This window comes from Triticum dicoccoides, chromosome 3A (assembly GCF_002162155.2).
Source record: "Triticum dicoccoides isolate Atlit2015 ecotype Zavitan chromosome 3A, WEW_v2.0, whole genome shotgun sequence".
Classification (NCBI taxonomy): Eukaryota; Viridiplantae; Streptophyta; class Magnoliopsida; order Poales; family Poaceae; genus Triticum; species Triticum dicoccoides.
This window is the reverse complement of record NC_041384.1, coordinates 583,084,404-583,156,492: the sequence shown is the minus strand read 5'-3', so window position 1 is coordinate 583,156,492 and position 72,089 is coordinate 583,084,404. Positions and strand designations below refer to the sequence as shown.

The 72,089-nt window shown below is 47.4% G+C and overlaps 2 protein-coding genes, 1 non-coding gene and 1 pseudogene across 5 annotated transcripts; 2 read left to right on the top strand and 2 right to left on the bottom strand.

The window, feature by feature from the left end:
* Positions 1–6,491: 6,491 nt before the first annotated feature.
* LOC119272213 (NDR1/HIN1-like protein 13) lies at positions 6,492–7,793 on the bottom strand. Its single transcript, XM_037553750.1, has 2 exons — positions 7,679–7,793; positions 6,492–7,570 (listed from the first exon to the last, which is right to left on the bottom strand). The coding sequence occupies exon 2, from the start codon at positions 7,529–7,531 to the stop codon at positions 6,647–6,649; it is 885 nt and encodes a 294-aa protein (XP_037409647.1). The 5' UTR covers positions 7,532–7,570; positions 7,679–7,793; the 3' UTR covers positions 6,492–6,646.
* A 35,495-nt stretch (positions 7,794–43,288) lies between these two features.
* LOC119272602 lies at positions 43,289–46,587 on the top strand (annotated as a pseudogene).
* A 350-nt stretch (positions 46,588–46,937) lies between these two features.
* TRNAS-AGA lies at positions 46,938–47,019 on the top strand. The gene has a single exon. It is a non-coding gene; the product is annotated as a tRNA-Ser (tRNA).
* Positions 47,020–49,549: 2,530 nt separating this feature from the next.
* Positions 49,550–55,522, bottom strand: LOC119269349. 3 transcript variants are annotated; one of them, XM_037551152.1, is made up of 9 exons: positions 55,111–55,522; positions 54,008–54,409; positions 53,147–53,603; positions 52,394–52,461; positions 51,661–51,801; positions 50,926–50,967; positions 50,421–50,554; positions 50,185–50,283; positions 49,550–50,102 (listed from the first exon to the last, which is right to left on the bottom strand). In XM_037551152.1, the coding sequence occupies exons 3-9, from the start codon at positions 53,239–53,241 to the stop codon at positions 49,974–49,976; spliced, it is 708 nt and encodes a 235-aa protein (XP_037407049.1). In that variant the 5' UTR covers positions 53,242–53,603; positions 54,008–54,409; positions 55,111–55,522; the 3' UTR covers positions 49,550–49,973. The 3 variants fall into 3 exon arrangements, with proteins under 3 accessions (XP_037407049.1, XP_037407048.1, XP_037407050.1); XM_037551151.1 differs by having other exon boundaries at positions 53,147–53,277; XM_037551153.1 differs by having other exon boundaries at positions 53,147–53,273.
* Between the last annotated feature and the right edge of the window lie 16,567 nt (positions 55,523–72,089).

Genomic DNA, 72,089 nt, shown 5'->3' with positions numbered 1-72,089 from the left:
CGTGCGTATATGTGGTGACAATGGGATACCACGTGATTCACTTGATGTATGTTTTGGTGACCAACTTGCGGGTTCCGCCCATGAACCTATGCATAGGGGTTGGCACACGTTTTCATCGTGATTCTCTGGTAGAAACTTTGGGGCACTCTTTGAGGTCCTTTGTGTTGGTTGAATAGATGAATATGAGATTGTGTGACGCATATGTATAATCATACCCACGGATACTTGAGGTGACATTGGAGTATCTAGGTGACATTAGGGTTTTGGTTGATTTGTGTCTTAAGGTGTTATTCTAGTACGAACTCTAGGGCTGTTTGTGACACTTATAGGAATAGCCCAACAGATTGATTGGAAAGAATAACTTTGAGGTGGTTTCGTACCCTACCATAATCTCTTCGTTTGTTCTCCGCTATTAGTGACTTTGGAGTGACTCTTTGTTGCATGTTGAGGGATAGTTATGTGATCCAATTATGTTAGTATTGTTGAGAGGACTTGCACTAGTGAAAGTATGAACCCTAGGCCTTGTTTGCTAGCATTGCAATACCATTTATGCTCACTTTTATCATTTGATACCTTGTTGTTTTTATTATTTCAGATTACAAATACCTTTATCTACTATCCATATACCACTTGTTTCACCATCTCTTCGCCGAACTAGTGCACCTATACAATTTACCATTGTATCGGGTGTGTTGGGGACACAAGAGACTCTTTGTTATTTGGTTGCAGGGTTGCTTGAGAGAGACCATCTTCATCCTACGCCTCCTACGGATTGATAAACCTTAGGTCATCCACTTGAGGGAAATTTGCTACTGTCCTACAAACCTCTGCACTTGGAGGCCCAACAAAGTCTACAAGAAGAAGGTTGTGTAGTAGACATCATGGTCCAAAAGCCTCAAAGTGGTATTCCTGAAGATTGACTTCCATAAGGCCTACGACACGGATAGTTGGTCCTTCCTTTGGGAAGTGTTGCTCAGAAAAGTGTTTGACGATCGATGGGTCTCTCAAGTCATGCAAATGGTGACGTCTGGGCGCACCGCGATGAACATTAATGGGGAGATTGGGCCCTATTTCCCCACATTATGTGGGGTTAGACAGGGGGACCCCTTTTCCCCATTCCTGTTCAACATGGTGGTGGACGCCCCGGCCTCGATCCTTGATAAGGCAAAGGCCGCTGGTCACATTCTAGGCATCGTCCCACACTTGGTGGATGGAGGAGGTGTGTCCCTCCTCCAATACGCCGATGACACCATCATCATGGTGCAAGGCTCGGAGGCCAATATCTCGAACCTGAAATTCCTGTTGCTGTGTTTCCAACACCTGTCAGGCCTCAAAATAAACTTCGATAAGAGTGAGGTGATGGTTCTTGGATATTCACCCTCTCGCAGCTAGAGTATTGCGAACCGCCTTAACTGTCAGCTAGGGTCATTCCCAACCACCTACCTAGGGATCCCCATTAGTGACTCCCGCCTGTTGGAGGCTGATCTGAGGCCCTCGGTGCTCAAGCTCCAGCACCGAATCGAGCCGTGGTAGGGCCGATGGCTGTCGAAGGCGGCCCACATGATCCTCATCAACTCGTCCCTATCCAGTCTCCTATTCATTATGAGTTTCTACAGTCTCCCTGAAACGCTACATCACGACATTGGTTCGGTTCATGCTCGATTCTACTAGGCCGACAAGGGTGACAAGCAGAAGTACCATATGGTCCGCTGGACCGACATCTGCAAACCCCGGGACCAAGCTGGTCTCGGAATCATGTCCTCCAAGCGCATGAACCTGGCTCTCCTCACGAGGTGGCTCTGGCGCATTGCAAATGGCGATGGTGGCTTGTGGTTCCAGATCATCAACCACAAATACTTGCGCGGACAACCCCTCGCCTTTTACGTTAGGACAGACGGCTCCCAGTTCTGGCAGTCTGTCATTCAGCTGCTCCCGGTCCTCCGCATTGGGACCTCCATCTCGGTCGGAGCTGGGATGTCCATGATGTTTTGGTTCGATCGGTGGGCTAGGGATCTTCCCTTCCCCCCAGGTTCCAGACCTCTTCTCCATTGTGGTCAAACCTAGGATCTCCGTCGAGACGGTCCTTATTGACTTCGGGAGTCTCGCGTTCCGGCGACCCTTTGGCCGCCCGGAGGTTGCCGCGTGGCACGAGCTCCTTGACGTCGTGGCTCTCCATGAGCCCGACCTGGCGCAGCCCCACGACCGGCTGCCATGGCGCAGCCCCACGACCGGCTGTCCTGGCGCCTTGATCCCTCTGGCCTGGGCGATGGCATCTTCCCCCTATGTGGGACGGAAGAAACCTTGAATCACATCTTCTTCTCATGCGTGTCTGCCCAGTTCCTATGGGGCTGCCTCCGTGAGGCTGTCGGTGGCTGCTGGTGTAACACCTACTTCCCAGATCTCCTCTCTGAGGTCCAGGCCTCCCCCATGATGGGCCGCCACATTAGGTGGCTGCTCATTGGGGTGCTTGCGTGGACGCTCTGGACTGTGCGTAATAAGCTTGTCATTCCTCGGGTTCCTCTTCGACGTGCTACTGATGTTGTGTTCAAAATGTGTGGATATTTGCAGCTCTGGCGGACGCTTAGCCGCCATCAGGACCGAGATGCCATCACCATCATCATCTCCGACATTCGCGCGATGGGTCTTCGCTTGGCAGCGCCGCTCCCTCCTCCACCACCCGAGCCGGATTAGCTTTCTTAGTTGCTGCTGCGGTTGACCCGCCTCCGTTTTTCCTTTTTCTGGGCTTGTTGAGTTGTGCCCTCAGCAGAACCTATTCGTACTCTATGTTGTGCGACTGTGTGTGTGTGTGTGTGGGTGAACATTTGTTGTACTGTTTGGCTGTGGTGGTTTGCTTTATCTATAAAGCGGGGCGAAAGCCTTTTTCGGTAAAATATTAGTGTTCATCTCTGCTGATTTTCTTCTACTGTTCTTTGTATTTTCACTTGGCACCAAACACATCTGAGATGGATGTCTCAGGTGACTTACTCTATATCGTCCTAAGTTTGAGAATGGCATTTTGGAGGCCGAGCTTCATGGATGCCTTTATTTTTGAAAAAATCAAATTCAAAATTTTTATGTTTTAAAAAATTCTGAAAGAATATATGCGTGTATGTAAGGATGTAACCCACATGTGTGTAAAATTTCATGTTGAAATACGTTGAAATGCGACCTGTGCAAAATAGATAAATTTATGGCCTGGGAGGATGAATAGTATCATGTGTTAAATAGCCTCAGATTTGTCTTTTTTGTACAACCCTCATTTCAACGTATTTTGCCCTAAAAATTTACACACATGTGTATTATGCCTTCATGTATAACCACCTCAAAGTTATCCTTTCTGATCGATCTATTCCAGAGTCTGTAGTAAAATAACACGAAGCTATTCTTTCCGTTCGATCTATCCTAGAGTTCGTACTAGAATAACACCTTAAGACACAAATCAACCAAAACCCTAATGTCACCTAGATATTCCAAAGTCACCTCGAGTATCTGTGGGCATGATTATACGATATGCATCACACAATCTCAGATTCATCTATTCAACCAACACAAAGAAGTTCAAAGAGTGCCCCAAAGTTTCTACCGGAGAGTCAAGACGAAAACGTGTGCCAACCCCTATCCATAAGTTCACAAGGTCACTGAACCCGCAAGTTGATCACCAAAACATACATCAAGTGGATCACGTGAATATCCCATTGTCACCACAGATAAGCAAATGCAAGACATACATCAAGTGTTCTCAAATCCTTAAAGACTCAATCCAATAAGATAACTTCAAAGGGAAAACTCAATCCATTACAAGAGAGTAGAGGGGGAGAAACATCATAAGATCCAACTATAATAGCAAAGCTCGCGATACATCAAGATCGTGTCGAATCAAGAACACGAGAGAGAGAGAGAGAGAGAGAGAGAGAGAGATCAAACACATAGATACTGGTACATACCCTCAGCCCCGAGGGTGAACTACTCCCTCCTCATCATGGAGAGCGCCGGGATGATGAAGATGGCCACCGGAGAGAAATTCCCCCCTCCGGCAGGGTGCTGAAACAGGGTCCCGATTGGTTTTTGGTGGCTACAGAGACTTGCGGCGGTGGAACTCTCGATCTAGGTTATTTTCTGGAGGTTTCTGTATTTATAGGAATTTTTTACGTCGGTCTCATGTCAGGGGGGTCTCCGAGTCGTCCACGAGGGTGGAGGGCGTGCCCTACCCCCTGGGCTTGCCCTCCTATCTCGTGGACGGCTCGGAACTCTTCTGGCCCAACTATTTTACTCTGGGGGCTCTTTTTGGTCCATAAAAAATCATCAAAAATTGACACGTCAATTGGACTCCATTTGGTATTCTTTTTCTGTAAAACTCAAAAACAAGGAAAAAACAAAAACCAGCACTGGCACTCGGCTCTAGGTTAATAGGTTAGTCCCAAAAATCATATAAAATAGTATGTAAATGCATATAAAATAGCCTAGATGGATAATATAATAGCATGGAACAATCAAAAGTTATAGATACGTTGGAGACGTATCAAGCATCCCCAAGCTTAATTCCTGCTCGTCCTCGAGTAAGTAAATGATAAAAACAGAATTTTTGATGTGGAATGCTATTTAACATAATTTTTAATGTAATTTTTCTTTATTATGGCATGAGTGTTTAAATCCAAAAAATTCAAGATAAAAGTTTAATAATGACATGAAAATAATAATACTTCAAGCATACTAACCAAGCAATTATGTCTTCTCAAAATAACATAGGCAAAGGAAGCTCATCCCTACAAAATCATATAGTTTGGCCATGCTTCATTTTTGTCACACAAAATGGTCCCATCATGCATAACCCCGATGATAAGCAAAGCAATTGTTTCATACTTTAGTGTTCTTAAACTTTTTCAATTTTCACGTAATACATGAGCGCGAGCCATAGACATGGCACTATGGATGGAACAGAATATGATGATGGAGGTTATGTGGAGAAGACAAAAAAGGAGAAAGTCTCACATTGACGCTGCTAATCAACGGGCTATGGAGATGCCCATCAATTGATGTCAATGCGAGGAGTAGGGATTGTCATGCAACGGATGCACTAGAGCTATAAATGTATGAAAGCTTAACAAAAGAAACTAAGTGTGTATGCATCCAACTTGCTTGCCCACGAAGACCTAGGATATTTAAGGAAGCCCATTGTTAGAATATACAAGGCAAGTTCTGTAAAAATATGAGTTTCAGTGAAATTTAAATTTTGAATTTGGAGGCCTTTAGTGAGTTCGGTCACCAAAGGCAGTTTCCGCCTAAGTTTTGGCTTCGTAACTGAGCAACGATCCGTGAGTTAGTTAGTGTCTAGAGGTGTTTCTTTACAAAAATGTTGGTTGGCAGCAAGAAGAATTAGCAATATTTTCTTTCCAGGGTACTAATGTCCATTTACCATCTTAACCAATATTTTGACAATGGCTAACTGGCTAAATCAATTTTCAGGACCATTGAAGTGATGAAAATATTTAAATAAGCTCTTGTCAGGTCAACTAAGTTGCGATCCATATCCTTACAACGACCATTTATGATAATATTTCCAGGTTCACATCTCGAATTGAGCATATATCACATTAGCCGGACAAGATGTTTTCCTACATGGACTTTGGCAAACGAAAAGGCTTGGAAATTAGTTCAAAGTTCATGGAGCTGCACTAACTGTCTTGAGAGCTAGAAACGGGTATCCAATCCGAACAGAAGTGCAGATCAGATTCTGACAATTTCTCTGATATGGTTTTCACGTTCAGCCGGCCAAGACGTGAGAGGCACTACACTTAGCCGCTGGGAGCTCACAACATTCTTTTCAGCATTGACCAGACGACAAAGATAACAGCAGAAGAACAGGCTCTATCCTAATCATCGTCATCGAACTACATATTGTCAAAGATTGTTGTGCTGAAGTGCTGATTTAATTTGGCATACACACTAATGTGCATTCGAAACTGCTTTCGAAATGGATCTGAACGATTCTTCAGAAGTGCTTGAACTGCACATATCTGACCTGCAAGTCTGAACATATGTACGAGCTGATTTGTTCAGTCGGTGTTAGTCTGAACATTTAGTGCATGCACGAGCTGAGTATGTTCATGTCTACACAGAATTTTGAGTTACTTCCCCCGGACTAATAAGCATGCGTGTTGCCTTGGTGCTGAATGTTCAACTTTGTCATGGGACTTGTGTGTGAGCCTTCATAGTTCGAATTGATTGCAAAAGCGTAAATGACCAATTGTAAAGTGGAGTACATCCAAGTTTGCGAACGATATGTAGTTGCTAATGTTCCAAATTAAAATGTATAGTTTTTACTGAAAACCATATGACAAAACTTATACTCCTACTAGGTTTATTTTTTCCGTCAGCAGCAACACAAAAGGTACCAATGCACCAACACCATTTTCTTTCAGTCTTTCAGGAGAAGAGAGGTTGCACCTCGTGAACATCTTAACCGCAGCACAATTTCGCGGCAGAACATGATCTCGACGGACAAAAGAATTAACATTGCTCGATCAAACCAACATACAAATTAATGGGGAGAAAAAACATCACGGAAGCAGCACGAATCCTTTGCCGCCACCTGCAAGAACCGCTCTCCTAATCAGCCGGTAGCCATTTTTGTCTTGCATCGGCGGCGTCAGTTCCTCCAGAAGAGGAACGGCACCTTGACGTCGCACGACCTGGACACCACCTTGGCGCTGGCGGCGAGCCGGTCCACCGCCATGGCGCAGCGCACCGTCACCGGCACGGCCCACGTCCTCACCCCGCCGAGCTGCAGCCGCACGGGCACCGTGATGTCCACGTCGAACGGCACCGACCGGAGCCGCTCCGCCGCGGCCATCTGCCCGCGCTCGCGCTCCGCGAACCGTATCCCGGCGCCCTTGGCCCTCGCCACGAACACCGTGACGTTGCCCGGCGCCTGGTAGAAGGCCGGCCACGCGCCGTCCGCCAGGCGCACGCCCTCGTACGACACGGCGACGCGGCTCCCGGCGCCGTCGTAGTGCACGCCGACCTTGGCGTTGGCGCTGTTGTCGGCGCGGACGGTCGCGGCGAACCCCGGCGAGAGCGCGCTGGGGGCCGAGGCGTTGCCGACGCCGGCGAGGCCGGATACCGCGAGGGACACGACGGAGTAGGCCGGCTGCCTGGGCTTGAACGCGAGGTAGACGGCCCCGACGGCGGCGGCGAGGAGGACGGCGAGGGAGAGGACGATGATGACGGCATAGAGGCAGGCGCGGAGGTAGGAGCAGCCGGCGCGGCGCTTGGCGCGGCGCGTGTAGTGCTGGAAGAGGCGCGCGTTCTCCGGCGGCGGCACGCGGAAGACCTTGTCCTTGGGCACCTGCACCACGTACGTGCCGGGCAGCGGCCCCGGCGGCTTTTGGGGATGCGGGGGAGGCGGCGGGATGGGCTTCTCGAAGTGGAAGCTGTAGAGCGGGCTGGAGGAGGGGTCGGAGGAGGAGTAGGCGTACTCGCCGGAGAAGTCGGAGCTGGTGGCCGCCGGGTGGACCCGGCCGTCGCTCATCATCGGCCGCTCCTGCTCCTCGCGGCGCGCGTGCGAATCAATCTGCGACACCATGAAAACCGTCCGTGCCACGCTGTCAGTTATAATTGATGCACATTGGTAGTACATTCCAAACAAACCGGGCCGGAGACCGGGAAGACGGCGACGCACCTTGTACGGCTGTGTGTGGTCGCCGGCGTTGTTTCTCCCTGCTGGCTTGGGGTTTCTCTCTGCTTGCTTGTGGCAGAGGAAGGGGAAGGATAGGGACGTGGCGTGCGAGGAGGTGATGAGGGTGGGAGAGAGCGGGGAGGGTCGGCGGCGGAGGGCGTTATATAGAGCAGAGGGCGGCGGGGGGAGGGTCGGGTCGGGTGGGGCTGCTTGCTGTCGAAGGAGGGGGACTGGACTCGACTGGAAACCGCGTGGCGGTCGCGGCTGCGGGTTTATGGAAGGTTTTGATTAAGGGGGAAACAAAGGTGTGAAATCAATCCTGGACTGCACCGCATGCAAGGCAAGGCAAGCGATGCGTGTTGGCAACCGCGAACACGGATCTCTGCTCGTTAATGCACACAGCTGGATCCATCGGCGTCCGATCAGTAGAGTAGTTCGAGGGGACACGCATCGCATGGTGAACCGAGCCCGAGTATGATTTTCACGGCGACCAGAGCAGGAAGGCGGCGGCGGCTGTTTGGCAGCCCAGCTCACGGTACGCGGCTGGGTGAAAACAGCCGGCCGTACGTGCAGCCGTGCTGGTGCACACGGGTAGGGGCGAGAACCAGCAGAGGCGCGGGAGGGCACACAGGTAGGCAACGCGACCCACGTATTGGTGCTCCGCCTTAGCAGCTTGGTCCAACACGTCACGTCAGATAAGCTCTTGGAGCCAAAGAATAGTAGTACTCCTACTAGTGCTATGCAGTGGATAGATCGATCGACGGAGTATCCTGGCAGGCGGCAGCTGGAGCTGGATGGACGCCTCAGGAGGCTCCTAGAGTACGATGACGAATTCTTGGTCCATGCCCAAGTGATGCGTGCCCACGCTCGATCGAGGCCGTGCCGCGTCTTCCTAGTCGTGCCTGCTACTACTCCGCTACTGCTAAGTCAGAGACAAGCCCGGTTTGCTCCTTGTCCCAACTCTTTTTTTACAAGAAGGATGTATCCCTGACCTCTCGAGTGGGTGATGCATGCATTCATTTTATTAATTATTCATAAAGCTCTTACAAGGTAATACATCAGAACCCATCATCTTAGCAACACATGTCGCTACTCCTATCCCCATGATGAAGGATGCTGAATGTTTGAGCCTAATATCAAATAGACATCACGTCAACACCTAACATCTAATGCCAAATGACACATCCAAGCCACAATACCTGGATTGGGTTACACACCGGTCCGACACTTTCAGTGGGCACCACATGCGCACACTGCAAGGGCCGTCACCTCCTTCGTCCATCGATCCATCCTCAGATCAGATACTGACGCGTCTACCTTGCTAGGCCTCTCTGCCATCGATGCCATCACGACGCCAGACAACGTCTTCCTCCTGCACGAGTCCATCGTCACCCATCGGACGCCGAGTCTTCACTGCGCCACGCCGCCGCCATCCGCCGCCATCGATGTGTAGGATGAAGCACCGCTCCACCACCTACCGACGCCCAACCATCAAGCCGTCCACATGTCCGTCCAGCCAATGAATGTCTCCAAAGATGATGCCCCCACGGGAGCGACGAAGAAGACGTCGTCATCATCCGATCCAGGAGGCCCCTCAGCGCCTCCAACGAGGGCTATGACACCCACGGGCGCCGCCGTCAATGGTAGCCTCCTCCAGATCTGAGGTTTCCCCCGGAAACAATGGAGGAAGGGACGTCCCCATCATCGCCTCCAACTAGGAAAACGACACCCACGGGCGCCACTGACGATGGTGGCATCCTCACCCACTTCAGCAGCTAGGCCACCATCTCCCCTCCACTTGATCCGTCGCCGGGAAGCCACCGCGAGGCAACACCCACCACCAAATCCCTTTGAACTGACGATGAGCACAACGAAAGATAGATGAGGTCACATTGCTGCGTGACCGACGCCAGGGCCACACACATGTCATCCCGAGACGCCCACTCAAGGTCCACCGTCACAACCAAGCCTCCAAATGGCGACGGAGGGACGCCCTGCCGCCGCCATCATCCCCCCACACGGGCTTTGCCCAGCTGGGATCCGGCGGCGGCGGGAGGGGAGGCAGAGGGAAGGGGAGGCGGAGGAGATCATAAGGGATCTGGAGACGGAGGGGATCGGGAGGGATCTGGAGGCGTCCCTTTGTCCCAAACCTACAAGAGATCGATTTGTTTTGAAGTAGAATAATGCACTGAGGGATTCACAAGGGTACATAAGTGCGCCGTCGTGATCTGCGATGTGATCCGAAAACTCGATTCGATAGGGAAATTGCTTTTGTCTTACATTTTGAAACATAAGGAGTAGATGAAAAATTGGGAAGCGTGTGAACACGTCATAATATACATGTCCACCTTGTGCTACTACATCACGCAATTGTTCTTGTACGTCTTTCCTTCCTCCTCCTTCAACCGGTCGTCCCGTTCAATCGTCTTCACATTCATTATCATTGTTCATTTATATTTTTTGCATTGGTACTGTTCATCAACTTCTTCGTTGGTACACCCGTCACTCTGTGAGTTTTTCATGCTCTTCATATTCGGGTCATCTGTATTCTTCTTTCAATCATTCAGTCACGTTATTCGTGATACATCCGCCCACCTATCTTCCTGTTTAGGTTCTTAATTCATCACTCTGCATTCTTTTGTCCCCCATACATGTCCTTATGAATTCCTAATTCATGGGACACAATCTTTTCTGTTGCTAACTATTCACTGTTTACACCACATCCTTGCATGGCCAACGTGCATTTTTTGTTCTGTTCATCCTTAATTTTGATATTTTCCTTGCAAACACGATTATGATTTCATCCTTCCAAATGCAACGATTCTTCTGCGAGATAATTGTCGTCATCGTCTCTTCTTAATCCTAATATTATATATTCTTCTATGAGTGTTCAAAAAAAATTCTTCTATGAAGTTACATTTTTCGAAACTTGCCTTTACTTTCTTTTCTATTCTAGTTTATGTTTCTACTGTCAAATCATGTATGCTCAAACTTGCGTTCTTCTCATTCCCTCGCTTGCATTCTCCTTTTTTGGCGTAAAACCAACCATTACGAAATGTACGTCCACGTCTATGTTTTGTACCGACAAACTTAACACATCTAGTTTTGCAATTTCATGCTTACATTCCTAATTTCCGGTTTTTTTTCGACGGTGCTACGGCGGGCTTACGCCGGCCTAAACCATTTTCATTATCATAAGTGGGACTGAGATACAACACAACGGCTACAACAAGTAGCACCCAACACACACAATCTCTACTCCTAATGGAGCAGTTGGTAGTCTCGCTTTCAGGTTTTTTTCGTCCCACCACTTTCGTCCGGTTTTTTTTCGTAGGTTAACCGTCGTAGATTTTTTTCGATGTTGGTTTCTTATTCACCGGTTTATTTACCCCTCAGCTCTTTCCTTGCAAATCAGCACTTTCCAAACATGCACGCAATCACGGATCTAAATTTACTAACTTATCCAAATCAACCGATACCTTCCATTATTGCAAATTTCTTTAGGAAGCAAATAATAGATTTTAAGGAAACAAATAAAAGATTTTAAAGACGCGTCATACTTTACTAACAATCACTAAAAATCAAATCTAAATTAATTAACCTTACTTTAAATCACTCAATCACTTTAATTAGAAAACATTTTCTTTCCTAACTGCACCCCGCTTAGTGTGCACATAACAATCCGAAGTAATTAGAGTCACATGATTGAATCCATTTATTTAGAGCGACATGATTGCGTTTCGGGATGGAGGTCATGATTTCGTCGAGGTCGTTGCTGCCTCCTACACTCAGGGTGTGTCGCCGAGATCGAGGCGAGCATGAGGAGCTGTGGCCACCGCCATGGTCACCCCATCGCAGGGGATGGAGCACGCCGTCGGCCTACAGCTTGTGGAGATCACTGTTGCTCTTCAGGTCGCGTGGTGACGGGATCTTGCCGATGTGTCCCTCCCCGACGACCTCCACTTCGCCCGGTTGGCTGGCATGGATCTCGCCACTACTGCCCTCAACTTCGCTGCCTCGAGCTCGACGGTCAGCCACCATGGATCCCCCAGCTAGAGGGTCACGTGAACCAGCCGTCCTCCCATGCTGCAGCGGCGAGAAGGTGACATGGCTCTCCGTACACGAAGAGTGGAGTTCGGTCAAGTACTTATATACTTGGCCTCTACTGCTGATCCATGTACATGGAGAAGAACAGGCAACCGCTCATTCATGCTTCGTTCCACTCCTTTGCGCTACATTACTGGAGGTGACATTTTCCTATCTTTCTATGTTGTAACAAGCCTGCTGCCTGCATAGTTAATGGATTTTTTATTTAAATTTATCGCTGCTTAGTGCTTTGTTGCAATTGTTCACCCAAGATTCTTATATATAATCTGAGCGTATGTAGGCATACTTAGCTTTGCTATTCCATTTTTTTCTGGCGCATAGAAATAAGAGTATTGTCCAGGTTAGGTATTCAATTGAGTATGGTATTTGGATTGCTATCAGAATGTCTTTTCTATGCATGTGATTTCTCATATCTGATTATAATATTTGTGAAGACGTGCATTGCACGTGCACTTGGAAGTGGGCCCGTGGCCCGCGCTGGACGGCGCCGACGCCGACCCGAACCGCCTCGTCCGCGTATTCTTGGAGTTGTGACTGGTCGATTTACATGAAATTAATTCCCTCAATTCTTGTGGCAAATATAATACACATAATTCATATTGTTATGCACTAGCGTGTATGTGTGAAATAGATGGATTATGGTCCCGTACCCAATAAGATGGATATGTGTGTGTGTTAGAGCGAGAGGGAGACGGGGATAGAGAGTGAGGAAGAGGGAGTGAGAGTGTGGTTCTGTGTGTGTGTGAAGATTTGATGGTAAAAAAAGTCGCCAATGTCGTAATATTGAACTCTTAAAGTTAATGTGGCCCCGTTGCAACGCACGGGCGTTCTTCTAGTAAAGAATAAGGAACAAGAGAGAAGAACCAGAAACAAGCTATGACAATTAGCCAGCACCAAGAACTTAGCACCCAACACCACTAAGCAGACCGAGAAGAAACGGGAAACTAGCATTGTTGAATCAGTCGAAGGGAGAATCAACACCGAGAAGATGTAGAAAAGAAGTTGCCTGCTGCACTGCGATCACTCTGCACCTTGAAGAGCTAGGAGAGTCGCAACCGCCATCGAAGGGCTTCCCACTGCCGAGCCATGACGCGATAGAGAGGGCCACAGACCGTGTCGAAGGGCAATGTTTCGCCAAGACAGCCGTGCACCTCCTCTGAGCCACACCACGGCCACCACCACAATTAGAGAGAACCAGAATACTATGCGAGGCAACCAAACCTCATGCGTCGCCGAAGGGCACCGTACTTCGAGACTTCATCGACGCCACGAGCCCCCAAAAGAGAGGTCAATAGTTAGCACCAGGATGACCAAGGCAGTAGCCATCACCATAGTTTGCTTCCACCACCACCACCAGATACCCCACATCCCCAGCCTGACCAATCGTGCTCGAGCCAAGACGAGAAACGACCAACAGTGGATCAATGGCTCCAAGACTTCGCCCCCAAGGGGGTAACGACATCGAGGACATCGTTGTAGTCCGATCCAACAGTAGATCTTAGGCTTTCGCCCGGAGCACATTGTAAGGATGAGCTGCGGGAGCTTCACAATGACTCCTCCAAGAAGGAAAAAAATGGCGCCCAAAGGCGTCACCGTCATCGCTGTCGACACAAGTCCAACACCAGGCTTTCGCCTGAAGCATCGCACCTCTAACCTCACCGCAGACGCCGGCCGCCCAGTCTGGAAAAGCATAGCAGCACGAGACCTTACCACCTCCTGCAACTCGTCAACGAGCGTCCCCGCCGGACCAACCAAAAAGGTACCTCGGGTGACGCCACCGCTCACCTCGGGCACCAGCACAGACCGGAGCGGAGATCCAGCCATGCCATATCCTGACCATCACACCCCGACCACCACCAGCCAGACCATCCCCGCCGCCAAGCTTGCCTCGCCCGGACCACCAACGCGAGCCATAGGACAACGCCAGCACGCGCCCTGGGCAGCGCCACCGGAGCACGGGCGGCCGGCACCGTGCCCCCATGGCCGTGGAGAGCCCTCAGCCCTCCCACAAACTCGCGCAGGGCACCGTACCTCGAGGTCCTAGATCTGACCCTGCCGCCCGCCACAGGGCAACTTCCGCCGAGCAGCACGGCCACCGACGCCCTTTGTCGTGCGGCCCTCCCGCCGGGACGAGAGGCTGCCGCCCCGGAGTGGCGCAGATCTTGTACCACCTGGCGGCTGCGGCACCAGCGCGGGGACAGAGACGACGAAGAGAGCCCCGCCGCCACCTTCCCTGGGTCACGCGCGGCTTCGCCTGCGTTCCCTCCGGCGGCGGCGAAGCAGGGGAAGGGGTGGGGAGGGGGCCGGCGGCGGCACGAGTAGGGTTTCCCTTGAGTCGCCAGAGGAGGCGACGCGGGGGGGGGGGCTAATTTCCGGTTCACGCCCTCAAATGATGTTCTCACATTTATTTCCACTTGAACCGCAGACCCTCCGTTGTAGTCGCATCAGCTTCCTCCTCCGTAATCTTCTTTGCATGATCCTTTTTCTTCCCAATCAAATTCTCAAATCAATCCGCCGTGACATCTCCCTATGTCATCGGCGCCAGTCACCGCAAGTCCTCGCCGCCAACGATCGCCAGCCAATAAATGCACTGCCTGTGCTCGTCTGCTAGTGGCGACCCCGCTCGTCGTACCCTACAAAACCCAAATGGATTTGAATCTACAGGCTGGAATGATGTAAATTTCCATCTATATCACTTAATCTCATTCAAATTGCTTTCGACTGCTTGTTTTCTACTGACTCCACTCGTTACATTCATAGTGCCTAAACCGCAACAACATCAAAGGTTTGTGCACCCATGAGCATGTATTGAAGAACACCTTCTACCTCACACTTCCAGAGTTCTTCAAGGATAAGACAATACATTCATGTAATCGGGATGTCTGATTTGTTAGTTCATTTATCATGGAGTATTATTACTACTTATGTGTTGTTTTATACACTGAAGAAGGTGTGCATGCAACTTATCTGAACTACAATTCAGGTAAAACATACATTCACTTGCTTTTCATTATTTGTTGATTACAAAGTATTTGCATAATCTAAACATAAATTATGCTTTCTTTGGGAGTGCTTACTAATATGTATCTATTCTCAAATTCAAAATATGCTAAAACTACCCTTCCCACATTTCAAAACTATTTCTATATATGCTCATTTGAGACAAAATACGTTCATGATCTGTTACAACCTAGGTAGAGAACTACAAAATCCATTCAATATCATCTGACATGACCCATATTGCGGCGAAATGACCGCAAAATCGTCCTATACTTTGTATCAGCAGGCAGCCGAAACTGCAATATTTTATCAATCCAAAATATGTATAACAAACATCATGATTTTCCCCATAATATTTGAAGGAATGACTACAGAGAACGATAACAATGATAAAACCCATGGACTATGCTTCTAAATGATCATCAATCCATTAAGATGTTATCAAATTGTGTGATTGTAAATCGATTAACTATTTCTCATAGCCTTATGATGTTGCTACTGAAGCCATGCAAAAAGAAAGTTCTAACCTTTCTAGTACTACAAAAAAATAAAACACACACATGGTTTCCATTGTTCTAGTCCATTAACATCAGGAAATCCATTCCAAGGTAGAAGAATACTCCTTTATCTATCTACAAATATGCTTGGCTATTGACAGAGCAACATAAGAGCATCTCCAACAGCCGCGCGCTGGAAAAATTCTGTTTTTTGCGTGCGCAGCCGCTCCGGGCGCTCCAGCAGAGGCGAAAAAAAGACGCGCGCACCATAAGTGGTTCAGCGCGCGGGGTGAAACGACATCGCATGCCGCTCATTTCGTGTGCCCGCTCCCGCATGCTGCACACTCGAGCGCCCACGCCGCACCCTCTTCGGCCGCGCCGTCGCCGGCAAATTCGCCCGATGGACGGCCGCGCCGACACCCCCCTCACCCCTTCCTACACCCGCGACCCCTTCGCCACCTCCGCCGGCGCAAATCCTAATGCGGGGAGCTTTGGCTTCGCCTCCGTCGGTGCTCCTCCAAGCACCGGTCTCGCGCGCAGGCTTTGCATGGCGCCACGAACGACCTCGGCGGCGGGTGGCGTCGCGCCGACGCCCGTCGAGAAGCCACGTGCCCCTCCCTCGAAGCTCCCAAATGCGGCGCGGGCGAAGGCGGGCAAGGTGTCCGGGAAGAAGAACAAGGCAGCGGACGGCTCCTCTAGGCGGCCGAAGAAGAAGCTTGCAGGGCGTGCAATGGATGCGGCGGCGACCGAAGCGCCGGCGAGCTTGCTTGTTGCGCCGGTGGCCGATGCCCACAAGGTGTTCGATGAAATTCCCACAAGGTAAAATTTCTCCCACTTTTTGTTGTTGTTGCTTTTTGAATGCATACATATGGATAGCTTATTTGCTTTGTTGTATATACTTTGTAGTTTCAACGATGAGACATATATGTCAACTATGGGTGTTGGCTCCAATAATTCTCATTGGTCTCAAACCAATGATGTGCATCTCGATGATCATGAGTTTGAGGTGGATGAGGATGGTGAAGGTATCGTCGATGCACCGAAAGGAAGAGCGGGCAACTACACCATGGACGAAGACATCTTGCTATGCAATACATGGTTGCAAGTGTCTAGGGATGCCACCATTGGAGGGGATCAAAGTAGATATGCATATTGGATCTGGATGAAGGAGCACTTTGATTTACACAACAAAAGTGGAATTGACCGCACGGAAAGACCTCTTCGTTCCGGTGGTCGACAATCAACAAAGATTATCAAAGGTGGGCGGCCACAGTTAAGGCAGTTGACACGTTAAACCCAAGTGGCACTAATGATAGAGATAGGGTAAGTTCCATTTCTTTCATGATTCTTCCATGTTCATGCTTCTTCTTGGTGTTTCAAGTGCTAACTTCTTCTTTTGTTTTTAGTTCACTATTGCACGAAACTTATTTAAAGGAGAAGAGAAGAAGACCAAGAAAGGGAGATCATTTACCTTGCCTCATTGCTATGATGTGTTGAAGGATGATGATAAATGGAAACCCCGTGATGGTGTCAATGAGGAGAGCAACAAACACAAGGGAACTATTGATTTGGATGATGATGAGGAGGAGGCATCAAGTGATGACGGCAAGAGAAGCCCTACACCAAACTCAGTTGCATACTCCAAGCCAAAAAGACCAAATGGATGCAAGAAAGAAGGAAAAGAAAAGAAGAAGATGAAAGGAGATGATGAGCTAAAAATGATATGAAAGCTATTGTGAACGCAAGAAAGGAAACAAATGAGGGTGAGGAAGATGGCAAGGAACCAAGATGCGTCGGCTAAGGAGAGGAGGGTGGCGGTCGAGGAGAGGAAGGTGGCATTGGAGGAGAAGAAATTGGCCATGGAGGAGCGAACTAGATTGTTGGAATGGGAGAAGTACTTGTTCTTCATGGACACATCTACCCTCGATGAGAAGTAAAAGGAGTAGCCAATCTTGCCCGTGAAGAGGTCTTGGTCCAAAAAAGAGCCGTGGCCATGGGAGGCATGTGAGCTACTATGGGAGGCATGGGTGGAGTGGGCGGCATGAGTGGCATGGGTGGCATGGGAGGCATGGGTGGCTTCGGAGCTACCATGGGCGGCATGGGAGGCATGCATGGCTTCGGAGCTACTATTTTTTTGAATGTTGGTAGTTGATCTACCAAATTCATTGATCAGAGGGAAAACACCAGTACAAGGGAGGCCAAGGGGCAAAGCATCTGAAGGAGAGATGCCAAAAGGAAAAAGATTACACGAGGAAACCCCTCAACCTGGGTCGAAAGGGATCCCAACTCCTGCCATATTCCAAAGAATGATCTCTTCCTTCACGCGCTGTAGAAATGAGCGTACATCCAGCCTTTTATCCTGAAAAATGCGTCTGTTACGTTCGCCCCATAGCTCCCACGAGACTAGGTGCACCAGAGACAGTGCCCCTTTGCGTTTTGTTGGTCCGGCATTCGTGCAGCAGGTGAGCATCCACTCGTTGATGCTAGTTACATGTGCCCAGCCCGTAGGCTGCAGTGACGGCATGTTGGCAAGCCCCGCCAATCTCTCCCAGCTCTGCTTCGCCCATGGGCACTCGACCAGCAGGTGAAAGGCCGTTTCCAGCTTGTGCTCGCATAGCGCGCAGAAATAGTTATTTTCCCAGCCGCGGCGAAGGAGCAAGTCGGCTGTTAGGATACGGCTCAGAGCTGTCGTCCAGAGGAAGAAACGACACTTAGTAGGCGCCCAACCCTTCCAGATCAGCGCATTCGCATTTGGATGCACCGATCCCAGGAACTGGAGTTGATAAGCTAATTTGGCAGTGTATTCTTGGCTAAACTTGAACCTCCATACAATCTTATCAGCAGCATCATCAACCAGTAGCACTGAGTCAAGCAAACCGGCTAGTCGTGTCAACTCACCCTCCATCTGTGCCGTTAGGCCGTGCGCTAGATCTAACATCCATTTATCCTCATGCAATGCTTCCCGAACCGAGCGATTCTTTCTGATGGAGATCCTGAACAGGTTTGGAGCAACTATCTTTGGACAGAGGCCTTGTAGCCATCGGTCATGCCAAAAGCTGGCTAGTCTGCCATCATTTACTGTGATCGATGTCGCCATGGAGAATAGCGTCCTGTCAGAGTCGTCGCAAGGCAAGCCTAGACCGACCCAAGGCCTCTCCGGCTGTCGCCAGGACATCCATAGCCATCGTAGGTGAAGCGCCCGCCCGAATCTCTATAGGTCAAAGACACCCAGGCCCCCCAAATGCTTCGGTCGTGCCAGTAGTGCCTAACTGACTCTGCATTTGCCTCCATTGCACGATGTCTCACTGCTCCACAACCACGCCGTGTAGAGCTTGACAACCCGTTTCCGGATCCACGCGGGCAGCTTGTGCACAGTCATTAAGTAGACAACAAGGGAGATCAACGTTGATTTTAGTAGCACTAGTCTTCCACTCTTGGCCATCGTGCCGCCCTTCCAGCAAGCAGTTTTGTCACCAAATTTCAGCAACAAGGCTCAAGGTCCACTTTTCTGAGAGCTCGTAAGGAGAGCGGCATGCCAAGGTATGTGCACGGAAAGTGCTTCACCGACACCCCAAGCGGCTGCAGTAGCTGTTGTAGGTCTAGGTTTCCGCATCGGATGGGCATGGCCGAGCTCTTGGAAATGTTCGTGTGCAGGCCAGTGACATGCCCGAAGAATGTGAGCAGCAGCTTTATCATATTAGCGTCCAGCACCGACGGCTTCAGAAACAGGACAACATCATCGGCGTAGAAGGAGCAGCGCATCACCGGACGGCGCCCGGGTAGCTTAGAAAGGAGGCCTCGTTCGGTGGCTAGGTTCATGATTTGCTGCAAAGGGTCCATGGCAAGCACAAAAAGGAATGGCGAGATGGGATCACCCTGCCTCAGTCCTTGCCGATGCAAAATTGACTCTGATAAGGCTCCGTTGACTAAGACACTCGATGAAGAGGTTCGAAGGAGCATGGCAATCCACTCCCTCCACCTAACGCTAAATTCCCTTGCTCTGGCATATCCAACAGATAGGTCCAAGACACCGAGTCAAATGCTTTAGCGATATCGAGCTTTAGCAAGACAGTCACTTTCTTGCTTTTGTGGAAGAACCTTGCGGTGTTCTGGACGTATAAGAAATTCTCCTGGATGCTGCGGTACTTGATGAATGCAGCCTGGCATGGGTCAACAAGCTGACTCAGCTTTGGCGCAAGTCTTCTGGCTAAGATCTTAGTGAATATTTTGATCAGGTTGTGTACAAGAGAGATCGGCCGGAAGTCCTGCAGTCTATCTGCACCTAGTTTCTTAGGCAAAAGGACAATCCGAGCTTTTTTGATCCTAGCTAGACCAGTGTTGTCCATGTGATACAGCTGGTTGAGTGCCGCGAGCAGGTCAAGCTTAATTATCTCCCAACATGTCCTGAAAAAACCACCTGAAAAGCCACCCGGGCCGGGCGCCTTATCTGCAGGTGTGTCATTAATTGCAGCCTTGACCTCTTCGAGGGTGAATTCCCCTTCAATGTCATTCATATCAATCTGATCGAGGTCCAGCTCGTCCCAATTAAAAGTGGTTGTGGTCGTTTGGGTCGTCCCAAAGACATCAGTGAAATAGCCATGGGCTAGCTGCAACATTCCTTCGGCAGAGGACACCGCGCCCTGTGGACCATGTTCCGCTTATGCCGAGCATTCGCTTTCCATTGGAAGAATTTTGTATTGGCATCTCCGGCCTTGAGCCAAAGCACACGGCTCCGTTGACGGCGCTTGATCTTAAGCAGGACCGCCAAGCCCATCGCTCTGGATTTTAGTGTATGCCGCAGTTCATGCTCTGCGAACGTTAGCTGGCGGGACTCTTGCACTATCTCAAGCTGCAGAATTAGCTCATTTGCAATGGCCAGCTATTTTTGCAGGTCCCCGATGTGTGTTCTGCTCCAGTTTCTCAGTGCTCTACTAGTGCGCCAAAGCTTCAAATTCAAGCGCGAAATTGGGCATCTGCCACCAGTTCCTTCTGCCCATGCTAGCTGCACTACCTCGCTAAAACTCGTGATGAACTACCAATAGCTCTCATAGCGGAACCGACGGTTGGTGGCGATGATCCCCTCATTCACCAACATCAGCGGACAATGGTCGGAGATGGCAGAGGCAAGTGGCAGGAGCTTGGCGGCTGAGAAGAGCAGCTCCCACTCCATGTTACAGAAGGCATGATCTAGACAAACAAGGGTGGGCACTTGCTGCTCGTTACTCCATGTGTATTTGCAACCAATTGGGGGGATTTCATGCAGGCTTGATCTGTTAAGGGTGCGGCGGAAATGGTTCATCCAACGCCGGCAGATCCGATTATTGTTTTTGTCCTGCGGGTCTTTGATCAGGTTGAAATCGCCTATTAGCAGCCAAGGTCCCCGAATTGCGTTATGAATCTGCGCAAGTTCCGCAAGAAATGACGGCTTCCTGGGCTCATCATGTGGCCCATAAACAGTAGTCAAAGACCACTGATCCCCTCCATCCACGGGCGAGAAGCAGGCCGTAATGGAGAACTCGCGTGCCTCGATCGCGGTCGCAGTGAAACGATCTGACCTCCAACCTAGAAGAATCCCTCCTCTGGTGCCGTTGGCATTAAGAGCAGCATGCATATCGAACCTCGGCCCCAGGATCTCTGTCTGGTCCGCCGCCGAGCAGGCCGCAAGCTTGGATTCCTGCAAGTAGATAATTAAACTTGCAGACTGGTCAATCAATGCGCGGACCGTCGCGCGTCGCGCGGAATCGTTTAGCCCCCTAACATTCCAATTCAAGAGAGATAGTTGATCATTCATGGAAAACAAACATAACAACCGAGGGTACATTGATGGTTCGACGGCTACTGAGAGCCGGGTTCAGGTGACAGACACCGGGCAGCCAAAGGGCGCACCAACAAAGAGCAAATGCGAGCGGTACAAAGGCAGCCAAGGGGCGCACAAAGGGGGGTAGAGACAGACAACACAGTAGGCACTAATCATAGGAACTCTAGTACTACCGGGGGAAGCGGCACGCGCTTCAGGCAGCCCTCAGAGAGAGTTCCTCGAGGATGGCCTGCAGTTCCTCATCAGGAAGATGGAGTTGCGCCAGCGAGGATAGCCCGGCAATCTCTGCTAACTTTGCCACATTCTCCGGCGGCATTGGGGCACGGAAAAACACATAAGACAACATGGTGTCATCAGAGAACTCCTCAGCCTTCTTGATGATGCCGAGCTTGACGCAGATTGCAGCTTGAGTGCGCCTAGAGGTGGAGAAGTTTGAGCGCTCTGACGGGGTTTCTTTCCCTGCTCCAAGAAGGCGTTGGCGCAGCGAACGCCTCTGTGAGCTGGAGGTCGCAGCGGGAGGGGAGCCCAAAACACGAAAGCAGTGTAGCGATCTTGCTGACAAAAGCATGCTGCTCGTCGATGTGAAGCTCTGCCACTCGTGCCGTGATAGCCGTCACCGGGCCTGGGCCGGTCAAGTTTGCCTCCGCCAGGGCGCGTCTAGCGCGTTGTTCCTCCACCGACTGGGTCAGACAGACCCAAGGCCCAACACTCATATCTTGTTGGGCAGAATCGAAGCCCGGGCTGGAAAGAGTGGGGGTGCACTGGACCCCTGGCCCAAACAGCACGTCGGGCCCAGAGGCGAACCATCCCATCATCTCGCTGAGCGGCAGCCCCTCCCCCATGGGTTGGGAAGTACTGATACCGAAGCTTGGTCCAAACGCCATGCCCAGTTGTGGGCCATCAGCAAAGGATGGCGGTAGTGGGAGCAAAGCAAAGCTGTCGGGCGCTGTTGGAACGAAGGGCGGCGCGCAATTGTCGGGGGCGGCAACAAAGTAAGGTCCAATAGCAGCCGCTGTCAGGGCCTCTACATCCGGCTGTGGCCAGACAGTGCTTGGGCTGAAGCAAAATAGGGACCGCTACCGAGGAGGCCAGTACAGCTGCGTCATCCCAAAAGTGGCAGTGCTGGTGTTGAAAAGGTCCTCATCGCAAGTCCGCCGCTTTCCGTGGCCAAAAGTTAGCGCCCTGGCCGCAAGATCAGCAGGAGGCAGCTCAGTCGGCAGGATCTCCTCGAGCTGCATGGCCTTAGGCAGCCCCACATGTTCCCCTTCAGCAGTCGTGCTCATGGCATCGCTGACGGCCTTAGCCACCTCATGCCTGTCGGGCTGCTCCCTCTCTGGCTCCCTCTAATCAACTCGGACCACTTCAAGTGCAGGAGTGATGGACACGCTGGCCGCCGGCAGGCTCCCACGCCATTGCCGCACAGCCGGAGCGCCCGAACCCATCGGCGCATTGCCGCCATGAAGGTTAGCATGCCGCCTGTGGTGGCGAGGCTCGGGGGTCTCTGCTCGAAGTGTCTCTGCACATCTCTTGCTCGCGCATGCTCTAGAAGAATCGCTTGTGTACACCGCCCCACTTGCCGCGACGGTGGCTGCTGCCACCGTCACCTTCCTCGTCGTCACTCTGACGGCTCCCGAACCGAGCCAAACTGGACCGGACCGACCGCGCCCTGTCATCTCCATCGCGCGCCCCGAAGCGCCACTTACCCTTGAACCGGTAGGTGCGCGGCCACTCCCTTCGCCCGCCGAGCACCAGCGAGGCGTCCAGTGAGATGGGCGTGTAATCCTTCACCACATCCAGGTGGATCAGAACCGAGAAGAACGGGCCCTCCTTGCCCGCAGGCATGCCCTCGGGCAAGAACTCCCTGGGGCGAGCGATGTCGGGACGCTGCAGCACGTTGAAGTCAGATGCACGCGGGATCTTGTCCGGGTGCCATGTCCATAGCCAGGCGAAGAGGGCAGAACAGTTGGCCTTGGTGGTGGACTGCCGCTCGATGAGGTCAAGATCGCAGTCCTTGCCGATGATCTCCTTGACGCTGTCCCAGTCCCATGAGTTGAGCGGCAGCCTCTCGATGGCCATGCGGCAGTAGTACCACCAGAAGCGGCTGCTGCCGGGGGGAGGCAGCCATGGCCAGAACTTGAACTGCACGCCAACCACCTCGATGCCCCTCTGCTCGAGAGCCAGATCCCTCTAGGCAGGCTGGAACATGGTGAGGAGGAAGTCGTCGGGGAAGAACGGCGCCACGGCGATGTCACTTCAGGGGAAGCGGAAGTCCCGCTCGACCGCGAGCGCCACCATGTCGGCGGTGATGCCGGAGCATTGCCCAACCGCTGTCAGAATGATCGCTGACGAGCGCAGGCGATGGGCCTCCGCCTCCATCGCCGGAGTGCTGATGACCGTGCAGCTAGATTTGGCCGGCCTCCGCACCGCCTCGCCCGGGACGTAGTCCATGGGCAGCACGGGTGCAGCAGCACGGCTCCCAACAGGACACGGGGGAGATGGAGGAGCGGACGGAGGCGGTGGCGGCAGAGAGGGCACCACAGTAGCAGCGGATGGAGGCGGAGGCGGGGCGGGCAAAGGCGCGCGGCTCGCGGCAAGATTGCTCTTCGGGCGCTCAGGGCAGCCACGCTCAAGATGGCCAGGCCGCTTGCAAGAGTAGCAAGTTATAGGGTCGCGGCACTCGAAGAACTTGTGTCTTGAGCCCAGGTGTTGGGGAACATAGTAATTTCAAAATTTTCGTACGCACACGCAAGATCATGATGATGCATAGCAACGAGAGGGGAGAGTGTGATCTACGTACCCTTGTAGATCGACAACGGAAGCGTTTGGTTGATGTAGTCGTACGTCTCCACGGCCCGACCGATCAAGCATCGAAACTACGGCACCTCCGAGTTCTAGCACACGTTCAGCTCGATGACGATCCCTGGACTCCAATCCAGCAAAGTGTCGGGGAAGAGTTCTGTCAGCACGACAGCGTGGTGACGATCTTGATGTACTACTGTCGCAGGGCTTCGCCTAAGCACCGCTACAATATTATCGAGGACTATGGTGGCAGGGGGCGCCGCACACGACTAAGAATATGATCACGTGGATCAACTTGTGTGTCTATGGGGTGCCCCCTGCCCCCGTATATAAAGGAGCAAGGGAGGAGGAGGCCGGCCCTAGGAGGGGGCGCGCCAAGTGTGGAGTCCTACTAGGACTCCCTAGTCCTAGTAGGATTCCACCTCCCATATGGAATAGGAAAAGAGCAAGGGAAAAGGAGAAGGAAGGAAGGGGGCGCCCCCCTTCCCTAGTCCAATTCGGACCAGACCAAGGGGAGGGGTGCGGCCACCCTTGAGGCCCTTTTTCTTCTTTCCCGTATGGCCCAATAAGGCCCAATACGTATTCCCGTAACTCTCCGGTACTCCGAAAAATACCCGAATCACTCGGAACCTTTCCGATGTCCGAATATAGTCGTCCAATATATTGATCTTTACGTCTCAACCATTTCGAGACTCCTCATCATGTCCCCGATCTCATCCGGGACTCCGAACTCCTTCAGTACATCAAAACTCATAAACTCATAATATAACTGTCATCGAAACCTTAAGTGTGCGGACCCTACGGTTCGAGAACAATGTAGACATGACCGAGACACGTCTTCGGTCAATAACCAATAGCGGGACCTGGATGCCCATATTGGCTCCTACATATTCTACGAAGATCTTTTATCGGTCAGACCGCATAACAACATACGTTGTTCCCTTTGTCATCGGTATGTTACTTGCCCGAGATTCGATCGTCGGTATCCTATACCTAGTTCAATCTCGTTACCGGCAAGTCTCTTTACTCGTTCCGTAATACATCATCTCACAACTAACTCATTAGTTGCAATGCTTGCAAGGCTTTATGTTATGTGCATTACTGAGAGGGCCCAGAGATACCTCTCCGACAATCGGAGTGACAAATCCTAATCTCGAAATACGCCAACCCAACATGTACCTTTGGAGACACCTGTAGAGCTCCTTTATAATCACCCAGTTACGTTGTGACGTTTGGTAGCACACAAAGTGTTCCTCCGGCAAACGGGAGTTGCATAATCTCATAGTCATAGGAACATGTATAAGTCATGAAGAAAGCAATAGCAACATACTAAACGATCGGGTGCTAAGCTAATGGAATGGGTCATGTCAATCACATCATTCTCCTAATGATGTGATCCCGTTAATCAAATAACAACTCTTTTGTTTATGGTTAGGAAACATAACCATCTTCGATTAACGAGCTAGTCAAGTAGAGGCATACTAGTGACACTCTGTTTGTCTATGTATTCACACATGTATTATGTTTCCGGTTAATACAATTCTAGCATGAATAATAAACATTTATCATGAAATAAGGAAATAAATAATAACTTTATTATTGCCTCTAGGGCATATTTCCTTCAGTCTCCCACTTGCACTAGAGTCAATAATCTAGTTCGCATCGCCATATGATTTAACAGCAATAGTTCACATCACCATGTGATTAACACCCATAGTCCACATCGATATGTGACCAACACCCAAAGGGTACTAAGGTGTGATCATGTTTTGCTTGTGAGATAATTTTAGTCACCGGGTCTGTTATATTCAGATCCGTAAGTATTTTGCAAATATTTATGTCAACAATGCTCTGCACGGAGCTACTCTAGCTAATTGCTCCCACTTTCAATATGTATCTACATTGAGACTTAGATTCATCTAGATTAGTGTCAAAACTTGCATCGACGTAACCCTTTACGATGAACCTTTTGTCACTTCCATAATCGAGAAACATATCCTTATTCCACTAAGGATAATTTTGACCGTTGTCCAGTGATCTACTCCTAGATCACTATTGTACTCCCTTGCCAAACTTAGTGGTAGGGTATACAATAGATCTGGTACACAGCATGGCATACTTTATAAAACCTATGGTTGAGGCATAGGGAATGACTTTCATTCTCTTTCTATCTTCTGCCGTGGTCGGGCTTTGAGTCTTACTCAATTTCACACCTTGTAACACAGGCAGGAACTCTTTCTTTGACTGTTCCATTTTGAACTACTTCAAAATCTTGTCAAGGTATGTACTCATTGAAAAAAACTTATCAAGCGTCTTGATCTATCTCTATAGATCTTGATGCTCAATATGTAAGCAGCTTCACCGAGGTCTTTCTTTGAAAAATTCCTTTCAAACACTCCTTTATGCTTTGCAGAATAATTCTACATTATTTCCGATCAACAATATGTCATTCACATATACTTATCAGAAATGCTTTAGTGCTCCCACTCACTTTCTTGTAAATACAGGCTTCACCGTAAGTCTGTATAAAACTATATGCTTTGATCAACTTATCAAAGCGTATATTCCAACTCATAGATGCTTGCACCAGTCCATAGATGGATCGCTGGAGCTTGCTTATTTTGTTAGCACCTTTAGGATTGACAAAACCTTCTGGTTGCATCATATACAACTCTTACTTTAAGAAATCCATTAAGGATTGCAGTTTTGTTATCCATTTGCCAGATTTCATAAAATGCGGCAATTGCTAACATGATTTGGACAAACTTTTAAGCATCGATACGAGTGAGAAAATCTCATCGTAGTCAACACCTTGAACTTTGTCGAAAATCTTTTGCAACTATTCTAGCTTTGTAGATAGTAACACTACTATCAGCGTCCGTCTTTCTCTTGAAGATCCATTTATTTTCTATGGCTTGCCGATTATCGGGCAAATCCATCAAAGTCCATACTTTGTTCTCATACATGGATCATATCTCAGATTTCATGGCCTCAAACCATTTCGCGGAATCTGGGCTCATCATCGCTTCCTCATAGTTCACAAGTTCGTCATGGTCTAGTAACATGACTTCCAGAACAGGATTACCGTACCACTCTGGTGCGGATCTCACTCTGGTTTACCTACGAGATTCGATAGTAACTTGATCTGAAGTTACATGATCATCATTATTAGCTTCCTCACTAATTGGTGTAGTAGTCACAGGAACAGATTTCTGTGATGAACTACTTTCCAATAAGGGAGCAGGTACAGTTACCTCATCAAGTTCTCTACTTTCCTCCCACTCACTTCTTTCGAGAGAAAATCCTTCTCTAGAAAAACTCTGAATTTAGCAACAAAAGTCTTGCCTTCGGATTTGTGATAGAAGGTGTACCCAACAGTCTCCTTTGGTATCCTATGAAGACATATTTCTCCGATTTGGGTTTGAGCTTATTAGGATGAAACTTTTTCATATAAGCATCACAACCCCAAACTTTAAGAAACGACAACTTTGGTTTCTTGCCAAACCACAGTTCAGATTGTGTCGTCTCAACGGACTTAGATGGTGCCCTATTTAACGTGAATGCAGCTGTCTCTAATGCATAACCCCAAAACGATAGTGGTAGATCAGTAAGAGACATCATAGATCGCACTATATCTAATAAAGTACGGTTATGACGTTCGGACACACCATTACACTATGGTGTTCCAGGTGGCGTGAGTAGTGAAACTATTTCACATTGTTTTAATTGAAGGCCAAACTCGTAACTCAAATATTTTACCTCTGCGATCATATCGTAGAAACTTTTATTTTCTTGTCACGATGATTTTCCACTTCACTCTGAAATTCTTTGAACTTTTCAAATGTTTCAGACCTTTGTTTCATCAAGTAGATATACCCATATCTGCTCAAATCATCTGTGAAGATTAGAAAATAATGATACCTGCCACGAGCCTATTCATCGGACCACATACATCAGTATGTATGATTTCCAACAAATCTGTCGCTCGCTCCATTGTTCCGGAGAACGGAGTCTTAGTCATCTTTGCCCATGAGGCATGGTTCGTAAGCATCAACTGATTCATAATCAAGTGATTCCAAAATCCCATCAGCATGGAGTTTCTTCATGCGCTTTACACCAATATGACCAAAACGGCAGTGCCACAAATAAGTTGCACTATCATTATTAACTTTGCTTCTTTTGGCTTCAATATTATGATTATGTGTATCACTACTATCGAGATCCAACAAACTATTTTCATTGGGTGTGTAACCATATAAGGTTTTATTCATGTAAACAGAACAACAATTTATTCTCTTACTTAAATGAATAACCGTATTACAATAAACATGATCAAATCATATTCATGCTCAACGCAAACACCAAATAACACTTATTCAGGTTCAACACTAATCCCGAAAGTATAGGGAGTGTGCGATGATGATCATATCAATCTTGGAACCACTTCCAACACACATCGTCACTTCACCCTTAACTAGTCTCTGTTTATTCTGTAACTCCCGTTTCGAGTTACTAATCTTAGCAACTGAACCAGTATCAAATACCAAGGGGTTGCTACGAACACTAGTAAAATACACATTAATAATCTGTATATCAAATATACCTTTGTTCACTTTGCCATCCTTCTTATCCCCAAATACTTGGGGCAGTTCCGCTTCCAGTGACCAGTTCCTTTGCAGTAGAAGCACTTAGTCTCAGGCTTAGGACCAGACTTGGGCTTCTTCACTTGAGCAGCAACTTGCTTGCCATTCTTCTTGAAGTTCCCCTTCTTCCCTTTGCCCTTTTATTGAAACTAGTGGTCTTGTCTACCATCAACACTTGATGCTCTTTCTTGATTTCTACCTTCATCGATTTCATCATCATGAAAAGCTCGGGAGTTATTTTCGTCATCCCTTGCATACTATAGTTCATCACGAAGTTCTACTAACTTGGTGATGGTGACTAGAGAATTCTGTCAATCACTATCTTATCTGAAAGATTAACTCCCACTTGATTCAAGCGATTGTAGTACTCAGACAATCTGAGCACATGCTCACTAGTTGAGCGATTCTCCTCCATCTTTTAGCTATAGAACTTGTTGGAGACTTCATATCTCTCAACTCGGGTATTTGCTTGAAATATTAACTTCAACTCCTGGAACATCTCATATGCTCCATGACGTTCAAAACGTCTTTGAAGTCCCGATTCTAAGCCATTAAGCATGGTGCGCTAAACTATCAAGTAGTCATCATATTGAGCTAGCCAAACGTTCATAACGTCTGCATCTGCTCCTGCAATAGGTCCGTCACCTAGCGGTGCATCAAGGACATAATTCTTCTGTGCAGCAATGAGGATAAACCTCAGATCACGGATCCAATCCGCATCATTGCTACTAACATATTTCAACACAATTTTCTCTAGGAACATATCAAAATAAACACAGGGAAGCAACAACGCGAGCTATTGATCTACAACATAATTTGCAAAATACTACCAGGACTAAGTTCATGATAAATTTAAGTTCAATTAATCATATTACTTAAGAACTCCCACTTAGATAGACATCCCTCTAATCCTCTAAGCGTTTACGTGATCCAAATCAACTAAACCATGTCCGATCATCACGTGAGATGGAGTAGTTTCATTGGTGAACATCGCTATGTTGCTCATATCTGCTATATGATTCACGCTCGACCTTTCGGTCTCCGTGTTCCGAGGCCATATCTGTATATTCTTGGCTCGTCAAGTATAACCTGAGTATTCTGCGTGTGCAACTGTTTTGCACCCGTTGTATTTGAACGTAGAGTCTATCACACCCGATCATCACGTGGTGTCTCAGCACGAAGAACTTTTGCAACGGTGCATACTCAGGGAGAAAACTTCTTGATAATTAGTGAGAGATCATCTTATAATGCTACCGTCAATCAAAGCAAGATAAGATGCATAAAAGATAAACATCACATGCAATCAATATAAGGGATATGATATGGCCACCATCATCTTGTGCTTGTGATCTCCATCTTCGAAGCACCGTCATGATCACCATCGTCACCGGCGCGACACCTTGATCTCCATCGTAGCATCGTTGTCGTCTCGCCAATCTTATGCTTCCATGACTATCGCTACCGCTTAGTGATAAAGTAAAGCATTACAGCGCGATTGCATTGCATATAATAAAGCGACAACCATATGCTCCTGCCAGTTGCCGATAACTCGGTTACAAAACATGATCATCTCATACAATAAAATTTAGCATCATGTCTTGACCATATCACATCACAATATGCCCTGCAAAAACAAGTTAGACGTCCTCTACTTTGTTGTTGCAAGTTTTACGTGGCTGCTACGGGCTTAAGCAAGAACCAATCTTACCTACGCATCAAAACCACAACGATAATTTGTCAAGTTGGTGCTGTTTTAACCTTCGCAAGGACCGGGCGTAGCCACACTCGGTTCAACTAAAGTTGGAGAAACTGTCACCCGCTAGCCACCTTTGTGCAAAGCACGTCGGGAGAACCGGTCTCGCGTAAGCGTACGCGTAATGTCGGTCCGGGCCGCTTCGTCCAACAATACCGCCGAACCAAAGTATGACATGCTAGTAAGCAGTATGACTTATATCGCCCACAACTCACTTGTCTTCTACTCGTGCATATAACATCAACACATAAAACCTATGCTCGGATGCCACTGTTGGGGAACGTAGTAATTTCAAAATTTTCCTACGCACACGCAAGATCATGGTGATGCATAGCAACGAGAGGGGAGAGTGTGATCTACATACCCTTGTAGATCGACAACGGAAGCGTTTGGATGATGTAGTCGTACGTCTCCATGGCCCGACCGATCAAGCACCGAAACTACGGCACCTCCGAGTTCTAGCACACGTTCAGCTCGATGACGATCCCCGGACTCCGATCCAGCAAAGTGTCGGGGAAGAGTTCCGTCAGCACGACGGCGTGGTGACGATCTTGATGTACTACTGTTGCAGGGCTTCGCCTAAGCACCGCTACAATATTATCGAGGACTATGGTGGCAGAGGGCGCCGCACACGGCTAAGAATATGATCACGTGGATCAACTTGTGTGTCTATGGGGTGCCCCCTGCCCCCGTATATAAAGGAGCAAGGGAGGAGGAGGCCGGCCCTAGGAGGGGGCGCGCCAAGTGTGGAGTCCTATTAGGACTCCCTAGTCCTAGTAGGATTCCACCTCCCATATGGAATAGGAAAAGAGCAAGGGAAAAAGAGAAGGAAGGAAGGGGGCGCCCCCCTTCCCTAGTCCAATTCAGACCAGACCAAGGGGAAGGGTGCGGCCACCCTTGAGGCCCTTTTTCTTCTTTCCCGTATGGCCCAATAAGGCCCAATACGTATTTCCGTAACTCTCCGGTACTCCAAAAAATACCCGAATCACTTGGAACCTTTCCGATGTCCGAATATAGTCATCCAATATATCGATCTTTACGTCTCGACCATTTTGAGACTCCTCGTCATGTCCCCGATCTCATCCGGGACTCCGAACTCCTTCGGTACATCAAAACTCATAAACTCATAATATAACTGTCATCGAAACCTTAAGCGTGCGGACCCTACGGTTCGAGAACAATGTAGACATGACCGAGACACGTCTTCGGTCAATAACCAATAGCGGGACCTGGATGCCCATATTGGATCCTACATATTCTACGAAGATCTTTTATCGGTCAGACCGCATAACAACATACGTTGTTCCCTTTGTCATCGGTATGTTACTTGCCCGAGATTCGATCGTCGGTATCCTATACCTAGTTCAATCTCGTTACCGGCAAGTCTCTTTACTCGTTCCGTAATACATCATCTCACAACTAACTCATTAGTTGCAATGCTTGCAAGGCTTTATGTGATGTGCATTACCGAGAGGGCCTAGAGATACCTCTCCGACAATCGGAGTGACAAATCCTAATCTCGAAATACGCCAACCCAACATGTACCTTTGGAGACACCTGTAGAGCTCCTTTATAATCACCCAGTTACGTTGTGACGTTTGGTAGCACACAAAGTGTTCCTCCGACAAACGGGAGTTGCATAATCTCATAGTCATAGGAACATGTATAAGTCATGAAGAAAGCAATAGCAACATACTAAACGATCGGGTGCTAAGCTAATGGAATGGGTCATGTCAATCACATCATTCTCCTAATGATGTGATCCCGTTAATCAAATAACAACTCTTTTGTTTATGGTTAGGAAACATAACCATCTTCGATTAACGAGCTAGTCAAGTAGAGGCATACTAGTGACACTCTGTTTGTCTATGTATTCACACATGTATTATGTTTCCGGTTAATACAATTCTAGCATGAATAATAAACATTTATCATGAAATAAGGAAATAAATAATAACTTTATTATTGCCTCTAGGGCATATTTCCTTCAGTCTCCCACTTGCACTAGAGTCAATAATCTAGTTCGCATGGCCATGTGATTTAACAGCAATAGTTCACATCACCATGTGATTAACACCCATAGTCCACATCGATATGTGACCAACACCCAAAGGGTACTAAGGTGTGATCATGTTTTTCTTGTGAGATAATTTTAGTCACCGGGTCTGTTATATTCAAATCCGTAAGTATTTTGCAAATATTTATGTCAACAATGCTCTGCACGGAACTACTCTAGCTAATTGCTCCCACTTTCAATATGTATCTAGATTGAGACTTAGATTCATCTAGATAGTGTCAAAACTTGCATCGACGTAACCCTTTAGGACTAACCTTTTGTCACTTCCATAATCGAGAAACATATCCTTATTCCACTAAGGATAATTTTGACCGTTGTCCAGTGATCTACTCCTAGATCACTATTGTACTCCCTTGCCAAACTTAGTGGTAGGGTATACAATAGATCTGGTACATAGCATGGCATACTTTATAAAACCTATGGCTGAGGCATAGGGAATGACTTTCATTCTCTTTCTATCTTCTGCCGTGGTCGGGCTTTGAGTCTTACTCAATTTCACACCTTGTAACACAGGCAGGAACTCTTTCTTTGACTGTTCCATTTTGAACTACTTCAAAATCTTGTCAAGGTATGTACTCATTGAAAAAAACTTATCAAGCGTCTTGATCTATCTCTATAGATCTTGATGCTCAATATGTAAGCAGCTTCACCGAGGTCTTTCTTTGAAAAATTCCTTTCAAACACTCCTTTATGCTTTGCAGAATAATTCTACATTATTTCCGATCAACAATATGTCATTCACATATACTTATCAGAAATGCTTTAGTGCTCCCACTCACTTTCTTGTAAATACAGGCTTCACCGTAAGTCTGTATAAAACTATATGCTTTGATCAACTTATCAAAGCGTATATTCCAACTCCGAGATGCTTGCACCAGTCCATAGATGGATCGCTGGAGCTTGCTTATTTTGTTAGCACCTTTAGGATTGACAAAATCTTCTGGTTGCATCATATACAACTCTTACTTTAAGAAATCCATTAAGGATTGCAGTTTTGTTATCCATTTGCCAGATTTCATAAAATGCGGCAATTGCTAACATGATTTGGACAAACTTTTAAGCATCGATACGAGTGAGAAAATCTCATCGTAGTCAACACCTTGAACTTTGTCGAAAACCTTTTGCGACTATTCTAGCTTTGTAGATAGTAACACTACTATCAGCGTCCTTCTTTCTCTTGAAGATCCATTTATTTTCTATGGCTTGCCGATCATCAGACAAATCCATCAAAGTCCAAACTTTGTTCTCATACATGGATCATATCTCAGATTTCATGGCCTCAAACCATTTCGCGGAATCTGGGCTCATCATCGCTTCCTCATAGTTCGCAAGTTCGTTATGGTCTAGTAACATGACTTCCAGAACAGGATTACCGTACCACTCTGGTGCGGATCTCACTCTGGTTTACCTACGAGATTCGATAGTGACTTGATCTGAAGTTACATGATCATCATTATTAGCTTCCTCACTAATTGGTGTAGTAGTCACAGGAACAGATTTCTGTGATGAACTACTTTTCAATAAGGGAGCAGGTACAGTTACCTCATCAAGTTCTCTACTTTCCTCCCACTCACTTCTTTCGAGAGAAACTCCTTCTCTAGAAAAACTCTGAATTTAGCAACAAAAGTCTTGCCTTCGGATTTGTGATAGAAGGTGTACCCAACAGTCTCCTTTGGGTATCCTATGAAGATATATTTCTCCGATTTGGGTTTGAGCTTATTAGGATGAAACTTTTTCATATAAGCATCACAACCCCAAACTTTAAGAAACGACAACTTTGGTTTCTTGCCAAACCACAGTTCAGATTGTGTCGTCTCAACGGACTTAGATGGTGCCCTATTTAACGTGAATGCAGCTGTCTCTAATGCATAACCCCAAAACGATAGTGGTAGATCGGTAAGAGACATCATAGATCGCACTATATCTAATAAAGTACGGTTATGATGTTCGGACACACCATTACACTATGGTGTTCCAGGTGGCGTGAGTAGTGAAACTATTTCACATTGTTTTAATTAAAGACCAAACTCGTAACTCAAATATTTTACCTCTGCGATCATATCATAGAAACTTTTATTTTCTTGTCACGATGATTTTCCACTTCACTCTGAAATTCTTTGAACTTTTCAAATGTTTCAGACCTTTGTTTCATCAAGTAGATATACCCATATCTGCTCAAATCATCTGTGAAGATTAGAAAATAATGATACCTGCCACGAGCCTATTCATCGGACCACATACATCAGTATGTATGATTTCCAACAAATCTGTCGCTCGCTCCATTGTTCCGGAGAACGGAGTCTTAGTCATCTTTGCCCATGAGGCATGGTTCGTAAGCATCAACTGATTCATAATCAAGTGATTCCAAAATCCCATCAGCATGGAGTTTCTTCATGCGCTTTACACCAATATGACCTAAACGGCAGTGCCACAAATAAGTTGCACTATCATTATTAACTTTGCTTCTTTTGGCTTCAATATTATGATTATGTGTATCACTACGATCGAGATCCAACGAACTATTTTCATTGGGTGTGTAACCATATAAGGTTTTATTCATGTAAACAGAACAACAATTTATTCTCTTACTTAAATGAATAACCGTATTACAATAAACATGATCAAATCATATTCATGCTCAACGCAAACACCAAATAACACTTATTCAGGTTCAACACTAATCCCGAAAGTATAGGGAGTGTGCGATGATGATCATATCAATCTTGGAACCACTTTCAACACACATCGTCACTTCACCCTTAACTAGTCTCTGTTTATTCTGTAACTCCTGTTTCGAGTTACTAATCTTAGCAACTGAACCAGTATCAAATACCAAGGGGTTGCTACGAACACTAGTAAAATACACATTAATAATCTGTATATCAAATATACCTTTGTTCACTTTGCCATCCTTCTTATCCCCAAATACTTGGGGCAGTTCCGCTTCCAGTGACCAGTTCCTTTGCAGTAGAAGCACTTAGTCTCAGGCTTAGGACCAGACTTGGGCTTCTTCACTTGAGCAGCAACTTGCTTGCCGTTCTTCTTGAAGTTCCCCTTCTTCCCTTTGCCCTTTTATTGAAACTAGTGGTCTTGTCTACCATCAACACTTGATGCTCTTTCTTGATTTCTACCTTCATTGATTTCATCATCATGAAAAGCTCGGGAGTCATTTTCATCATCCCTTGCATACTATAGTTCATCACGAAGTTCTACTAACTTGGTGATGGTGACTAGAGAATTCTGTCAATCACTATCTTATCTGAAAGATTAACTCCCACTTTATTCAAGCGATTGTAGTACTCAGACAATCTGAGCACATGCTCACTAGTTGAGCGATTCTCCTCCATCTTTTAGCTATAGAACTTGTTGGAGACTTCATATCTCTCAACTCGGGTATTTGCTTGAAATATTAACTTCAACTCCTGGAACATCTCATATGCTCCATGACGTTCAAAACGTCTTTGAAGTCCCGATTCTAAGCCATTAAGCATGGTGCGCTAAACTATCAAGTAGTCATCATATTGAGCTAGCCAAACGTTCATAACGTCTGCATCTGCTCCTGCAATAGGTCCGTCACCTAGCGGTGCATCAAGGACATAATTCTTCTGTGCAGCAATGAGGATAAACCTCAGATCACGGATCCAATCCGCATCATTGCTACTAACATATTTCAACACAATTTTCTCTAGGAACATATCAAAATAAACACAGGGAAGCAACAACGCGAGCTATTGATCTACAACATAATTTGCAAAATACTACCAGGACTAAGTTCATGATAAATTTAAGTTCAATTAATCATATTACTTAAGAACTCCCACTTAGATAGACATCCCTCTAATCCTCTAAGCGTTTACGTGATCCAAATCAACTAAACCATGTCTGATCATCACGTGAGATGGAGTAGTTTCATTGGTGAACATCGCTATGTTGCTCATATCTGCTATATGATTCACGCTCGACCTTTCGGTCTCCGTGTTCCGAGGCCATATCTGTATATTCTTGGCTCGTCAAGTATAACCTGAGTATTCTGCGTGTGCAACTGTTTTGCACCCGTTGTATTTGAACATAGAGTCTATCACACCCGATCATCACGTGGTGTCTCAGCACGAAGAACTTTCGTAACGGTGCATACTCAGGGAGAACACTTCTTGATAATTAGTGAGAGATCATCTTATAATGCTACCGTCAATCAAAGCAAGATAAGATGCATAAAAGATAAACATCACATGCAATCAATATAAGTGATATGATATGGACACCATCATCTTGTGCTTGTGATCTTCCTCTTCGAAGCACCGTCATGATCACCATCGTCACCGGCGCGACACCTTGATCTCCATCGTAGCATCGTTGTCGTCTCGCCAATCTTATGCTTCCATGACTATCGCTACCGCTTAGTGATAAAGTAAAGCATTACAGCGCGATTGCATTGCATACAATAAAGCGACAACCATATGCTCCTGCCAGTTGCCGATAACTCGGTTACAAAACATGATCATCTCATACAATAAAATTTAGCATCATGTCTTGACCATATCACATCACAATATGCCCTGCAAAAACAAGTTAGACGTCCTCTACTTTGTTGTTGCAAGTTTTACGTGGCTGCTACGGGCTTAAGCAAGAACCAATCTTACCTACGCATCAAAACCACAACGATAGTTTGTCAAGTTGGTGCTGTTTTAACCTTCGCAAGGACCGGGCGTAGCCACACTCGGTTCAACTGAAGTTGGAGAAACTGTCACCCGCTAGCCACCTTTGTGCAAAGCACGTCGGGAGAACCGGTCTCGCGTAAGCGTACGCGTAATGTCGGTCCGGGCCGCTTCGTCCAACAATACCGCCGAACCAAAGTATGACATGCTGGTAAGCAATATGACTTATATCGCCCACAACTCACTTGTGTTTTACTCGTGCATATAACATCAACACATAAAACCTATTCTCGGATGCCACTATTGGGGAACGTAGTAATTTCAAAATTTTCCTACGCACACGCAAGATCATGGTGATGCATAGCAATGAGAGGGGAGAATGTGATCTACGTACCCTTGTAGATCGACAACGGAAGCGTTTGGTTGATGTAGTCGTACGTCTCCACGGCCCGACCGATCAAGCACTGAAACTACGGCACCTCCGAGTTCTAGCACACGTTCAGCTCGATGACGATCCCCGAACTCCGATCCAGCAAAGTGTCGGGGAAGAGTTCCGTCAGCACGACGGCGTGGTGACGATCTTGATGTACTACTGTTGCAGGGCTTCGTCTAAGCACCGCTATAATATTATCGAGGACTATGGTGGCAGGGGGCGCCGCACACGGCTAAGAATATGATCATGTGGATCAACTTGTGTGTCTATGGGGCGCCCCCTGCCCCCGTATATAAAGGAGCAAGGGAGGCGGAGGCCGGCCCTAGGAGGGGGCGCGCCAAGTGTGGAGTCCTACTAGGACTCCCTAGTCCTAGTAGGATTCCACCTCCCATATGGAATAGGAAAAGGGCAAGGGAAAAGGAGAAGGAAGGAAGGGGGCGCCCCCCTTCCCTAGTCCAATTCGGACCAGACCAAGGGGAGGGGTGCGGCCACCCTTGAGGCCCTTTTTCTTCTTTCCCGTATGGCCCAATAAGGCCCAATACGTATTCCCGTAACTCTCCGGTACTCCAAAAAATACCCGAATCACTCGGAACCTTTCCGATGTCCGAATATAGTCGTCCAATATATCGATCTTTACATCTCGACCATTTCGAGACTCCTCGTCATGTCCCCGATCTCATCCGGGACTCCGAACTCCTTCGGTACATCAAAACTCATAAACTCATAATATAACTGTCACCGAAACCTTAAGCGTGCGGACCCTATGGTTCGAGAACAATGTAGACATAACCGAGACACGTCTTTGGTCAATAACCAATAGCGGGACCTGGATGCCCATATTGGCTCCTACATATTCTACGAAGATCTTTTATCGGTCAGACCGCATAACAACATACGTTGTTTCCTTTGTCATCGGTATGTTACTTGCCCGAGATTCGATCGTCGGTATCCTATACCTAGTTCAATCTCGTTACCGGCAAGTCTCTTTACTCGTTCCGTAATACATCATCTCACAACTAACTCATTAGTTGCAATGCTTGCAAGGCTTTATGTGATGTGCATTACCGAGAGGGCCCAGAGATACCTCTCCGACAATCGGAGTGACAAATCCTAATCTCGAAATACGCCAACCCAACATGTACCTTTGGAGACACCTGTAGAGCTCCTTTATAATCACCCAGTTATGTTGTGACGTTTGGTAGCACACAAAGTGTTCCTCCGGCAAACGGGAGTTGCATAATCTCATAGTCATAGGAACATGTATAAGTCATGAAGAAAGCAATAGCAACATACTGAACGATCGGGTGCTAAGCTAATGGAATGGGTCATGTCAATCACATCATTCTCCTAATGATGTGATCCCGTTAATCAAATAACAACTCTTTTGTTTATGGTTAGGAAACATAACCATCTTTGATTAACGAGCTAGTCAAGTAGAGGCATACTAGTGACACTCTGTTTGTCTATGTATTCACACATGTATTATGTTTCCGGTTAATACAATTCTAGCATGAATAATAAACATTTATCATGAAATAAGGAAATAAATAATAACTTTATTATTGCCTCTAGGGCATATTTCCTTCACCAGGCAGCGGTAACACAGATTGCCAAATCTCCTCTTGAATCCTTCAGCGGCAGCAGACGGAGCAGGGCGATCATGGGTCCGCAGACGCAAATCTTTTAAGCACCGGGCATCCTCACACGCCTGACGCCTCGCCGTCTTCAGAGCACGCCGAGAGGAGACCTCCGTCCGGCCCACGCCAGCCCCATCAGCAATAGATGCCGAGCCAGACGGAGCAAGAGAGAAACGAATCACCGGTGCAGCCAAGGCCATCGCCGCATTAGGGCCATCCACAGGGCAAGGCTCCAGCCCGGCGACAAGCGAATCCTCGCGGCCATGCACTACCACGATTGACTGCAGGCTAGACCTGTCGGGCGCAGCCACCACTGCGGCCCAAGATGGAGGTGGGAGCACTACGACGGGCGGCTGCGAAGCAGACAGAGGACAAGAAGAGGAGCTGGGGGAATCACTTACCCGGATCTCACCAGCGCTCACCTCCCGTAGAGCCACACATGGGAAGATCCGCCCGGAGACTGAGTCCGCGAGGCTGGGCATCGAGGCATCCCATGCATCCTGCAAGGCGACACAGGGCAGGACCCGGCCGAAGGCAGCATCAATGAAGGCCGACGCGGCGAGGGGGGCTGCGCATGGCGCGGTGGGTGAGGCAGGAGCGGTAGGTGAGGGCCGCGGAGGCGCCCGAGCGAGAGCCATGCCGAACACAGCCTAGTTTTGTGGATACTCGCGATTTGAAGATCCAGAGCTACTATGGGAGGCATGAGTTTTGCGTCTCTCATGGGAGGCATGGGAGCACCTCCGGGTGACATGGATGGACGCATGTCTTCCGGTGTGCCTCACATACCTTCGCATGATGCCGTTGGAGATCTTGCCAACACCTTCCGAGCTTCCCATAATGATGCGGCGTGCGACAATGAAGAGGAGGAAGAATCGTCTTCGGGTGAGGAAGAAGAATCGGGGGAAGAGGAGGACGAAGATGAGGATGCGGCATGATTGTTGATGTGCCATTTGTTTGTGTGAACTTTTATGTCATGATGAAGTTGGTTGGGTGATTTTGAACCTGGCTAGATGATTTTGAACTTGGTTGGATGATGATGTGATGTGGCATGATTTTGAACTTCTATGTCATGAACTTGGTTGGGTGATTTTAAACTATGCTATATCTTGTTTCGATGTTTGAAATATCACTATATTGTCTCCAAAATAAATATATTGCAAGCGTCGGCTGCTCGCGCGCTGTAGTTTAGCGCGTCTGCTGGAACGGCGCGTGTGCGCAATTTTTTGCAGCAGCCGCTGGAGCCAGTGCTCCACGGCGCGCAAAAACTGGCTATTTTGATGCTATAAATATATTTTTAGCGCGCCGCTCGTTACGCGGCTGTTGGAGATGCTCTAACTCCAGAGCAGGCAAGTGTAAAGTCAAGCTCCAGAGCAGGCAAGTGTAAAGTCAAGTAGCAGGCTGGCTATTATGTACCATGCCAGTCGCTAATGCCAGTATGGCATGAAATTTCCATAAGGAGGAAGCCACACTTTCTGAAAAGCAACACAAAAACTGATGTACTACTAGCTGTCAAATTGATAGCATTATTCAAAAGCACAAGCGCAATTCAATTCTAAGCAACCCAAGTGCGAGGCGGTGCATCTGTGTTTGCATTTGCTAATTTTGTTTTGCTCCCCTCTCGCGTCGCCCCCCTCGCGGGTGACACAAGGGCCAACCTCTGTCGCCAACGACCCTCCTCGACGTCCCGTCCTCCCCTCCGCCGCCGCAGGTAGTCGGCGCCGGGCAAAGCTCGTGCGTGCAACGCGGTGGCGGAGGGCCTCTCCCCTCTCCCCCGAATCCATGGGTGGTGCAGACGCCCAGATCTGTGGAGATGCGGCCCCCACTTCGGCCTACGGCGGCGTGACGTCCCAGCAGCGGCGGCTGTGCTGGTGCCGGTGGGAATCGGCCGGATGCACAGGGGGCGACGGTCACCGGGGCGACGACCCCACGGCTGGGTGGCGGCGCGCCCGTTGGTCCGACCGGTTCCGGCTCGTCCCGGATCTGGTGACTACCGGACGACGCGGGGGGTGGCGGCGGCCCGGCTGGCGCCGGTGGTTCGCTGGTCTACCGGAGATCTAGGAGTATCATCGTCTCCGACTCGATCTGCTCCAGTTCCTGCTAGCTCTGGTATGGGGAGACTGTCGTCATCTCCCGATGTTGGCTGCATGGATCTGGCGGCGGCGGCTGGATCCTTTTGATCTAGTCTCCGACAGAGAAGGCGGCGGTCCGTGCACAAGAAGCTGGATGGAGTTCTTCAAACAGATCTAGGTGAAAACCTACTCTTGGCTAGATGCCAAAGCCGGCGGTGGCAGCGCTCTACGACGTCGTTCCCTTCTTGAAGGCATCGCGGTGGAGAAGTTACTACTATATGCTACCTTCGGGTGTACGCGGGCTCGCGGGACCAGTGGACGACGTCTTTTGGTGGAGCGGTGCTTCATCATACACATGGATGGTGACAGATCTAGCTGGCATGGCGCCCCGGAGATTAGGAGTCTGATGTGCGATGATGGACTCGCGCAGGAGGGTGACATTGTCTGGCGTCGTGATGGCGTCGACGTCTGGTAGACCGGGCAAGGTGGATGTAGTAGTACAACACTGAAGATGGTTTGATGACAAGTGGCTGCGGCGGCCTCATACCCGGCACGCGTCCTGATTGAGGAGTGCGCCGGACTCGTAGGTGCCCCATACCCGGCAGGCGTCTTGGTTGGGACCTCAGGTTTTAGATGTCTAGGTTTGGCTGCGATGTTTGTTTGGTATTAGGCTCAGGCTATCGTCGCCTCTTCATCAATTGGATAGGAGTAATGACAGTTGTTGCTTAGACGGTGACTTTAGTCTTACTGTTGTATGATTTTATAAGGTCTTGTGAGAATAACTAATAAAGTGGTAGTATGCATCGCCCAGATGCGGAGGCCGGGGGTCCTCCTTCCTTATAAAAAACCCAAGTGTATTGTCAAAGTCACTCATTTGTGGTATTCGATTGTGCAAAATAGTAGGAATAAACAGAACTATGATTCGCAATTCATGACCATTAACCCAAGCATACTAACAACTCAAAACATAGCAATGCGCTGCAAATCACCAGGCACCAGCAGCACAACAAGCCAAACGCACCACGAAATTCCCAAATAACACGCAGCTGAAATCGCAAGCACGCAGATGGAAATGGAACGGAAAGATGGGATGGGAGGACGCAACTGCCTGGGAAGTGGGAGATGACGACCCCAGTGGCAACTAGCGCATCATGCGCCGCGCGGTGATGGCGAGCGGGCCGCGGACGCCGGCGGTGCGGACCGCGGTGGAGACACGCTGGGCGACACGGCAGACGTTGATGTTCCGGGGGACGTGGCAGTTCCTGAAGTCCCACCACACCGACACCTTCACCGCCTTGCCCTCCTCCTCGTACCACCGCCGCCTGTCGCCGCCGTAGTGCGGGCTTCCCGCCGCCTCCAATGCCGAGAAGAGGCGGCGGCGGTGGCCGTGTCCCTAGTAGCGGCAGCATGAATCGGCGCCGACACTCCCGCTCGGCCAGGGTGGGCTTTCGGTTCGTGGCAGGGTTTTGTTTGCTTAAACCCTTTTAAACAGAGGTCGAAAACCGCCCACCGTCCGATGCACTCCGAACGGCTTCGATCTGGCGGAATGGTCACACCGCCCAAACGCACTTCTCAGGTGGCCCGGATCAACAAGCCCTCGAACCCCCCAGCCGCTCCGGCGACGGTCCGGCGGTCGCCTTCCTCCTCCCGCTTCGACTAAGGTTAGCCCCCCTCCTCTCCCATCTCCTTCTGCTTCTCCGTCTTCATGCCTTCATCGTGCCCCACACTCGTGAGCTCGTTGCTCCAGATCCACGAACACGGGCAACGGTTCCTCCTCTTCTTTCAGCCAATCGTCACGTCACAGGCGAGCAGAACCTCCTCCTTCTCCTCCTACCCCCTAGATCTTTCTGGCAAACCTTCTACTTTATTTTGGTTGGCAATGAACATTTGATAATTGCCCTTATCTGACACGCCACTTTAAAATCATTACTTATAATTTAACACCTTTTCATGTTCAGAATTTGTTTCCATACGCCAGTGATTTAGCTAGAGATTAAGCATGATGTATCAATATGGACAACATGAGTTTGATTTAAAGGTCACTAGCCTGCATTGTTTAGACTCTCTTTTCCATTAGTGAATGAATCGGCTTATGTTATTTCAGGTTTAAGTGTTTCGGAACACAATGGATGGGCAGAGCAGAAAGCACAGGATTTTGATGGTGTCTGACTTTTTCTTCCCAAACTTTGGCGGTGTGGAAAGCCACATCTATTATCTATCGCAGTGCCTCCTTAAGCTTCGCCATAAGGTCTTTACCTAATGAACTACGTGTTTGTTATCCTGCTCTGCTCATTTATACTATTTCTGAGTAAACTTTTGAGAAAATGCCATTTGTTATTCTGTAGGTTGTTGTCATGACACATGCATATGGGAAACGTTCTGGAGTACGATATGTTACTGACGGCTTGAAGGTTTATTATGTGCCATGGAGGCCATTCCTGACGCAGAATACACTGCCTACATTATTCATGACATTTCCAATTATAAGGACCATTCTTATTCGTGAGAAGATATCAGTTGTGCATGGGCATCAGGCCTTTTCAACAATGTGCCATGAAGCATTGATGCATGCTAGGACGATGGGGTACAAAGTTGTCTTCACGGACCACTCGCTTTATGGTTTTGCTGATGTTGGAAGCATTCACATGAATAAGGTGCTGCAGTTTACTCTTGCAGATATTGATCAGGCCATATGTGTATCTCACACAAGCAAAGAGAACACTGTCTTGAGGTCAGGGATATCTCCAGAGAAGGTTTTCATGGTTCCTAATGCAGTGGATACTACAATGTTTACTCCCTCCTCGAACCGCTTAAGCTGTGATGTAATCATTATTGTTGTGATAAGTAGATTAGTATATTGAAAAGGTGCCGACCTTCTTGTTGAAGTCATTCCAGAAGTATGCCCTTTATTTCCAAAGGTGGGTTATAGCTAAAAACTACAGCACTCTTTGCATGAGCCACTCATGAAATAAGAAAAGGTGAACTACATGTATTTACTATAAGGCCGAAAAAGTTCGTAACTCGGCATATAGACATACTGTTTTGATCACTGTCATCCTTTCTGGTCTGATATATATAATAAATTGCCTGACAGTTCAGCTTCGTAGAATGTTTTGGTTCATACGTTACCATCTTGCACCTTTACTTTCTTATTCTATGTTGTTTTGGAGTTATAGTGGATTATGTTCCCTCAGTTAATAAATCTTGGATTTCTCAGGTTCGTTTTATTGTTGGAGGCGATGGTCCAAAACGTGTGCGACTTGAAGAGATGAGGGAGAAGTTCTCCCTTCAGAATAGAGTTGAGATGTTAGGGGCTGTACCTCGTGCTCAAGTATGATCTGTTCTGATATCTGGTCATATATTTCTTAACAGGTACCTTTCTGAGTATTCATTCTTTTGTGTTCAAAATATCTAGATTGTTGGTTATATATGTGCCTTTTTCTGTTCTTACTGGATTTCTACTTTGCCATCGATTATCGTATACTCTTATCTGTTGAAATAGTCCTGTCAGGTTCCAATTTTCAGTTTTTGTTGCGATGGATGAAGTTGCTTTTACCAAACTTGTCCATTGAATTCTGAAAACCCATGGCGTCTGTGGCAATGATCACTACCATTAACAGAGTAGCTAAAATTGCTGTATTTGAATGTTTGAATGCTTAGCGCTCTCCTAGAACAGATATTTTGAGCCACTTTGGATACATTGGATCTTTTCTGCACTTGGTCATATTCGTGCCAGATTATTGAATAATTGTTCCTGTGAACCTCTGGTTCTTCAAACATGTATGTAGAATATCATGTGATAAAACATACTGATGTTGCGGGAATATTTCTTATGGAATTATAAGTATGTATTTCATGGACCTAATGCAAACAGAAAGAAAATAGTTTTTCTTTTTCACTTACATAATCCTAATATTGTTTGAAAATTAGAAGGTGGATAAGTTAACATTGTTTATGAAAGTTGTGCATAGTGCAATTAACCATGGTAATACTGAGACGTGAGGCTTAGCCTTTGCTCTTGTAGTTCGCTTACAGAAGCATTTTGCATAGCCATTCTGGAAGCAGCAAGCTGCGGGCTGTTGACAGTAAGCACTAGAGTCGGAGGGGTTCCAGAGGTATGCTATTTATAATTTTGAAGTTTTTCTTTTGTAGAGAAAAATAAATTCCAGCTAGTTGGACAATTTGCAGTTTCCTACAAATGACTCTTTTTCAGGTTCTACCAGATGACATGATAGTGCTTGCAGAACCAGATCCAGAAGATATGGTACGAGCTGTCAGGCAAGCCATCGACATACTTCCTGGTATAGATCCCCAAATTATGCATCGTCCGGTGAGTTTTAACTCTATGCACCTGGTCGACCTTACTGCGCATTGGACCCCTCTCAGAAAAGGGCGTTCTGCACCAGTTTTTCCTTTAGTAGAAAATTGATATGCAAAGTCCTTTTGTGCTTATTCAAATCTAATGTGCATCGTAGATGAAAAAACTCTATAGTTGGGATGATGTGGCCAAAAGAACAGAGATTGTCTACGATCGTGCAATGCAGTCATCAAACACTAATTTGCTAGATCGTCTTCCCCGGTGAGTAAAAGGTAGAGCAGGGACTGTAAATTCATCTTCTGTCATTTCAGATTATTTGTAACTGAAGACCAGATTTTATTTTTGGATCGTCAGCTGTCCTTACATATATTGTCTGTCAAAGTGTTAATTCTATACTTTTTATGTTCCATATAGTGGTTAGCTGTACTGGTCAAACTGTGGGCAATACCACCACATTTTCCCAACGACGGCAAACACAAAAGGAAGTCGCTGATGTTCTGTACCCTTAATGGTGTAGATACCTGACATGTGGAGTTTGGGCAGGCAAACTGTTTTGCCTCGTTATGATCATAAATTACCTTGTGTGGTGCCTTCTAGAATTCCTCTGGGTAATTTTTTTTACCCATGCTTTTCTCATTTTCTGGAGATTGACGAAATTGTAATAGTGTTTCTCTCCCTCTCAGCCCGCTGAAGGTATTGAAGAGGTCTCAGATATAGGGCCACTGCACATTCAATTGGATTCAGCAGATGACCAGTGTGAGATGCAAGTAAATTGAACTATTCTTCCAACCATTGTGGCATGGATCGTATAGGAGGTCATGGTATCTATTTTAGGCTGGCTCCCACTCCGGAATTTCTTTCGGTGTTTCCTTGACCTGCAATGACTGTTTTGAGAACATGTCTTTATGAATGAGATTGCTGATACGGGAATTTACAGTCCTGTTGCATAAAGCTAATGGTGTGGGTAGTAATGCCATTCTCAACTTCTTGTGTGATGTAACTGTATGCTCCATCAGTATGTCGGTTGAACTGTCTCTTGTGCCAATCCTGGGACGCCAGCTGCTTGTTCGTGCTAGTTTTGACTACAAGAGATTACGGTTTTTGATATTGATTTGGATGATAAACTTTGGAGACAGTTGGCATAAAATTTTGAAGCTCGTTTTGTCATGAATTTGCTCTTTTTGGAAACATATGGAGATAACTTGGTTGGTCCATCCAAATTCAGTATGTGTTTGGCTATTACTACATACGAACATGAATAAGACCAGGAAAGAAAGAGAGTGAGAATAAAAGGGTTAGAGGTCGGTGTACTCGTACTTTCATCCGTAGCGGCGGTCGAAGACGAGGCGGCTTCTGCTGCCGCCATGTCTTTCCATGGTAAAAGTTGCAGGGTGGATTGGCCCCATGCCGTATGTTATTAATATTATTAATAAACCAACAGAAAGTACTCACAGAAGTGGTCGTGCCGGAGTGGTTATCGGGCATGACTAGAAATCATGTGGGCTTTGCCCGCGCAGGTTCGAATCCTGCCGACCACGCAATTTTTGCGTCAAATGTGCTCTATGCATTTTCTGCTTAATTTATGATTATATTTTCTGCAACAAAATATTTTTAATTAAAAGTATTATTCCACGAATTTTGTTCCATAACTCATATTTGTTACGGGTGACGAGATTGGCAGTTTTTTGTCAAATACGCAATTTTTGCGTCAAATGTGCTCTATGCATTTTCTGCTTAATTTATGATTATATTTTCTGCAACAAAATATTTTTAATTAAAAGTATTATTCCACGAATTTTGTTCCATAACTCATATTTGTTACGGGTGACGAGATTGGCAGTTTTTTGTCAAATATTTTTCTGTATGTGTTTTTTGCTTAATTTATGTTTACATTTTATTCCACAATTTTTTTCTATAACTCATTTTTCGTTCACCTACTTCAATAGGACCCGGTGAATTTCGAACGTTCGGAATTTAAGCATGACAACCTAAACATTTTTTATGGCAATTTTAGTTCGGATTTTCATGTTTGCCAACTAAACTTGTCACCTCGCGTCAACTAAAGTTGCCATAAAAAACGTTCGGGTTGCCATGCTTAAAAGCCAAACTTTTGGGATTCGTCATTTCCGTTTCAATATTTTACTTAGTGTGTGTGTTGACTTATTGTTGTACAGGTGACAGATTGACAATTCAGTCACTTTGACTTAGCGTCAGGAGTGCTTGCTTCTTCACCTTTGTGGGAGAGTCTCGGGAGAGTGGTCGTGGCTTCTTTTCTTTGGCAATGGTGGAAGAAGAGTTAATTCAATGGAATGGGTTACGCGGCGATTTGTCTCCGTGAGATTGGCATGTTTCTAACCACAAAGAGTGGTAGTAAATTTTTTTCTATAACTCATTTTTTGTTCACCTATTTCAATAGGACTCTGGTAAATTCCGAACGTTCAGATTTTAAGCATGGCAACCCAAACATATTTTTATGGCAATTTTAGTTCAGATTTTCATGTTTGCCAACTAAACTTGCCACCTCGCGTCAACTAAACTTGCTATAAAAAACGTTCGGGTTACCATACTTAAAAGCCTAACGTTTAGGATTCATCATTTCCATTTTAATATTTTACTTAGTGTGGGTGTTGACTTATTGTTGTACGGGTGACGAGATTGACAATTCAGTCACTTTGAAGAAATTCAACATGCCAGGTTTTATTCTCCAAGGCCGAGCCTTGTGCAAATAGAGCTGCTTTGGCCGGAGCCTTCCGCGTAGCTTCCTCCGGTACGGCGAGTCCGGAACTGGCCATGGATGACGCATCGCAGTGACAGTGGCAGTTTTGCTATTCCGGGTGTCTCATCATACCCTTTGGGAAAAAAGTACAGATAAGCCTAAAGAGTATCCAATTTGGATCACATAACCCTTCATGTTTAAAACTGAGTTCTTAATGCCATCCCCAAAACTATTCTAAACCAGACAAATCACCCTCTAGACCCCACTTAAGGCCTCGTTTGATGGAATAGGATTGGGGAGGTTTTGGGAGGTGGGGATTTTAAGGAGTATGTGAATCCACTTTTTTTCCATCCAATATTTTGAAAAGATTAAAAAATAAATAAACGGGTCGTGCCGTGCCGACCCGTGTGCCCAGCCTCCAAGCCCAAGCACGGTCCAAGGCGTGCCGCGGGCTGTGCCGGGATGCTCACGTGCTAGCCTGGTTGGCCTGGCCCGTTTGACCAGCTATACACCCAATCCCCTCAAATCCCTTTGAAAGGCCCGGGCTGTGCCGGGATGCTCACATGCTAGCCTAGTTGGCCTGGCCCGTTTGACCAGCTATACACCCAATCCCCTCAAATCCCTTTGAAAGGCCCCGAACCCCTCCATATACAATCCACTTCGTATGAAGTTGTTTGGTAGGCGGGGTTTGCATATATATCTTCTATAACACTAAGCTCTCTAATTTAAAAGGCCTCGCAATTAATTAAGGTATTCAATTTAAAATTAATCATTCAATTTTGACATTTAATCCTTGACTTGACTTGGTCAATCCTTGGTTATGGCCTAATGAAATCTCTAACTTCATTAAGCTCCCGGATTTTCAAGCCCCTCATTCAACTGAGGTCTTCAATTTAGATTGAATACACAATTGATTGTGTCGTTGGCCTGTGCTTTATGGTGGGATCTCTAGATGAATGGATCCCTTGGTAAGTGCTTAAGTGATGTGGGCCTTCATTGACAAAAAGAAAATATCGACTATGACACGTTTAGCATCAACACAACACATGCGGCCAACAACATAGGTAATTTTCTAATGTGTTTGTATTAATTAAAAGACGCCCTCCAGTCACACGGTCAAAAAGACCTACACAAATACCACAATAAAAAAAATGAAAATTATATTATGGATTGCCCATAGCAAACACTCTCCCACCAATCACTTCCCAGATTTTCACCGTTGGGCCACTCTTTTCCTAATTTTTAACCATAAATTGACACATTCATTTGTAACCATGATTCCGTAAAGTCTGTCCATGGATATCTCTGGTAAAAAAACATACTCCATTGTTTCCCCCACACACCAAACCAACTAGCACGTAAATAATTTTCACAACTTATAAAAATTATCACATAAAACAAAACATGTACAACCCTAAGGACATAAGCGGCGCAGCAAAGCGCGCACTGCCTTTCTTGTAAGATATGACGCGCGACACCCAGCCAGGAGGGGGCTTCCCTACAACTAAGAGCAGGGGAGAATCTTCGAGAGATAATTGGGACTATTTTTCTTGTCTATTCACTGATATTCCTAGGCATTATATAGCCAACTTACAAACTTGGAGGCTAAGTCGAACTAACAAACATTAGGAAATAACCAACTTAAGAATCAAGAAATATCTCTAAAAGATTTAAACTGCTAAGGGTAAATAGGGATACTTGCTGGAAAATCATTGTCTATGAGGCACTAATGTTCACACTGCTCAGTTTATCATCAAGCATGGTCCGCTTCCGCTTCTAAGAAATGAATTTCCAGGCAAGCTGCATCACATTGTCATCAATATACGGCCGCAAGTCCCACATTAGACAATAGCCATCTAGCTCCGACGATGGTGTTTTAAGGCACAGTGCCTTGACTATCTTCTCCTGCAGGATAGCAAACTTCTGTCACAAAATAGCAACCAAAAGTAAACAGAAAGTAGTGGCATGTAGATGCTTCTTTGCGAACCTGCATCGAATAATCCAGCTTTAACATATTCTGAACCAGAATCATAACGCTCGAGTAAGATACTGCGCTGTCCAGCGGATCCACAGACTGCCCTTCATCCTGGTAAAATATGGTGCCAACATTTTTGGGTGAGGCTTAGTCAATGTTCCTACAGGCCATAGTATTTTAACCAACTGAAAAACTCGAGGCTGAAGTAATAAAGCATGGGGCGGAAAGACTACAAAGAGAATTCACACCTCAGAACAATCTGCTGGCAGGTTATTATCGCCATCAGAGCAATCTGAAGCTTCTAAGATACTAAGGCTGGCTGTTAGCGTAGTGCTATAAACATCCTCGGCCAGGCATTCAAGTTCTTCAATCAAAACTTTAGCTGGGGAAAATAAAATGGAAAACATAAAAATATTAGACAGCACAGGTCAGTAGTAAGGTATGAGCAGATGAATAATGAGTTTAAGTTCGATATCCACGAAAAGAGAACATGAAGGTTCATTGTTGTGCACATTGTAAAATGAGGACGTGAAAGTGAAAGAAAATGCTTCTACTAGCAAGTACTGTGTGTCTTAAAGAAAAGAGGAAAAGGGAGAAGGAATGAGGAAACGCAAAAATTCAAACAAAGACCAGTGTGCGTGCTTCTGAGTAAATTAGACCATCACAGCTGTTTCACTGCAACTAAGTAACAACACCTTCTCTGAGACCATGGAATAAGTTATGCAGTAATGATTAACAGAGAGATGAAGCTACCTTTATTTATATGGTCCTCAAGTTTCTCCTCGCAAGACTGTACTGCAAAAAGTTACTGTACTATCAGACAGAAATAGTTAAAAAGCTACTGACTAAATGTAAATATGTTTGTTACAAATGAGAGATACTAGTTTCAGCCAAATAGACATGTCCAAAGATAAGAATCATGCATAATAACTAGGGTCCTATATTAAAACCCTAGTGTTACAAAGAGTTACTTGAATTTATAATATCTTTTGGTACCATGAGTTCTGGCTGATTTGCAACAGAACAGGTATTTCCCCTAACAATCAGAATCTATCCACTGTCATTGGCCTGTCACTGAGCTCAAACTCTATATCTAACACTCTAATACAATCGAAACTCTTATCGATAACCTTACAATTAAACTAACAGATCAAAACCTGAACATAGATAATGCAGTTGTGCCCTGCTGCCACAGTAACCAAGATGCACAATATTTCAGCATCGTGGGTTGCACAAGAGGGCCTACTCATTTGATCACAGCAGCACGCTAAAAAAGCTGAAGCATTGTATAGTATTCTACATGGCATTTTTCTGTACTGTGAGTTACATACACACAGCAGTGTAACTTCATCTAATCAACTAGATAAAAAGACCACCAGGAAGAAATTCAAATGGAAAAACATATCTGCTAGATTAATAATAAAACAGCAGCGCTCTAGTATAGATACACGATACACTCAGGCACAGGAAAAGTGACTTTTAACTTACACTGGTTAATATTCCAGATACTTTGGTGCTGAAGGTGGCAGCCTGCTTCAAGATAGGACTTCAGTCGATCAGTGTAGTTAGATTTGACTAACTGACTGACAGCACCTGATTCCATGGGAATCATTGGTCTTCGAAAATGCTCTGAAATAAGTGAGTCATGGAATTTGAACATAAGTGCAAAAGAAATAATAGGGGACTGTGCAGTATCTATCAACACAATAATGTTCAGAAATCCAAGCAAGATTTTTATGCATAAGTTGTTCACTGGCAATTGACACCTCAAAACCTTACCATGAAATTTACTTCATAAACTTCACTGGCAAATTCACCAAAGCTTAGAGCAGAAATTTACTTCATGAAAAAAATTACAGCTTCAAGAAACTACCAAATAAAATTGTCGAAATGCGAAATCAATTTATCACTTTGTTCAGTATTACAGTACAAGAAATGCTAGTAAAAAATGTTAACATCTGTGAGAGCAAATGATGAAGGTTTCTACTTTAGCAGTTTAGCGCCATGTCTGGAGCACACTTTAGGACCCTGGCTGCTTACATATCTTCTAAGTTCCTAACTATCAATAGGTCTGACATGTCAGCAAATGGGGGAATCACTAGACCTATTAATTGTACAAATAGGGATTCTAGGAAAGGGACTTCCATAAAAAATGGTCAGAGAATACAATACAAAGCAAAGGAACCAACACTGGGGTATTCATGGAGAAGAATGAACCAACCTAATTCCTGACGAAACTTTACAAGAAACATTTTTCCGGCATCAACTAGCTCCTCATATTGTGTAACTCTGTTGACAATAACAACACACACATATATGATTAGTACAAAAAATTCACAACCACAGGAAAAGTAGAAAAATAAAATTTCAATAGAAGTGTCTATGCGGAGCAAGGAAACACATACTAGTTGTATCCTACAAACCAGCTGGGCATATATCACCAAAAAATGTTCTCCAAAACACACAAAAGAAGGGAGTAATATATCGTTCCTTCCAAATTCAAGTCAAGAAGTAAAAGTTCACGCACAATTCAAAGGGGAATACTAGACACGACTCCTTGAGATGGCTGACGCTTGTTGGGTAATCACATTGTTGTTCCAAAAATAAGTGGATTGTTCTACTAGTAATTGTAAATGAAGTTACAACAGTTATAGATTGATAAAGTTTTCAGTTATGAATAGCATCATTTTTTAAGATTAGCTAATAATTATTTTGATAAACATGTACTGCGACATTTGGTGAAAAGCTATATACATGTTCTGCGACATTTTAACTGAGTTACCCGATGTCAGTACTAAATGTTGAAAACTTTCTGTCGATATCTGGTTCTCTGCTCCTACCAACTGTGTCATCAAACCATGTTAATTCGCAATGGGCTTTTGTTTCCACTACAGCTCCGCCAATTCACTATGTCCACTGCAAATGGTGAATCAATCAAGTGTATGATATTCAAAAGATTCAGGTCACTAATTACTTGGTCATGAAATCAAAGAAGCAGCGCCGAGCTTCCTCCTTGGACATTGGCGCCAACAGCGGGGAGACCTGGTGTACTGCTGCTTCATCCACCATAAAGTCCAGCTAAACCTGACGCGGAGAAAGATCTGACTGAAAGAAAAAGGAAAAAGAAATAGAAGTAAGGTTGGAGGAATTTGATGATCTGTAACAAAGTCGATGGATCTTTGATCATATATATCCAAAGTTAGTCAGCCTTTGATGAAATATTCAAAGTCGATTATTTGGTTTGATGATATATGTTTAAGATGTTTTTACAAATACAGAACAAATAAACTATACAAAAATATACTAATATGCCCTTGTTGGATCGCTGCTCTCCAACACATTGTTCGGATGTGCCGCGAGGAACTCCTCGGCGGATATGGTGTGAGCATACTCGTTGACATGGATACCAAGTCGCGACGAAGCGCCCATCCCTATACACAGCAAGCACAGATCTTCAAGAGCACAGACGAGTCAGGTTCATCAGAGCCAGGGTTGCAGTGAACCCCGGGCCAAAAACTACGCGCTTATGACCAACGGCGGATCTAGAATTTGAATACAGAGTGATCCACCTTACAAAAAATTGACAACAAAATTATGTACATGCGTATGTGTTCATCGGTTCATGTACTGTACTGTACTGGATAACAATTAGCAACTTGCTCTTGATTGTTTGTGCTAGCTAGCAGGGATCATCATTGTTCTCTGAATAGCAATTAGCAAACAATTACTCCCTCCGTCCCATAATATAAGAACGTTTTTGATACTACACTAGTGTCAAAAACGTTCTTATATTATGGGACGGAGGGAGTAGCAACCTAGTCCACCTCAGTCTTACCTTCGGCTCTGGACAAACCGCAAATCGACTCTGCAAAAAAGTGGCTGCAGGCTGCTGCTCAGCTCCCAGCTGCTAGCCTGTTATGTTGCACGTCTCCAGGCCCCAGGGCCCAGGGTGCACGCCTGCACACCGCCGGCCGCCGGGGAGACTGATGTGGCTGGCCGCTGGCGCAGGGCGCAGGCGCGCAGCCACTTGCAGGCAAGGCGGCTTGAGTTGGAGGGCGGGGAAGGGTGCGGCGTGCCGGGCTACGGCGGGGCGTCCGGGTCCGGCGGGGGGCGGCTGGTGCGGGAGAGAGGACAGAGCAGGCGCTCGGCTGGAGCAGAGGAGTCGGTCCTGCTGGCCTGTTGTGCTGCGGGCCGGGACGACTGGGCCGATTGTACCCTCTCAGCCTCCAGCACAAACCTAGCATTGAAGAAATACAGAAATTTTCAGTTGGTTCATCTAGTAAAACAAAGAATTTTTGTATCAACTGATGCATACGAAATACTTTCCAAAAAGATCTGCTATGCTAACTTGACAATCCCATGTTCAACCACCCTGAAAGTAGTCTCAAATGAACACAAGTTATGGTTTGTACCTATTTTTAAAGAGAGCCGAGCTAATACGAATAGCCACAGCTCAGTAGACCAACTGCACCAATTTTTGCAATTGAGCCAAATACAAGATCATCAGATCCATAGGAGAACTAGCTAGTAAAATTAGATCGGGAGTACCCTAACGAAAACATAAGGCGAGCTAATAAGCAACTCTTATTCAGAATTACCCAGCAATTGGCAATAACACGCACAAATCAAACGCTGCAACGGGCAAGCCGGTCACTAGGCAGATCATCGCTGGTGGGACACTATCTAGCATCAAAAGAGCTTCAGGTGCGAAATCGATAAGCTAAACCCCGACTTGAGCAGGCGAATCATAGCACGAACAGTGAAAACGCCATCACCTTTACTGCTTATCGAGCAAGGGGGGCACAGATCTTCCCCACGGAGAACTCAATCCCCACCCACAAGGCCACAACGAACACTAGATAGAGAATAAGACACGAGCATAATCGATCCCGTCGGTCAGAGACCCCCAGGGCTCACTATCTATGAGCAACAGCGTACCTCCGAGGAAGCTCTGGCGGGCGGGCTGGCGGCTACCACGAGGCGAGGGCGGGGAAAGCTCCAAGAAGCGGAAGGAACAAAGCAGCCGGAGCTGAACTCCTGTACTGGAACCCAGCGACCCGGCCAAAAGGAGGGGAAGCCAATAGCAAGAAGCGATCGACCGGGCGCCGGGGTCAAATCACAGCGGCGTCAGCGCAGAAATGCTGCAGTGCCGGGCGTCTTCGTCTCCCCGCGCGGTGGGGCAGCGGCTGATAGAAGTGCGGGTCGGGAGCTTGGACCGCCGCTTTCGGCGGCGACTTCGCGGTGCAGCGAAGCGGATTTGGTGGCGGTGGTGGGGGGCGGCGATGGCGATCGCCAGAGGGCGAGGAGAAGGGAAAGAAAAGAAAAGAAAAAAAGAAGAAGGGGAAAAGGAAGGGCGGCAGTGGCGGAGAAAGTAGGTGGGTGCCACGTCTCTCTGTTAATGCGGCTGCCCCGCCTCGTTTGACTGGTAGGTGGGTGCCACGTCGCGTGGGGCCGGGGCTGTCAGGGGGAGAGGGGCGGGCCATGCCTGCGTGGAGGAAGGCGACGGCGGCGAGGGATTACCCTTTTCCTGCTGGGCAGCCTGGCGGGCAGGGTCTGGCTGGTGTCGGGCCGGCGGCACCGTCCACGGCGCGGACGATCGTCCTTTTCGCTGCTGCTGCCGCCGTCAGGCGGGCATGGTCGGTTGCTTCGCTGTGGAAGTTCTCACGCGCACGCGCACGCGCGCAAGAGAGAGAAGAAGGGCGGAAATGATTTGACCGTAGCTCATAGTGTTACGGTTTTTTTATGAGATAAGTAGAGTTCAAGTCTTAGACTTTGCTCACGTTCTAGACTTACTTTAGATTTTTGTTTTGGCAATGTCCGTTCAGTGGGAGGAAATGTTTCCGTCGACTACGAAACGCGTGTGGCGACTTCATCAATCTGAAGTATACAGGTGGGTGTATATACATGTATGTGAGCATCCGCAGTTGTACTTGTACTGTCTTTAAATATGCATTCATTGTTGCAGAAACTAAACTGATCTTGTGTTGTTGGCTTTTTATAAAGCGTGAATATTAGTGATCAAACAAAGCATCAAGTATACAAACACATATGAGTACACATCTTGTCTTTAGGTCGTACACAGTCAACGCTTAGAGCAATGCTAACAATCATTGATGAGTATAAAAATGCATCATCATGTTTTACGTTTAGTTTTGTATCATGGGATTAGTCAGAATTTTACCGGGCTAGCACACCTTTTTATTGATTTTATCAGGATCCTTAACGCGAGATGCAAAGAAAAATAATCTTGAGATATGATGTGAAAATCATGTTAATTTACGTGAAAAAACATCTCATAAAGAGTACAAGGCAAGAACGGCAAAAATCAGCCACATGAGGGACTCCATGGAAGAAGACAACTTCTAGTACGAGCACGCGCGCTCATACGAGTTAGCGCCCCCACCTCGTGATCAACTATTTTAACCCCGTGCCTTCAAATCGAGAGAATAAGCAACACAGAGATCGGAAACTCCGCCAGACTCAAGAACCCTAGCCTCTGGAAGGGTTCCGGAGAGTGGAATCAATAGAAGGGTTTCACAACACCATCATCTCAGTTAAGAGGACTATGACATCAACCATTTCCATTCTTTGTAATAAAAAACCCTAGTGGATCCGTTCTTGTATTACTTTGATCGTTCATCTATGTTCATCATGATTTACCCTTTGGTGTTTATCGTTCTCATGTCCAAGTAGACTCCCTAGTTCTCGGGGATATGAAGAAAGCCTAGTAAGTTTAGCTGATGAACGCCGATAGGATTTGATATCCTCTTTGTATGTTCATGTTAATAATCTTCTCGATGTTAATTAGTTGAAGTCGATCACCCAACATTTACCTCTTTGGGAGAAAAGATTATCACCATTGATGTGATTGTGGGTTTTCGGAGGTACCGCGATGACATAAGCTACTTCCCTCCTTCCTGAACATTGCAATAGGGATCAGCGGAGACTATCTTTAGCTGCATCCATGGGAAGTCCTTAATCACTGTTCTGAAAACAGAATGTGGGGAGGAACCATTGTGGTGTATGTGATGCGTAGTTGTTGCATGTATGCATGCATTTGTACTTGGCTCTGTCCACTTTTAGAATGATACTATCTCTCCAATGAATCAATGATTTTTGCATGATTCGTGATATATTGCTATCAACTTTAAACACCATGGAAATGAATTTTATTGAATTTATTGGACTAACATATTAACTCAGTGCCCAGTGCTAGCTCATATGTTTTGCTATTTTGTGTTTCAGATAATACTCAGAAAAGTTCTTGAAAAAATCCAAAAAACGAGATTCATAAGTTTCGAGAATAGGAGGACACTTGGAGACTAGGGCCCACACCAGAGGCTACCCCAGTGCCTAGGCGCATATGGCCTGTGGGGGATGGCTGGCCTCCGGTGCCCGATGGTCCATATATACCCCCATTTGCGCACCCTAATGGTCGAGAAATTTTCCATCGCCGTCACATTGCGTTTTCTAGGTGATCTTCATTTTTAACCCTGATCTAGACCGCTGCCGAAGGGGGAAATTCATCACCATCTTCATCAAACTCGATCATCGTGCTCCAAGATGAGTTGCGAGTTGTACACCCCCGGATGACAGTAGCCAATGTTGTAATCTCTCCTCCTAGATGTATTTTCCATGTTTAATACAATAACTACATGAGCTACCATATATGATTGTAGTTTATCAGATGAGTTTGTGGTCGTGATGTAGATCATGTAATGGATTAACTATATATGTTCAGATTTGTTCATGATTCATATTTGATATATGGATGCATATTTCCTTCTAGATGCCTGTATTCTCTTGGCCAACTTAGATTTCTAGCATTGTGGAAGTGGTGCGCATTAGTTTGGTTCAAGAGTTACAAGTAATCTACAATAGTGACAAAAAATGAAAAAGGCTTGCAAGAATTGTTGTCACTGAGGGTTGAGGATTTGTAGAGGATGAATAATTCCCTAATCATAACTGATAAAGACTCAACTAGATGGTGAGTCGTTCGTCGGCCCGATCTTTCACGATACTGGCAATAGCACAAGAAATTCCGATCGAGCAAATATGCAAGACCGTAAGATCAAAAGAAACTAGCGTTGAGTAGATTAGATCGGCTCCACGCGCAGCAGCAACAAAATCCCAATGGATCAGCAACGAAGACAATATTTGGTGTCCCTCGACATAGGACGTTTTCTGACTATTATTGAACTCACGATGAAACAAAACTTGACGACCAAAAACCAAAAAAACTCCACCCTTACGTTGGCCGAAGCCGGCCTGTTTTATAGGCGACGTCAACCTGACCCCAAACCGTCCTAAACTAGTATTACTTTCCTAATTCAACTTGGCTTCCTATTTTAAACCTTAAAGAAAAAAAAACTCTCACGTATCAACTAGTACTACTTGCATAATAGGACACGACACATAATCTGACTTCCTGATCCATGTTGATTTGTCTTGTACGTTAGTGCCTTGATTTAACTCCACGTATATCACATCAGGAATTTGAACGCACATGACGTGATGTGTTGCTCCTGGACGCCTCAACTCCGATCAGACTTGGAATGATAATGATCCAAGCATAACCTGACGCGGCGGAGTCCTAAAATTAGGTTTAACCTCGTCCGGCTTAGGTTCCGATGACTGTATTTTGAGTGCAATTGTACCCACCATTAAAATATTAGAATCTATGGCTGATCAAATTTTGCTAATGCATCAGTGGACACATCATCTCCTCCTCCTTGAAACAAAACCGTCCTCGGTTTTGCGGTAGATTTCATAGACTTCTTCAGTGAAGCAGTTGTGTCCACCATGATTTCTGCCATAAACATAGATCGCAGAACATGTCGTCTTCCTGCTTTCCAAAAAGAGTATGTATTGGACCGTCCCTCATGTGTGGCATGACGGTCATATTGCCATGGTCTCCCCAACAATAAGTGACATGCATCCATCGGCAATACATCACAAATCACTGTATCAGTATAGTTACCAACCGAAAAATTGAGACGCACCTTGTGAGTAACTTTCAGTTTCCCCGACTGATATAACCATTCGACGCAGTGGGGTTGTGGGTGCTTCCAGGTAGGCAAAGCTAAAGTATCCACCAAGTCCTTGCTAACCGCGTTGGTGTAGCTTCCTCCATCTATGATCAACTTACAATTAGTGTTGTTGATTTTGCATTGAGTTTGAAAAATATTCCATCGCTGCCCCTTATCCTCAATGCGATCTTCTTGCACCCGTTGCACCATCAAAGACGGATATGATTCAGCAGCTTCAAAACTCGCAACCACATCTTCAACATCTTCAGATTTTTCACCAGAAGTGTCAGAAACTGCCTCTTCATCACTAGCGAATGCATAGCCATCTCTCGTGAGCAACACTCTTTTCTCATTAGGACATTCACGCTTCATATGTCCCCTTCCTCCACACTTGAAACACTCTATGTCACTAGTGAGTCCGGTCGACTGTGCACTAGAATCAACCATCGACAGTCCTGATTTTGAAGCATCCTTTTGCACGGAACCATGAGAGCGATTTGATGATGTCGCCCTGGAGCTAGGACCGACATCCTCACTCTTATACTGCGAGCGTCGCCATGTGTTCAAAGTGGTCGTGGGAACAATGTTGACTTGGCGTCGCTTAATCTGTTGTTCCGCACGCACAGCTTGGTGCACAAGATCTTGTATGCTGTAGTAGACCACCATCTCAACACGATCCTACACCTCGATATTTAGCCCGTTAAAGAAACGAGCCACAGTCGCCTCCGGATCCTCCGTTGTCCCTGTACGTATCATAAGCAATTCCATCTCCTTGTAATATTCATCAACACTCATATTACCTTGAGAGAGCCGCTGCAACTTGTTGTACATATCTCTTTTATAGTGCTCAGGAACAAAACGTCGCCTCATGAATTCTTTCATACCTCGCCAAGTCATCGGCCGATGTCTTGAACGACAAATTTGATTCCACCAAATTAGCGCGTATCCGGTGAACTCAATTCCAGCAAGTTGAACTTTCTTCTCCTCGCTATAATGATGGGCATCAAAAATTTGATCAACACGCATCTCCCACTCCAAATAGCCTTCTAGTTCGCACTTGCCGGAGAACGAAGGGATTGAAATTTTTATGCGCCCAATTCCATCATCCAAAGGCACACGCACAGCTTGACCAACTCGGTCATGCACTCCACCACGAACGGATGTTTCGGGACGAGGCTCATAGTGTCGTGGTCGTGGCGCGTACCCCGCATGGTCAATGCCATCATCGAAACCATCATCTCCAGCATGAGGGTGTGCCGCCAAACGGCGATCATGCACGCCGGTATGTCCATCGCGAGCTGGTGGTGCATAATGCAGTGGAGCAGCCGGAGCAGTCTGTGGTGGTGCAGAATTCGATGCCGGCATATTGATGATGTCTGCCAAACCATCAAACCGAGTGATCAGAACATCTATCCTTTTGCCGAGCGCATCATGACATTGCTTGATGTAGTTGCATGTGTGGTCAAAACCATCCCGAATATTTTGAGGAATATCATCCGCGTACACTGGACGCACAATTTCCTGAGAATTAGCAATAACCTCGTCTTCCTTGTTGACCGAGGTCGACATCTTGATCAACACAATACCGTGAACAACCTTAGCTCTGAATACCACTTGATAAAGACTCAACTAGATGGCGAGTCGTTCGTCAGCCCGATCTTTCACGATACTGGCAATAGCACAAGAAATTCCGATCGAGCAAATATGCAAGACCGTAAGATCAAAAGAAACTAGCGTTGAGTAGATTAGATCGGCTTCACGCGCAGCAGCAACAAAATTCCAATGGATCAGCAACGAAGACAATATTTGGTGTCCCTCGACATAGGACGTTTTCTGACTATTATTGAACTCACGATGAAACAAAACTTGACGACCAAAAACCAAAAAAACTCCACCCTTACGTTGGCCGAAGCCGGCCTGTTTTATAGGCGACGTCAACCTGACCCCAAACCGTCCTAAACTAGTATTACTTTCCTAATTCAACTTGGCTTCCTATTTTAAACCTTAAAGAAAAAAAACTCTCACGTACCAACTAGTACTACTTGCATAATAGGACACGACACATAATCTGGCTTCCTGATCCATGTTGATTTGTCTTGTACGTTAGTGCCTTGATTTAACTCCACGTATATCACATCAGGAATTTGAACGCACATGACGTGATGTGTTGCTCCTGGACGCCTCAACTCCGATCAGACTTGGAATGATAATGATCCAAGCATAACCTGACGCGGCGGAGTCCTAAAATTAGGTTTAACCTCGTCCGGCTTAGGTTTCGATGACTGTATTTTGAGTGCAATTGTACCCACCACTAAAATATTAGAATCTATGGCTTGATCAAATTTTGCTAATGCATCAGTGGACACATCAATAACAGTATGTCATCATTCTAAATACAATTACCCATGTTTACACTCAATGTCTAGATGTTGCAAAGTATCTCTGTATGGGATATTTAGCTAAAGATGGAGATGGATTCGATCTTTAGTATTATGGACGTACCTCTGTGGCACCCTCCCCTTTGGCGTTGCCCCCGCTCCCGACACTACAGATGGAGCCGCTCAATATTCCATCGACCTGGTTTTCCATGCCGGAAGAGTTACACCCCTGTAGGCGAAGTTGTGGAGGGAGCGAGCGATGGAGATGAAGCCATTCAATATGCCACCAATATAGTCGGTCACAACGGAGGATACAGATGGTTTGTAGCTGAAGCTGTGGAGGAAATGGGCGAGTCATGTCATGGTTTTGTCACAGTAGATGTCTTAGTGTGAGGACTTAGTCATGAGGCCATCGCAACAAGGCGATTAGCTTGTTGGGGTTGATTGGAATCGAGAGACGCGTATTTACCCAGGTTCGGTCCCTCTCGATTGAGGTAATAGCCTACTTCCTGCTTGTTTGCTTATTGCTTGGAGACCAATTAATTACAATGGAGCGGATTCGCTTGACCTAGCTATTGATCGATTGTAACTTAGTCATATCTTCCTCTAAGACTCGCATTTATATACAGGTCGAGACCCGGGGCTTACAAGAGTCCGGGTCGTACTACGATCCATGACTTGGTGTGTTTCTAACTTGTCTCTTAAGCAAGTAAACTCTTGGCGACTTGGACTTCATGGCCATGAGACGTTGTCTTCGGATGCTGGGTCCTAAGCAGGCCCACTCTATGAGCCGCCCAACTAGTCTTGCTCCTGGGCGTCTCGGCCCATCTTGAGTCTTGCTCCTCAACTGCCACCTTGATGACCCGACCCAATCATGGAGGGTTATATCGTGGGGTTATATCCCCAACAAGATCGATCCGCGATGACATGTTCACCTGGATGGAGTTGATGCAAGAGTTGCATGAGACACGTGCCCTCGCCCGCGATAAACCGAATCTGAGAGATCGGTTGCAGAGGGAGATCAGTGATGAGCCACAAGTATAAGGGATCACAACAATCTTCGAGGGTAGTATTTCACCCAAATTTATTGATTCGACACGAGGGAATTCAAAGAATATTTATAAGCCTTAGTAGTTGAGTTGCCATAATTTTATGTTTCATGCTATGGTTAGATTTATCTTAATTCTTCTTTCGTAGTTGAGGATACTTGAGAGAGGGATTAATCATAAGTGGATTGCTTGTTCAAGTAAGAATAGCACCCAAGCACCGGTCCACCCACATATCAAATTATCAAAGTAGCGAACGCGAATCAACTAAACATGATGAACGTGACTAGATGACAATTCCCATGTGTCCTCGAGAATGCTTTCTTTTTATAATAGAATGTTCCGGCTTGTCCTTTGATATAAAAAGGATTGGGCCACCTTACTACACCATTGTTACCATTGTTACTTGTTGCTTGTTACGAATTGTCTTGCTACAAAACTATCTATCACTACTTCTTTTAGTACTTGCAGAAATTACCTAGCTGAAAATCACTTATCATTTCTTTCTGCTTCTCGAAAGGACTATATTTGATCCCCTATACTTGTGGGTCATCAATATGGCACGCCGCCACCGCTGGATCGATTATTTTCACCCTCGCCCGTTGAATCTGACCATGGATCAGACGCCCACAGACACTAGAAACTCATCCAAAAGACAAAATCATAGCCTCTCGAGTTCATCTGGAAGAGGGATTGGCAAGGAGAAGGAAGGGATCCTTCCCACCGCAAGGAAGGGGACAACATCATCACCACTATCCTCGTCATCCACTTCATCATCATCCACATCCTTATGATCTGCAACATCAAGAAACCTAGTGGATCCTTCGGTATATCATTTGAACCACTCATCCATGTATTTCATTACCATTGCTAGATGTTTGCTGTCCTCATGTGTGAGTAGACCCCAAGTTCTCGGGGATATGGATGAACCTTGGTATGTGTATGATCTGAAATGTTATTGTGGATATGATATCCCGTGTTGAATGCTTAGTTTAGTAACTTCATGAATGTTGTGAAGGGGCCCCACTTAGCATTTGTGCCTTGTGGCTGCAACATCCCAAATTTTCTAAATTTGGAATGTTAAGAATCATATGCATATCATATATTTTCTTTGCATTTTGAGCTTTATTTGACTTCATTCAAAACTTTGTGCAACTCAATGATTCTTTGCGAGAAGAAAACATGACGTCTTCAATGTGCAAAAAGAGAGAGTTGGGAGTTTATTTGAATCAAATTTGAAAGTTGGATCAAAGTTGGAATTTAAATTATTTTCTCCATCTACTCAAATATAATCAAGAGAGAATATAAAAGGGCTTCTTCAAAATAAATGAGTTGGAGAAAGAATTTGAATACTATTTGATATTTTAAAACTGTTGAGAAATTATTTCTGTTACCCAAATAAACTCTTTTGCAAAAATGTATTCTCAAAATAATTAATTTAGGCCAGAAAATAGTTCACAAGGTATTAAGTAAGCCCATATATTTATGTGAATTCTTCTGGTATTTTTTTGGAATTATGTTACTTTGTCTTTACTTCATTTTTGTGCTTTTGTAAATTAGTAAATAGAAAATCCTCTGTTTATTTCAAAACAAAAATAAAATCCTGCCGGCCTGGTCAGCGCCAGCCGCCGGCCCAACCAGCCAGCTAGTCTTTCGACCCATGGTCTGCTCCAGTGCCTGAATCGCTACGTCCGATCGCCCGCAGCTTCTCTCCCTCTCTCCCGCGTTCCCGCTGCCACTGGCTCGTGGGTTTCCGCCCTTCTTCTTCCCCAAGCCACGGGACAGAGTCCACCGTGTCCACACCACGCCGCCCGAGTTCAAACGAACTCAAGATTCTTATCTCTGGCTTGACCCCTTGCCCACGAACACGTCCGTATAAATACCTAAGCCACGCGCCTTCGATTCCCCCTACCACATGCACCCAAAACCTCACTCTGTGCATTTGAAAACCTCGAACCGAAAAACCTTATCGAAAATAAACCGAACAAAACCAAATTTATGGTTTTTTTGGTTTCTGGTTTCGGTATGGTATGAACTTTTCATACCGATTTGAATTTTGGTTTTTATGGTATATACCGAAAAACCAAATGGTTAACCGAATAAACCAGAGTAAAAAATAATTTTATATTTTTTGTGATGAACAACCATACAAGTTGTCATTTTTCTTGTACATGAGTCAAATTCACTACTAAGCACATATTTTTTTTCTTGTAACATAGTCATTTTTCTGTTTTTAAAATGCTAAGCACATACATAGCCATCAACAGATGAATAAATGCATGCATATATACTTATATATATAGTTATATACTATTTGTGTAAAAACAGTATGTGTTTTGAGTCATAAATTTGCAAATTCTTATTACGTCATTTTCAAATTCGTGTCAACTTTGGTTATTATGGTATATAACGAAACCATACCGAAATAATTTGGTATATACCGAAACTGAACCATATTTTAATTTCATAACGTATTTACCAAAGTATTAATATCGTACAAACCGAAAACCATATAATCTAAACCATGTAAACCGAATAAACCGAACGCACAGAGTGAAAAACCCCTCGAGAGCACGCACGAGCAGACCCAATCTCTATCGGGCGAGTTACTTCGCCTATCGTTGTCGACGCCGGTAAGCCCCCTCGACTCTCCAATCTCCGTCTATCATCGTCTATCTTCTTTGCGATCTCGTTTTACACCAATACGACGCGCAGGAACCACCGGAGACGCCGTTTCAATCTTGTCTGCTCTCGCGGGATCCCAAAGCTCTCCGAGCTCACCGCACCGCCCTCTGTCGTCCCCGACCACCATCTCCATCACCACCGGGACCCCCTCACTGAGCTGCACCACCCCGACCTCACATCTACACCGGAGGACAGCCGGAGCGCTGATACGTCTCCAACGTATCTATAATTTTTTATTGTTCCATGCTATTATATTATCAACCTTGGATGTTTTATATGCTAGTTTATATGATTTTTGGGACTAACCTATTAACCCAGAGCCCAGTGCCAGTTTCTGTTTTCCCCTTGTTTCAGTGTTTCACAGAAAAGGAATATCAAACGGAGTCCAAATGGAATGAAACCTTCGGAAAAGTTATTTTTGGAAAGAAAGCAATACATGAGACTTGAAGTGCACGTCAGGGGATCAACGAGGAAGCCACGAGGCAGGGGGTGCCCTCCACCCTCGTGGGCCCCTCGTGGCTCCCCTGATGTATTTCTTCTGCCTATATATATCCATATACCCTAAAACTATCAGGGAGCACAAAAGATCGGGAGTTCCACCGCCAGAAGCCTCCATAGCCACTGAAAGCCAATCTAGGCCCGTTCCGGCACCCTGCCGGAGGGGGAATCCCTCTCCGGTGGCCCTCTTCATCATCCCGGTGCTCTCCATGACGAGGAGGGAGTAGTTCCCCCTCGGGGCTGAGGGTATGTACCAGTAGCTATGTGTTTGATCTCTCTCTCTCTCTCTCTCTCTCTCTCTCTCTCTCATGTTCTTGAGGTGATACGATCTTGATGTATCGCGAGCTTTGCTATTATAGTTGGATCTTATGATGTTTTCTCCCTCCTCTACTCTCTTGTAATGGATTGAGTTTCCCCTTTGAAGTTATCTTATCGGATTGAGTATTTAAAGATTTGAGAACACTTGATGTATGTCTTGCCGTGTGTATCTGTGGTGACAATGGGATATCACGTGATTCACTTGATGTATGTTTTGGTGATCAACTTGCGGGTTCCGCCCATGAACCTATGCATAGGGGTTGGCACATGTTTTCGTCGTGATTCTCCGGTAGAAACTTTGGGGCACTCTTTGAGGTCCTATGTGTTGGTTGAATAGATGAATCTGAGATTGTGTGATGCATATCGTATAATCATACCCACGAATACTTGAGGTGACATTGGAGTATCTAGGTGACATTAGGGTTTTGGTTGATTTGTGTCTTAAGGTGTTATTCTAGTACGAACTCTAGGGCTGTTTGTGACACTTATAGGAATAGCCCAACGGATTGATTGGAAAGAATAACTTTGATGTGGTTTCATACCCTACCATAATCTCTTCGTTCGCTCCGCTATTAGTGACTTTGGAGTGACTCATTGTTGCATGTTGAGGGATAGTTATATGATCCAATTATGTTATTATTGTTGAGGGAACTTGCACTAGTGAAAGTATGAACCCTAGGCCTTGTTTCAACGCATTGCAATACCGTTTACGCTCACTTTTATCAATAGTTACCTTGCTGTTTTTATATTTTCAGATTACAAAAACCTTTATCTACCATCTGTCGGATTTTGGGTTCCGGCAGACCCTTGAGGTTCGAACACTAGGGTGCGCGCGGAGATTTCGCCTCCTAGCTACCCGCACCCCTCCACCTCACTAAGATCTAAGCTATGAAAAGAACAACACAAGAGACACAGGGTTTATACTGGTTCGGGCCATCGTTGTGGTGTAATACCCTACTCCAGTGTGTGGTGTGGTGGATTGCCTCTTGGGCTGATGATGATGAACAATACAAGGAAGAACAACCTCGTGGGGGTCTGTTCCTGGCCGGGGCGATGAACTGCTGGGAGGAGTCCAGTCACCCTTCTCTCTCTCTCTCTCTCTCTCTCTCTCTCTCTCTCTCTCTCTCTCTCTCTCTCTCTCTCTCTCTCTCTTCTCGATTGTTTATCTCGATCTCCCACTGATCCGATCTCCAACCTCTCACCCCCAACCTCTCACTGATCCGATCTCCCACCTCTCACTCCTGTGGGTGGCTGGTCCTATTTATAGAAGCCCTGGTCCTCTTCCCAAATATCGAGCGGGAAGGGAGCCAACAATGGCGGGCTAATTTGAAGGGGGGCAACTAGTACCAGTTATCCTGACAAAAGTAGTCTTCGCTTGCACAAAGCTCTGGTGGTGACGCCGTCTTGGGCTCCACAATGACCTCCATCTTGCAGTCCTCCTGGTCTTGGTCTTGTTGCACCGAAATGGCAACCTTTGCCTGATGCCTCGGTACTCCGCGGCTGCGCTTGCCTCCTTTGCACCAAAGGGGAAAGGAGGACACTGCGCGGGCTGGCACCCGCCTGGCGCCCTTGGTCGTCATGGCTTGCGTCATGGGCACCTCGTGAGGTACCCCGTCTTGATCTCTCCGCCTCCTCGCGAGCCAGCCTGATGAGGCCGTGCCTGAGGAAGCTCCGCGTCGTCCGCCCCGCGAGGCTTGGCCCCTCGCGAGGGTCTTGGGTCTGTGTTGGTGAAGATGGACCGTGCTGGGCCCCCCTTTGAGCCACGCCGCAGGCAGGCAAGTCTGGGGACCCCCATTCCCAGAACACCGACAGTAGCCCCCGGGCCCAAGGCGCGCCTGGACTTGGCCGTGCAGGGAGGTGGAAGGGCAAGAGCGAAGCGTCGCGGGCCCTAACAGCCTGCGGCCTTGGGCGCCGCGTGGCGGTTGATTGGACGTGGGCGCCTCCACTTCCCCATGGCGCCTCGGCAACTGCACGGACTGGACAAGTCCCTGCATGCAAAGTGGGTCATGATTACCTGCGATCGTGGAGGTCGGCGGTTGGCCTTCGTCGGCCATAAGTACGGAACAGCGCGCGCCCTTCCAGTCCATCCCTCCTTGCTTCTCCTTCTTCCCGGTCCTTGCTCCGTCTTACTGCAATGGCTCCGATCCGCCGGTTCTCGATGGCAGAGAAGGGGAAGGCTCCTCGAGAGGAACCACACCCACTCCCGCCGAAGAAACGGCTCGTCCTTCGTGGCCCGGACGAGGGGGCCCATCAGGTGGTGTCGAGGCCTTGGTGCGAGCGGGCACCGCTAGGGTTCCCGCTTCCCTTGTACGCCCACATCGAGGGCCCTGAAAGAGCTGATGCTGATCGCCACAGGCGGCGCCGCCATCGGCGCCGACGAGTCACGAAGGTGTGGGTCGTCCCCCCTGGGGTCCACACTGAGGGCTCCTCCCGAGAGTTTGTGCTCCATGTCGCCATGCCTCCTCAATCTTGGATTCGCCTTCCTCCCTTCTTCGCCTCCATCATCCCGCAGGGAGAACTCCTGGAGCTTTGGCTGCAGCACGCCGACTGCTGCACCCTCGCGACCGAGGCAGAGGTCGCGGTCGTTGCCCCGGGCGAGGTCCTCATGACTCGGGGCTGGAGCAAAATCGCCCGGGTTTGCAGGACAAGAGGCGCCCTCGCGATCCACTTGGAGTACGACGGTGCTTCAGTGATGTTCTTCAAGGTCTTCGATGCGAGCGGGCGCCGGCTGGAGTGCTGCCCCGGGAGAGGTGGCCAGGACCCTACTACGGTGAGGACTGGGCCCGCCAACCGCTCCCTTGGCGGCTCCTCAGGCGGTGGAGGCGTCGGAGGTTCCAGCGACTCCGGCGAGCTCTTCACGACTCCGGAGACGAGCGACGACAGCTACGAGCCCTCGAGCCGGCGCCGCTCCTGGAGCAGGGCAGGCCCGTCAGGCCGCCGCCGACTTTGATCTGGATGGGGTTGGCGCCGGTGCTTGACGGCCCACTGTTGATGATGGCGTCTTTTGCAGGGGCGCGCGTAGTTAGTGTCCCTTTAGGATCTGTTCCCTGCGAGGAATCAAAGACGCGTCCCATGGGGGCTTGTAAGGTGCTTGTGATCCTGTTTTGTTAATATAACCCTTGTCGTAGAATTGTGCGAGTTGCTCATTCCATCTTAGCTCAGTCCTCCCTTTCGAACCTCACGAGGGCTTGGTGCTCTGCGCCGACAGGTCCTCGCAAGGCGGCTTCAGCCGTCGCTGGTATGCCAGGTCGCGATGCCGTGGTCAAGGCCAGGAGGTGAGCGACCCGGAGTCCGGTAAGAGCCCCTGAGTCGCGATGCTCAGGAGGTCCCCTTTGGTGCTCAAGCAGCCATCGTTCGGTGAGAAAGGAGAGCGGCGTCGCTAACACGGGATTGCATTAGGTGCGGGGATGATGCCACGGTAGTTGGCACTTCCGGGTGGTGACTTATCTCGAGAATCAGGGGCCGCTCTCTGGTGTGTCGCCGGGTCCGTGCATCGGCAGGCATGAGGTTGCTTGGCGAGGTCCTCGCGTGTCCCTCCCCTCTCGCCTTTGCTCCCCTTTCTGCTCTACGTCCTCGGATCCCGGCCCTCGAGCGAGTCTCAGCCGTCGCTGGTATGCCAGGTCGCGATGCCGTGGACAAGGCCAGAGGGTGAGGGCTGGAGAGCCAGTAGGAGCCCTGAGTCGCGATGCTCAGGCACCCCCCCTTTAACTTGCAAGCGGTTCGGGCGGACAAGAGTGAAGGAGACACCGCAAGGGCCTCGCCTGACACAGCTCCTTCAGGAGATCCTGTAGACCCATCATAGAAAAAACGAGGGGGTTGCCATGACAATTGACAGTCAGCCGTTGGTTGCTTCCGAGGGGTAATGAGGCACTGAAGGCTTGACGAGGTGGTGCCATGCGGGGCTGCCGCGGCTAGAGCTCAGCCATTTAGGTTTGTCGGCGTTGCAAGGACGGACCCATGCGCAAGCATCGTGCCGTTTGGGAGCAGTTCCGTCAGTTGAGCGGGCAACTAGGTCAAGCACATTAGCCGCGAAGGAGTGGATTCATTTAAATAGATGCTGGGAAGGCGGACATCACTGGGTCTGGCCCGAGCGACTTGGGGATCATGCAGCCCGAGGGGCACCCCCAACAAGGTAAGCTAACAACATGAAATAAAAGGGATACACGCCGCAGGGACGGACCCACGCGGCCTGGGAATAATGCAGCCCTGGGGGGGCGCTCCCAGCTAGGAATGAAACTTGAAAGATGTCACCTGATGACATTAAGGACGAAGGAGTGTTGGTGTAGCAGACTCGGTGGGCAGCGGAAGCCGATCCTCACGAGCCCCCGGGCCCAGGGGCCTCGGGAGGCTTCGGAGGCGCTGGCGGCTCCTTGCGGACCATCTCCATTTCCGCCAGGGCGGCGGAACGCCTGGCCTCTTGTGCCTCCATGATGCCCCTCATGAGGCGCTGGTACGTGGCAGCCGCGTTCGGCAAGCCGTAAGGCATGCGAACGTAGCTGTGGGGTGGACCTCCGTAGCGCCCCACTCGCGAGGGCCAGATGCGCTCCAGAGAGGTGACTCGGTTGAGCCCTGGTATGTCGATGCAGACGCGCAGCCCACCATCCTCGCCTGGATGAGGAGCCACTGCTGGTAGGCGGCGGCCGCCTTTCATGACTCTTGGCTCCTGTAGCTCCTGAATGGCCTTGATGACGAACTCCTGAGGGTCTGGCTCTCCTTGCCTTGCTCCTTCTTGAGGGAAACGTGCTTCGAAACACGCCTCCATGTGGTGCCCAAGCGCCTCCCTCATGACCCTAGCTAGGTCGGTGGCCCTCCAGGGGAGAGCCCCCGAGCCCTGCCTGAGGGGGGCGCCGGGCGCGCTTTCCTATGCGATGGAAGGAGGTTCCCCCTGGGCAGGCGCGGGCCCAAAGGGGCCTGCCTCCTGAGGGGCCGGGCCGGATGATGTCTTCTTATTCTTGGGGGCGGTCTCGGGAGGCCTCCTACTTCCGCGATCCGGGTCTTCCAATGACGCGGCCTGATAGGCTCGTTCCAGGGAACACACCGCGTCCTTCTCTTCACAGGGCACCATGATGACTCCACCACTTCCTGGCATCTTGAGGACGTTGTAGCCGTGGTGAGTTACGGCCATGAATTTGGCCAGTGCTGGGTATCCAAGGATGGCGTTGTACGGCAGGCGAATGTGAGCGACGTCGAAGTCGATGAGCTCGGTGCGGTAGTTGTCGCGTGCCCCGAAGGTGACAGGGAGGCGGACCTGCCCAATCGGGACCGTGGAGCCGTCGGTGATTCCGGAGAAAGGCTTGGTTGGCTGAAGTTGGCTGTAGGGCACTTGGAGATTGTTGAATGTTTTCACGGACAAGACGTTGAGCCCTGCCCCGCCATCGATGAGGGTCCTGGTTACCACCATGTTGCTGATGATTGGGGAACAAAGCATCGGGAGGACTCCGGCTGTAGCCGCACACTTGAGCTGATCTGCTGAGTTGAACGTGATGGCGCACGCCGACCACCTTAGAGGGCGCGTGGCTTCGAGCCTGGGAAGGACTGCATTCACTTCGCGGGCGAACTGCCTGAAGATGCGTTGAGAGGCTGGGGCTTGAGCCCCGCCCAGGATGCAGGCGATCGCGCGCGGCTCCTGGAAGCCCCCAGCCCCCTCGTCCTGGTGGCGGTCCTCGTTTCTCCTTGGCTGCGGCGGCAGCGGAGGGAGACCTGCGTTGCCTTGCGGGCGATCCTCGCGAGGCTGATCCCTCCAGTCTCCCTTGCAAGGTGGGTCTTGCCAGCGATCCTCGCGAGGTTGATCGCGCCACCCTTGGCGCGGGCCATGGTCTTCCCAGCGTCATGCGTTCCTTCCTCCCCCTCGACCGTAGCCCCGGTCACCGCGGTCGGGGCGACGACCGATCCTTCCTTCTCGCACGGCTCGGAGCTCTTGACATTCATTGGTGTTGTGGGTGTGGAAGTCGTGGTACACACAG

What these genes read in the sequence shown, in the direction of transcription:
- LOC119272213 (XM_037553750.1), bottom strand. Translation starts at nt 7,531, where the DNA reads ATGATGAGCGACGGCCGGGTCCACCCGGCGGCCACCAGCTCCGACTTC.
- LOC119269349 (XM_037551152.1), bottom strand. Translation starts at nt 53,241, where the DNA reads ATGGTGGATGAAGCAGCAGTACACCAGGTCTCCCCGCTGTTGGCGCCA. An exon ending in TTCTTTGATTTCATGACCAA is followed by an intron (nt 52,462 to 53,146) that starts GTAATTAGTGAC and finishes TATTGTCAACAG; the next exon opens with AGTTACACAATATGAGGAGC. An exon ending in TGCCAGCAGATTGTTCTGAG is followed by an intron (nt 50,284 to 50,420) that starts GTGTGAATTCTC and finishes ATATTTTACCAG; the next exon opens with GATGAAGGGCAGTCTGTGGA.